The sequence below is a fragment of the Crinia signifera genome, chromosome 6, assembly GCF_055691185.1.
Source record: "Crinia signifera chromosome 6, ASM5569118v1, whole genome shotgun sequence".
Classification (NCBI taxonomy): domain Eukaryota; kingdom Metazoa; phylum Chordata; class Amphibia; order Anura; family Myobatrachidae; genus Crinia; species Crinia signifera.
This window is the reverse complement of record NC_139222.1, coordinates 158,715,571-158,787,659: the sequence shown is the minus strand read 5'-3', so window position 1 is coordinate 158,787,659 and position 72,089 is coordinate 158,715,571. Positions and strand designations below refer to the sequence as shown.

The window sequence follows — 72,089 nt, the reverse complement described above, 5'->3', positions numbered from 1 at the left end:
CGCACAAAACCACGTATTCGATTGCTGAAATACAGTAACACTAATCATATAAAACCTTAATATGGAATGCAATATTGACCAACTGCAAAAATATCAGTTCAGCCTTTGGAAGGAACTACACCCCAGAATATTATTATTATTATTACTAGGCGGATTTCCACAAGGCAATGTAGGGCCCAGTGGGTCCCAAGGGGCCCATAAAGATATCCTGACCATTCAACATCCGTGCGACTACCACATGATGTCATGACATTGCTTGGACCTGCCAACACTCCCAAAGTCTCTTGAATTTTCTTTGATGTTTGGACACACAAAATGGTCTCATCCATTGTATGTGGGCAGTCAGTCAGTTTAACTTAAATGTGACACAGGTATTAAACCCACTTCAGATTTGTACACAATGCTGATTTTTATGTAACTGAACATTTATCGGTTGACTATGCATGCGCCAAGTTACTCTATCAATGTCTCCTGCATTCAGTAGCAAAAATATAGTGCAATGTATTGTTTGAGGAAGGTGTTCCCGAAACTATTATCTTGCCCAGAGCCCTAAGATGGCTAAGGATCTTACTCTAGTCCAGGGGTGCTCAAACCATTTTGCTCTGGGACCCTGTCAGACAATAAAAAATTATTACAGGACCCCAGCAAGTAACTACTGAATGGCCGCCACCTGTGTGTTCAGTGAAGTGAAGTGACCACTAATGTGACAGGGAGGCAGTGGGTAATGGGGGGATGGAAAAGGGTGAAAGTGAGATGGAAGAGGGAAGCAGTGAGTGTTAACTTAATGAGTTATACCCTGTTCCCCCTCCACAGACACATTTGCCTGATGTTCAGCAGCATAGAGTCGTGACCCCATGATGAGGTGGTCGGGACCCACTTTGGGGTCAGGACCCACAATTTGAGAACCGCTGCTCTAATAATTTCGTGTTTTGCAACTGCCCATCCCCTTAACTTTTAATGCGCATGTGCAGCCACTTGTTGCGAGCAGGTGAGGCAATTGCCTATGCACCAGCCTGTTCGCACCTAGCAGTGCGGGCAGGGTGTGGGGTGGCGGCGAGGGGCCGCGCCCATGGGAATGCCCAGCGTTTCATGAGCGTGCCCATGAAAACCCTGGGCATTGCCAGCTGCTGCCCTCTTCCCGTACAGAGAGCCCGCAAATCTAAGACAACATAGATGTGTCTTAGATCTGCGAGCGCTTGCAAAATAATTTGATGGTAGGTGACGATCCAATGATTTTGTCCCCACACGCAAGGCTGCGAAATTGATGTTTATGCTGTTTATGCGGGCGGCACATCTATGACATGCAAAGCTGCAAATTTCGCAGCTTTGCGTGTCAACCAGAATCACCCCCTAAATCCACCTCAGTAATAGTACTACATTTTGTTGCTACACATAACCTGAATAATTCCTAGCAGGTGAAACTAGGTCATACAGTATATTTTACCATGTCCTGTGATTTCCCCCCGGGAAATATAATAGCCAGAATGCAAATAAGCTGAAAGATTGCTCCACAGAAGAGTCCATAACGAAGTAAGGTCTCCAGGAAGGTTGGCTCTGGAATGTCTGGGGGTGAGAGATCTAGAGGCTCTGGCATGGTGTAATAAACACCCACCTGCAAAAGAGCAAGGAAAGATATCAATTATAGAGAAATTATCCAGAATGACTGACATCTGCAATTCATATTATGCACTGAGGAATATGTGTGCGCTATATAAATAACTGGTAATAATAACTGAACTGCAAAACTACATATTGGGAAGAATAGTCAAAAGTGAGACCGCTGGTTACTTCAGAATTCATAAAACTATAGTTTAAAAAAGTGGTTCCCAAACTTTTTCAATCACAGCGTCCTAGAGTTTCAGAATTGTTATCATAGCACCCCTATTCCAAAAGTTTCTTGTTGAGAAATTGAGAAAAACAAATATTAAATTAACTGTGTTTATATGTCCTCCTTAGGTTCAATTATGTGGTAAGGGACAATATTTACTTCTGTTTGTCTACATCTTTTATGATTGGCAGCCATCAGTAGTACTGGTATATTGAACATAAATAAATAGGATGCCAGGGCACACAATTTGGGAACAACTGGTTTAAACTACTCCAGATCTCCAGAAAAACGGCGCTTATTATCACAACATGGAATGTAACAAAACATATTAAGTGAAATTTACTAAGATGTTAAATATACTTCACAGGTCATGTTGCTATGGGCAACCAATCACATCCTGTCTACTATCTTCTAGAGGGTGATAAATCAATAAGAAATAGATTCTGATTGGTTGACCTGTGAAGTGTATTTCACATCTTAGTAAATTTCACTCATTAGCTCTAGTAAAACAGCATCCAATTACAAGAACCCCTTAGCAACGCAATGCCTATGACATGAATATTCAATGTCATTCCACAAAAGCTTGACTGTAATGTTACCTGGGCAGTGTTTCCACTCTGAAATCACAGAATTCCCTGGTCCCTTTTTTCCTGTTTAAAATCTCAAAATTCCAGTTTTGTTTCTTCTATGCATTCCTTTTGGTTAAAACACTGCAAAAGAGGTTTTAAAATCCCAATGTGATGTCAAATCTTACAAAATTAAAGTCCGTGCATGATTTCCTTTGTTAGTGCAGTGATCAGTGTATAAACAGGGCAGGAGTGCTGCTGCTCATACTGTTCTCCTACTCCACCCCTTCCCCTTTCGTCTTAAGTCTCCACCCACTCCCCCATGCTAATTGTTCATCTAGAATGGATTAAAAAAAGAGACCGAGGGATATATTTACTAATGTGCGGGCTTTTAGAAGTGCAGAAGTTACCCATAGCAACCAATCAGATTCTACTTATCATTTATCTAACACCTTCTAGAACATAATAACCAAAATTTGATTTGTCGCTATAGGCAACATCTTCACTTTTATAAACCTGCAATTTAGTAAATATACCCTTGTTCCTCTTAAAATCTCAAAATTAGATTAATTTAAAAACAAATATACAAATGTAATTAACACATTCATATTCTTTTGTAGATTAACATAGACACAACACAAGATACTAGTGTGGCACTGGTAGGTAAGTGTCACTGTGCTAATACAAACCTGTTCCGCGTTTGTTTAACATGTCAGTGCTTGATAAATGCAATGCATTAGCATGACGGTTTAGAAAATACAATTCTATCAGTTAGGTATATTCTTTGTATCAGTGGTGTGCAGTGGGGAGAGGCTTTGTATTTTAAAGGCTATGTATATCTTATCATTGCTCCAAGTATGCTGGTATGTCATACGGCCACTTCTAGCACTGATTGGGTTTTTTTGTGTCAGCGCCTGACAATGTATTAGCATCTGTGTCAGTGTGTCAGCATCTGTATGCATGCAAACTTCTGTGTGTTTGCGTGTCAGCATCTGCGCATCAGCATCTTTGTGTTTGTCCAGTGTATACAGTATGTGTCCATGTGTCATTGTCCGTCTGTCTGTGTGCCAGTGTGTCTGCTTCTGTGTTTCAGTGTATGTCTGTGTGTCTATATGTCAGTGTCTGTCAGCGTCCATGTGACAGCATCTCTGTGACAGTGTCCATGTGTTAGCAACTGTCAGTGTCGGTCTCCTTGTCAGCGACTGTGAGTCATTGGCTGTCTGCTTCTGTGTGTCAGCGGCTGTGTGTCAGCATATGTCAGTGTGTCAGTATTTGTCAATGTGTCTGTCAGCACCTGTGTGTCATCGTGTGATGTCACCCATGCACCTCGGCCCTGCCCCAACGGTAAGGACATGCCTGTATTGTCCGATCCACTCCCACAAAACAATTGGTCTTGCAAACAGTCAATCGCTGCCCCCAGTCATTAATAAAATTGTGGTCACGACTGCAGTATGAGTGCTCGCGTAGCACTGGCGCATGAGAGAATGCACAGACCTTCAGAAATCTTCAGAGCTATTTGAATTAGCCCCTATGTAAGGTATTTTTGGTACTTGTTTCCTAGCACGGCACCCATCGCATTGTATACCATAAGACTAAATATGCGATGCGATGCTGTGCGATGTTGTACAATAAAAAATGTTATGGCATTGTATGCCATACAATGGCATACAATGCGATGGTATACGATTGTTTTATTGTACAACCTCCCAGATGGGTCCTTGCAATGTTAAATGCCCCCCCCCCCCACTATCAACGCCAACCCGAAGAGTGGCGAGCGCAGCGAGCCCGTGAGGGGCGGCGGTACGCGTCCTCCGACCTTTTTACACCCCCACTATCCACGTCGGCATGGAGTTGACTTTAAATAGAGTGGCGAGCGCAGCAAACCACTGAGCCCGAAGCGTGGCGAGCGCAGCTAGCCCCGCGAGGGGATGCGGAATACATGTAAAGTAATACACGGCCCCTCGCGGGGCTCGCTGCGCTTGCCACGCTTCGGGCTCGGTGGCTCGCCACACTATCTAAAATCATCTCCAAGCCGACGTGGATAGTGGGGGTATGAAAAGGTCGGAGGACGCGTACCTCCGCCCCTCGCGGGCTCGCAGCGCTTTGGGTTCGCGTTGATAGTGGGGGTGGCGTGGGGGTGCATTTAACATTGTAAGCACCCATTAGGGTGCTTATACAATAAAAAATCGTATTGGGGCTGCTTTTAACATTGTAAGCACCCATTAGGGTGCTTATACAATAAAAAATTGTATCACATCGCATCACATGCATTGTATGCGGCTATATGGCATGCAATGCGATGCGATGGCATAAGATGCCATAACATGTAAAAATTGGGCGCCATGCTAGGAAACAAGTACCGTATTTATTTATTTTTTTAATACCGACGTGTTTTAATATTTTCCTATATAATTATTTATTTATTAACAGTTTCTTATATAGTGCAACAAAATTCAGGGAGTGTGTGTGTATGGGTATAGTTAGGCTGTGGGAATGTGTGTATGGGTAGAGTTTGGCTGCAGGGAGTGTTTGTATGGGTAGAGTTAGGCTACCAGGAGTGTGTGTATGGTTAGGGATAGGCTGCGGGAGTGTGTGTATGGTTAGAGTTAAGCTGCGGGAGATGTGCGTGTATGGCAGGGGTGGATTAAGGTCTGTGGGGGCCCTGGACAACAAAATTGTGGGGGCCCCCACAGACACCCCCCCCCCCCGCAGACACATCCCCCCGCAGACACATTCCCCTTGGTACCTGGGCAGCACTGGGGGTCCCTGCAGTGATCTAAGCAGTCAGGGCCGTGGTCCCTGCAGTGTATGGGAAGTTAGCGGCGGGGTCCCAGCAGCCGATGGGAACTAGTAGCGGTATTGGCTACTAGTTCCCATCCGCTGCAGGGACCCCGCCGCTGACTTTCCGTCTGCGGCAGAGACCCTGTCGCTGACCGCCCAGCCCGCTGCAGGGCCCCCCTGCCCATCTGCGCTGCACCAGCCCACCTGCGCTCCCCGATCCCACTGCCCAAGCACGGGGCGACAGGAGCCCCACACCAGCAGCAGTGTCGGTGTGGGGGGGCCCTTATGTGTGGGTGCCCCAGGGCAACCGCCCCTGTCGCGCCATGCTTAATTCGCCACTGGTGTATGGGTAGAGTTAGGCTGTGGGAGTGTGTGTATGGTTATAGTTAGGTTGCGGGGAGTGTGTGTATGGGTAGAGTTAGGCTGCCAGGAGTGTGTGTATGGTTAGAGTTAGGCTGCGGGAGTCTGTATGGTTAGAGTTGGGCTGCGGGGAGAGTGTGTATGGGTAGAGTTAGGCTGCGGGGAGAGTGTGTATGGGTAGAGTTAGGCTGCGGGGAGAGTGTGTATGGGTAAAGTTAGGCTGTGGGAGTGTGTTTATGGGTAGAGTTAGGCTGCGGGGAGAGTGTGCATGGTTAGAGTTAGGCTGCGGGGAGTGTGTGTATGGGTAGAGTTAGGCTGTGGGAGTGTGTATGGGTAGAGTTAGGCTGCGGCGAGAGTGTGTATGGGTAGAGTTATGCTGCTGGAGTGTATGTATGGGTAGAGTTAGGCTGCGGGGAGTGTGTGTATGGGTAGAGTTAGGCTGCGGGAGTGTGTATGGTTAGAATTAGGCTGTGGGGTGTGTATGTATAGGTAAAGTTAGGCTGCGGGAGTGTGTGTATGGGTAGAGTTAGGCTGTGGGGAGTGTGTGTATGGGTAGAATTAGGCTGCCAGGAGAGTGTGTATGGGTAGAGTTAAAGCCCATACACACTGGGCGACTTTGAGCTGAAAGCCACTCAAAACAGCCTGTTTGAGCGGCTTTCAGCTCAAAGCCGCCCAGTGTGTATGCCCCAGCGATGAGCGGTAAGCACTACTGCGCGCTCCCGCATCATCGCCGGGAAAGAGAGTGTGTATGGGCAGAGTTAGGCTGCGGGGAGAGTGTGTATGAGTAGAGTTAAGCTGTGGGAGTGTGTGTGTCTATGAGTAGAGTTAGGTTGCAGGAGTGTGTGTATGGGTAAAGTTAGGCTACGGGGAGAATGTGTATGGGTAGAGTTAGGCTGTGGGAGTGTGTGTGTGGTTAGAATTAGGCTGCGGGGGTGTGTGTGTGTATGGGTAGAGTTAAGCTGTGGGAGTGTGTGTATGGGTAAAGTTAGGCTGCGGGGAGTGTGTGTATGGGTAGAGTTAGGCTGTGGGAGTGTGGGAATGGTTAGAATTAGGTTGCAGGGGTGTATGTGTAGAGAAAAATATCTGCTAAAAAATGCAAGCGTCGGTCACATTTGTTATATAAATTAAAATAGAAAATGTGTTATAAAAAATTATTCTTCCTATATAAGGTAAACCTTACAGGTCATTATGATGAATAAAATGTTTGCTTGGCAATTTTTACACCTATTTTGACAAATTCACATGGATTGAAAGGGTTATATTTAATACTACTAAACTGAAGTATTTTGGTATATTTATTCCTCCACGGCTGGCGGACATTTATGCCCTTAATTTTACTCCTGTAATTCAAACAATTGCTACACTCTTAGCTTCTTGGACAACCTTAAATTGGGGACCAACACTAACACTATTGTTGGAAAAGCGCAGCAGAGGCTGTTCTTCCTTAGACAACTGAGGAAGTTCAACATCCCACAGAAGCTTCTGCTCATCTTCTACTCCACGATTGTGGAATCTGTGCTGTGCTCCTCGATACTGGTCTGGTACGGCTCCACCAGCGAGAGAGACAAATACAGACTCCAAAAGATAGTCAGAATTGCGGAGAAGATGGAACTTTCCTCTGTTCAGGATCTGTACCTGTCCAGACCAAAAAAGCGGGCAACGAGGATAGTCAAGGACCAACTACATCCTGGCCATGGCTTATTTAACCTGCTGACTTCAGGCAGATGCTACAGGGCCATTCCCACCAGAAGACTAAAGTTTCTTCTATCAGGCGGTTCACCTGTTGACACATGAACTCGTTAACACCTCACTGTCTAGTCATGCCATAACCCTATGCACATAATCTAACACTGTGTCTCCTCAGAATAACTTTCTGTATGACTGTACATGTTTCCCCACCTGTGTATATTGTATATTGTTTATACTGTATACTGTTTACATTTGACCCACCTGGCTGCTGCCAAAACACCAGGTCGCACCCAGGTTTTTGGACCCAGCTTCATCACGGGTGTGACCCGGCGTTTGTTATCTTTTACACTGGCACAAACCCCCACCAGCGCAGGTGGTTCCTAAGGTCACTAAGGTAATCTGCTGGGCTGCTGCTTGCCCCTGTGCACCCCCCCAGCCCTCGTTCGGGACGTGAATGGATGCCGCACACAGGCATCCATTCACCTCCTCCGCCGCTGCTGTCTGCATAATATAGCAGATAGCAGCAGAGGCATTGTGTGCCCTCAATCCAACCTGCAGACGCTGCGGTCCACAGGTTGTACGTCCCCCATTGATGTAAACGGGAGCTGGGTCGGATGACCCGGCGTACCCATTTACACCGCCCTCTACCCAGGTCCTAGCTGTGTTCTACCCAGGTCAGGACCTGGGTAGAAGTCCTGTGTAAATGGACACGGTGTGACCCATTTACCCCACCGCTGACCCGGGTCTGACCTGCCGATGACCCGGGTTTTTGCGGCAGTGTAAAAGGGGTATAAATGTGCGGGGCGTGCAGTTTGGGTAGGGGAAGTTTTTCTTTTTTTTTATTACGGAGGCCAGTGTTATATTTTATCTAAGAATATTATGATCTTTGTATCTAGTTTCTAGACTATCCTATCTGTGTATTATTACCTGCATCAATGCACCAAGTGCTTTTTTACCCTTGGGTAAGAATCTATTTGTGATACTTGCTTTTGAAATATCAATAAGTTGTACAAAACAAAAAAGACTGGAATGGGTGTATACCAGAGGTTCCAAACTCGGTCCTCAAGGCACCCTAGCAGTCCATGCTTCAGTACAGCATAACCATGTTCGGCCACAGGTGACTTGTTTCGAAAGTGTGTTGTGAACGGGGGCAGGGGCGTAACTAGAACTTTGTGGGCTCCATAACAAAATCTTCAAAGCCCCTCATTGTCACTACAATGCCCCTTAGGGGGCTGAATAAAAAGTGGGGGATGTGGGAGACAGAGAGGGAATCTCAGAATCAGAGGCATCTAAATTTGCCTAAATGGTCATCCTGAATAGACAATGTTACACTTCACATGGACACTGTCTAAGTGTACTGCATCCCCTCACATGGCTCACTACGCTCGCCATGCTTCGGTGCTTTGCTGCGCTTGGCACACTATTATATTCTCCCTCCTTGCAGTAGTGAATGGTAGGGCATGAAATACCGCCTGTCTGCACATGTAGACTCAAAATTTAGTAAAAAAAAACACGCATGTCAACCTTTTACACATCGACCTTTTGGCTGTCGACCTTTGGACCCTGTCGACCTTTTGATTGTCAACATTTTGACCCTGTCGACCATTACTGGTCGACCATATGACTGTAGACCTAGACATTGTAGATGTAATATACCATGACCACACTTATACGATGTCCATGTACACATATTGATTTTACATGTCAGCATTTTACTTGTGTTGTTAGTTTTGTCAATGTCTGACTAATGCATGTCTAACTTTTGTCAATGTCTGACTAATGCATGTCCAACTTTTGTCAATGTCTGACTAATGCATGTCTAACTTTTGTCAATGTCTGACTAATGCATGTCTAACTTTTGTCAATGACTAACTAATGCATGTCTAACTTTTGGTGTCTATCTATTGACTGTCTGACTATTCATTGTCTGTCAGCTGTCTGGAACCCGTGCAGCATTCTGGAGAGCTCAGAAGCCATTGCACATGCGCAGATAGACAGAAAAATGGCTGCGGCGCCATTTTTCCAGTGATTTCATCATGTCCCCTGTTGCCGGCTCTGGACTCCGGAGGGTAAGTATTACAAAAATGGGTGCAACGTGTGCGATGTGGGGCTCCCTGGACTCTGAGACCTGTGTGCACTGCACCCATTATAAATACGCCACTGCCAATACGCCAGTTATTATATTACAAAGCACTGTGCCGTGTGTATAACTATGCATTAATAATGAATAAGGTGCACATAATAATAATAATAATAATAATAATAATAATAATAATAATAATGACTGTTTTTACCCTTTTAATGAACACTTGCCTGTGTATGGATTGCTACAGAAAGGTGATAACTGATACGTTGTGAATATATGTAGTCTGTATATGTAGTCTGTACAATATACTCTGTCAAATAATACTGAGTGTTTTCTACCTTGATCATAAATAGGCAATATTATATAGTGAATATTAAGTATTGATGATGAATGCTGAACACACTGAGCTGTTTCTATCAGTCTTCACTGTCACATCTGATCTGAGAGAGATGTGTTAGTAAGTGGATAATAGCCCTGTAGACGTCACCCCCTCAGTTTGATGTGCATCTCCCAAGCACCCCCTTCTCCTCCCACCAGGGGAGATCAGGTATAAAAGATTGCGGGTTTTAAATTGGATGTACTCAGTCACCTCTGCTGTAATATTCCAGTCCAGTAATAACGAAACATCCTAAATACTAGGAAAGAAGAGGAGACATCGGAGCTGCTGACAATGTAAGTAACTTTTAACACTTTATCCGACATTGGCTAATACTTCATGTACAGTATAGGGGTTATTGATAATCCTAATGATTGCACACCTTCTTCTTAAGGGGAATCAGTTGGGTGGAGTCCTGGAGTGACTTCTTGGCTCCACATAAACAGTTACCCCCCCTCCACCATGCAGTCACTGAGAATATAGTCAGATTTGGCTGCATGGTCAGACAACAGGAGGGATCATTAACAACTTGCTGGAGTGGGGATCGCTAATGATATTGTGGGTACACACCAAACAATTGCGTTAACAACATCCTTATCGTGCATGTCCTTTGCAAATTTCTGAGAGTATGTACCTAGCTTTACAACTACACACCTGCAATCCTGATAGATAATCTGGAAAACATGCACTGTTAGGAATGCATGGTGAAAAGGATGGAAATATAATAGGGTCAGAGTTTCCGGAGCTCTGGGATTTTGACCAGTATTGACTGTATTTTAATATGGGCAATCTTGGCCAAAATCCTTTTATAAAGCGCAACGGAATATGCTGTGCTATATAAGAAACTGTTACTAAATAAATCAATCCAGGACCTCCACAAACTCGGACCCTATTACATTTCCCATGCAGGTTTGAGAAACACTGCTCTAAATGACAGAAAATATTGTGCATGCTTCTTTTTTGACAAATTGTTCTGAGAATAGGGGTTCAACCCAAAATATCAAGCATGCATAATTGGGCACCAAAATCAATAATCTCTATGCCTGCTCAATACTCAAACACTGTATTTTCATGTCCTCATCCTGAAACACTGACGAGCAAATTTTTACTAAATGCTCATTAACTGCTCCTCTGAATAGGCCCTTTCAGTATTGAGCCACATAATTCTAAGCCTTTAACTCTAATCTCTCTGATCAGAATTAGCAGATGAGATACTTACGCATTTGCATTCAGCAGTTCAGCTATGGGACTTGCATCAGCGTCTATGAGCCATTCATTCTTCTATTGACCAGTATATTGCCAATCAGAGGCGTAACTCTGGGAGGCAATGGAGTCACCTGCCACTGGGCTCCTGCTCCCAAGAGGGCACCTCTCCTCCCCTGCAAGTTTGAATCAGTTCATTGAAAGCTGTCATCACATTTAAACATAATATAGATATCATACATACATACATACATACATACATACACACACACGCATGCATGCATGCATACATATAATTATATAAGGTGCTGTATGTTGGGGGGGGGCACCAATATTTTTCTTGCCTCCGGGCAACTGGGACAAACTTACTCCACTGTTGCCAATAGAGCTCTAATTTAATTATAAGAACACATAACTTGGTGATATTGCACACCTAGAGGGACATTTACTAAGATTGGACTTCTATTTCACATGGGATGTTGCTATGGGCAACCAATCAGAATCTACTTTATTTCGCACCTTCTAGAAGATAAGAGATAGTCTCTGATTGACCATAGCAACTTCCCATCTGAAATAGAACTCCCATCTTAGTAAATTCCCCCCACAGTTTCAAAACTCCAGCCTTATCAATTCATAATAATGAATGTTTTCCATATCTTTTGATGGTGTCAGTTGTATTCATTACTAACACATTTCAAAAGATCCACATATACTAATTATTTAACTTGTGGTTCTCTGAGCAGTCCTAGAAAATGTGCACTTTTAAGATTCCTTTAAGAAACATTTCATCTAATCACCTTCTAATGTTATTCATTTGAAGAAATAAGAATTATTCTCAGCTTGCAATATGGAGATGAACACTTGGGAATCTTCCACTTGTCTGCTTTTGTCTGTCAGGGTGTTGCACAGATCCCTTTACCTTGTGGTGCTGCATTTCGTGTTGTGTGTTCACTGCTATATTCTACATCCCAACTACAGGTATGTAATTATCTACTATAAAATGTTGATATTGCTAGAACCCTGAAGTGTTTTCTCTTAAAGGCACACTAAAGCTGGCCATACACTTGACGATTTATTGTCCATACTGGCTGGTTGGAACAAAAATCTGGTAAAGTATGGGAGCAAATGACAATTAACCAATTACTCCGGAATGCTGTAAATCTGCCCAAAACGGTCATTCAAACAAATTGGTTATTTTATGGATTAAACCAATTTGTCTGATTAACCATTTTTGCCAGATTTTCTGTGTTTGGTAGAAAATTATCAACTGTCATTTGCACCCATATATTACCAGATTTTTATTCCAATCAGCCACATTGGACAATACATCTTTAGGTGTATGCCAGCGTTACCTACTCTCTTGGAAGGGACAGAAAAATCCCACATTTTCAGGTAATCCTTGGACTCCTGAAAGAGCTGTGGTATCTCCTGTATCCTGCACACTTCCTAGCTGTGTGGGCAGGATAAGGAGGTAATACCGGGAATCATGGGTCTGGGGGTGGGGCCAATATGATGCAATTCGATAACAATAATTTCATGTAAACCCCTCCTTGCAGTGCTTTATATATCATTGTGTGCTGTTTTATATTCTTTATCTCAATCCTTTGTGCTGTGCTTATAAGTCCAAATCAAACATCTGTTTGTTATACCCCAGCATTCTTCCAGTGCCACTGTAGCATTCCAAGATAGATAAGTGTACTGTGCTTTAAAATACAGCGCCTACTCAGGCTACCGGGAACTCCCTATATCATACTTCTCTTCCAAGCTCTCTAAAGTCATGTTCGGTGCTTGCCCGGGGAGCCGACCATGTGGCATCTGCAGCAGTCCCCAAACCTCCTTGCAGGGGTCCCTGGCCATGTCCAAAGCCCCTTTAGGTTTACCAGCTACACAAACACATAAACCAGAACTGACCATTTGAATCATCCACATTGCATTGGCATTCTAGCACTTACGCTCCATCGTTGTCCTATGGAGAGGTTTCCACAGAAGTATAATTTTGCACTGTGCACTCTATAGTTCTCTTAGTGTTCGAGCACAATTCCAATTATGCATTTGAGTTTCGTTCAGCAAATGGTTGAATGTTTCTCCACCTTCACATACTAGAATATGAAGATGATTCCTTTTGCACACATTTTTTTTATGTTTTGTTGTTGGCACTGGCAGCTTTGCTTCACTATCTCTGTATAAATCTGACTATGTTGTCTGTAAACCAGGCAGCCATAGTTTAGGTCCTGTTGCATGAGTCAAAGAAGCTAGAAATATAATAAAGTGCGAGCTGAGACCAAGCTCCTCTTACAGTGGAAATACAATGGGTGGGACCAGCAAATAAAGTATCCTGGCCTACTCAGGCTTGATGTCCCAGATAGTCACCAATTTCAGCCATCGACCCAATTTCCCTGTACACTTCCCTGGTGAATTATAGCCACCTGCTGCGTAATTCAGTGAATTGGAAATTGTGGCAATTTGCAGCAGCAGGCAGTCATGTTCCCCAGGGCTGTTCTTTGGACCTCCACCTCTAAGATCTTTCAGAGAGGAACAGCAAAAAAGTTGTTAGGGTTTACATCTTGGGAGGAGGGTATATGTACAGACGGAAGGGACACTAGATGATTAACCAGGGGATATATTGTTCCGAAGTGTACACATGAAGCAGTGTGTACATATTATCACTCGCTCTCACGCCACATTCCCTGGGTTGTCTTGTTGGGCTGTCCCAGGGAATGACAGCATGTTTTTTAAATGCAGTGGTTTGCAGCGTGCAATGTGTAAGGATGTTGTGATGTATTGTTTCCTCATTGGGTACACACATTGAATAGTGTGTACTTAGCATAGGAGATGACAATACAATTTGAATTATTAAAAAGGATGCATGTATAACTGGAAAGCTGATCCATTTCATAGTTTAATCCTTTGAGTGCCAACATCTCTGTGAGAGATGTGCACACACATATATATATATATATATATATATATATATATATATATATATGCTAAAAATTACAGCTCCACTCACTTTTGTTATATAAATTCAAATAAAAAATGTTGTTTAAGAAAAGATTATCTATCTATCTATATATCTATATCTATCTAATCTATCTATCTATCTATATATATCTATATATATATATAAAATCATCCCTGAAGACGGGAGGTTGGTCCCGAAACATGTCGGTAATTACAATAAATTACTGAATTTGAAGTCTGACGAGAGCTGCTTGTTCCTGTATACTATTGGGAATCTGTCGATTCGGAGAGGGCACCGGAGCAATTATAAACTTTTTTATATATAGTCCAGAGTTTCTCTATTGAGAAGTAGGCACTCTCCTTGTACAAAATAAAGTAACTCCAATGTAAAATCCAATATGAGATTTATTCATCCAATTTAGATATATATTGTGCCAAATGAAGCCCCGACGTTTCAGTCCATTTCAGTCCATTGTATGCACTCCATGTTATTGCTTTTGTTAAACAACAGACAGATTGACTTTATTGTGTATTTGCTTGCTGATGAAAGCAATATGGGCAGCCTGGTGTCAATTTACTAAGATGGGAGTTCTATTGAAGATGGGATGTTGCCCACAGCAACCAATCAGATTCTACTTATTATTTATTTAGCACCTTCTAGAAGATAATAAATAGAATCTGATTGGTTGCTATAGGCAACATTACATCTTCAATAGAATTCCCGGTACTTGTTTCCTAGCACAGCGCCCACTAAGCAAATAGCTTAGCTTAGTGGGCTATTCTGCGTAGGAAAATCGCATTGCGTACCGTGTATAGTGCTGTATGATGTGTGCGATGCGATGTCCATATTAAGTGCACAGGAGTGCTTATACAATGAAATATCGCATAGGATCGCATGGCACCAAATGCGATGCAATGCAATATTTCATTGTATAAGCACTCATGCCATGTGATGTGATGGGTGCTTACTATGCCATTGCATTACCCCCAGTATCCACACCACCCCGAAGCGAGCCACCGAGCCCCATGAGGGGACGCGGAATACATGTAAAGTAATGCGCGTCCGCTCGCTACGCTTCGGGCTCGCTGCGCTCGCCACACTATATTAAGTAAACTCCACACTGACGTGGATAGTGGGGGTATGAAAAGGTCGGAGGATGCGTTCCGCCGCCCCTTGCGGGCTCGCTGCGCTAGCCACGCTTCGGGGTGGCGTGGATAGGGGGGGGTGTTATAGGAACACATTCACACCAGCCATATCATACATCTGAAAATATGGAAAATCACATTGCATCGCATCTCATGCAAAAAGCGCATGCGATGCGATGAGATGCGATTTCACTACATTAGCGTACGTAGAAAATATGGGCGCCGTGCTAGGAAACAAGTACAGAATTCCCATCTAAGTCAATTTACCCTGCTGAGTGCATACAATTCTACAGCACTGTGTAAAACATTGGCACTAAATAACTTATGGTCAGTAATACGAGGAGCAGAATATTACGACGCTGTGAAATGCCTCAGCATGGCAAATATTAGATGTCACAGTAAATAATATGTATGAATGAATAGAAAGCAGTAGTAAGGCAATTGGTGAATTACTGTACAGCTTCCAGACTGCTGTAATATGTGTATGACGGTAGCCAGTAAGCAAAGTGTGCTCTTATCAACAAGGTCAGAATGTCCAAACTTTAATACTCTGTCCCTTCCTTTCATCATCTATATTACATTATTAATTCACCTGCTGCAGAAAGGCAAGTCCATCCAATATTGTTATATATAGCTATGGACAATTTCCTGAAAGGGTTATATGATCAAGACCTGATGGCATTTATGTAGAGCAATAAGAGAACCTGTAGAAAGAGGTCCTTTGGAATAAAAGGGTGAAATGTAGCAGGATTACACTTGGAGCTAAGAATCTCAGACAAAGTGGTTCTGGTTTACAGCAAAGTTGCTTCTGTATCCTAGGAACAGCTAGTCAAAGGTGGCTTTGTTGCTGCCCTGGACACTAGCAGCAACTCAATTACTTGTACAGTCATAGTTCTGTATGTTCTGCATCCACGGAAGTCACTGGATCAAGGCTCTTCTTTTTGAACATTGCCCTATTGTGAGATATAGCTTCAAACACTGACACGGTGGAAATCAAGGCAAAGTGTGCAGACTAGGGATGGACATAAAATATTGATACATAGAAACATATCATTTTACCACAGATAAGAACCAGTGTACCCTTTCAGGTTATGGTATTAGGCTTGGTTAAGGGTATTGGGGAAGGTTTAAGAGTTTGGCCTAGGGGTTAAGGCAGTGGTTCCCAAACTGTGTGACGTGGCACCCTGGGGAGCCCCAGGACACTTGCATGGGTGCCTCAGTTTGGTGGTCCAGGGCCAACGGAAATAATTTATGGTCATTGTTCTAGGCAAAACCAGTGCCGATGGCTGTAAATCAAACTATATGGACAAACAGAAGTGAATATTGCCCCACACCACATCACTAACCTAATGATGAATATAAACACAATATACTTAAATTAATATTTTTTTTCTAATTTTATCAATAAGAAACTTTGGTACTTGTTTCCCAGCACGGCGCCCGTCAGGGTTGATCGCATGCCTTAAGTTAAGGTACTTAAGGCATGCGATCAACGCGATATTTTGTCAATTACCAGCTTTAATTGCCGGTAAAGACAAAATCGCCTTGATTGCGTCCATCCCGGCCCATTCGATTTTCGACGCGACCGACTCGATTTTCTTATAGAGAACAATGTTAAGTTACTTTTAAAGTTAAAATTGCGTTGATCGCGTCAGTCGCATGCCATTATAATGGCATCCGATGCGATCGACACGATTTTACATAGGGAATAATGGAAAAGGGCCAATATGGCCAATTTCTCATTGTATATGCCCCCTCATGGGTATTAACTATGGTTAATCCCCCCATTGTTAACGCCACCCCACTATTGACACCAACCCGAAGCGTGGCGAGCGCAGCAAGCCCGCGAGGGGCGGCGGCACGCGTCCTCCGACCTTTTCATATCCCCACTATCCACGTCGGTGTGGAGTTGATTTTATATAGTGTGGCGAGAGCAGTGAGCCACCGAGCCAGAAGCGTAGCGAGCGCAGCGAGAGGACGCGTATACCTGTGAAGTAATGCGCGTCCGCTCGCCACGCTTCGGGCTCGGTGGCTCGCTGCGCTCGCCACACTATATAAGATCAACTCCACGCCGACATGGATAGTGGGGGTATGAAAAGGTCGTAGGACACGTACCGCCGCCCCTCGTGGGCTCGCTTCGCTCGCCACGCTTCCGGTTGGCGTCAATATTGGGGTGGCGTTAACAATGGAGGGCCATTTCACCCATCAGGGGGGTTTGCTATCAAAATGGGGGTTTTGGGGCTTTTTACATTGAAATCAATGTAAAATTGGGTCTCAGGGACCATTTTACATTGATTCCAATGTAAAAATCGTGTCGATCGCATTGCATGAGATATGGTTGGCCCCACGCGATTTTTGCGGCCCCGATCAATACAATTAAAATCGGTGGCGCCGTGCTAGGAGACAAGTACCGAAACTTTTGGCCTAGGGGTGGTTTAAATTATTTTTTGATACTGTAGGGCTTACAGTATCAAAAAATAATTTAAGCCACCCCTAGTCACAGGGACTCAGTAAGCTGTGAGCTTTGCAGCTTACCGAGTCAATCAGAATGACCCCCTTAATTTCTTGATTTATTTCTGTTTCCATATTGCCATGATTTAGGAAGGACTGTCTAAAATTGAAGGGATTTGGGAGCCGATTCAGACTTGGGCTGAAACTTTTTGCAGCCCTGCAATCAGTTAGCCCCCTCACCGCTATGGGCCACCCCTGTGCACAGCTGCAGATTGATTCTCAACGGCAGGACCGGCCTGCTTTTTTTGTGCAGCACTTCCAGAAAACACTGGAATGCCGCCCACAACTACCGGCTGGCTGTCAATCAGCCAGCGTACGGACTGCAATCACAGACTGTCGCTGGCTGTGACCGCACGGAGGTCTCCGCATGCGTGGTCCTCCAATAGTCACCAGGGCTGTGAATTTGCAGCCCTGCAATCAAGGCTGAATCAAGCCCTTGGTATGGCCTATTCACCACCAGGATACATACGTATGAATGGTGGTAGTGATGCTGGTGGTCAGAATGCAGACAATTATTATTATTATCCTTTATGCATATGGCCCCATAAGAGATCCACAGTGCCCAATTGCAAAGCATATAAATGAATAACAGTGACTTACATTTGAATACAACTGAGGACAAGTACAGGGTACATAACCATAGCTGCATGGCCTCCCAATGTACTGTGACTACCGGCATCCTTTCTGCCAGGATGTTAAATGTGTGGTTGGTGCACAGGTCAATGCTTGGGTGGGTAGCATAGCAGCATACAGAGCTTCAGAAGTGCCTGGCACTCCCCTTTGTGATGTGGCCACATTTATGTGACAATCATTACCATCTATGGTGCCACCCATAACATCCATCAATGCCAGAAGTCCATTGGCAAAGTGCTTCTATTTGACCATGGCAAGCCATTCAGATAAAGGGGGTCTATAGGATGGTTGTTGACAGGAGAGTGAGGCTATTACTAAGTAACATGCAAAAGAAACACGTCAATGTGTTACAGTGGCACTCCACCATCAATGGCAAAGCATTGAATATCTGAAGCAAATTATTGTTTGCTAAGCAGCTGACTACCAGACAACTAAACCACCCCTCCACCACTATTTCCAGGAACTAGGGCATGTACTCCAAGTCTGGAACAATCTCGGTAAATCATTGATGTAGAGCAGCTCTATCCTAACCCTAACCTTGGTACCCTTACATAGACCTCACACTAAACATTAATCCTAATACCTTATCAATAATACCCCGAAAAACCTAACTCCTGCCCCTAACCCCAACCCTTTTCCTAACCCTTACACCAAACCATTAAACAAACCCTAATATGTTTCAAATACCCAGACCCAATCCTTTAAACTAAACATAATACCCTAATAGATAAATAAATACATATTATAAGCAGCTCCTTGGAGCAGGACCATCATTCTTCCTGTTCTCACAGCCCTCTTCTCTCACACTTCATATATAGCTGTCTCCTACTCAGCGACCATCGAATCCTGCCGCTTTTCTCAATTGTAATCATAATCCTTCATCTCTTCCAACGGCAGCCCACCACTATTGCGCCAGTTATTTCTTTGCTTCTGTACATCTCAGCTATATTGTGCACTGAAAATTGTGGTGGTGTTTTAGTGTTTCAGTTATGTTGTTCTGTGTACCCTGTATTGGTCAAATAAGTGCTGAAAAAATGAAATCGAATAAGAATAATATGCATGGAAAGGATGTACAGAGTGGTTATATTTATGCTCTGTTCTTCAGTTACGACCAGACATCTAAATCCAACAGAAATGTAAATCTCCCAGCCATCTTGGGAGACCCCCTGCAGAATCTAGACTGGTCACTTGATGAGGAGCAGGGATTAGTTCGAGGGCTTTCAGAAAAAAGGTAGGTGTCTTAGAAACATTGCTTTTCTGGCCTTTGTAGAACTGTGACCAGCTCATAGTAAACATGTGTTATATGCTGTCACTACTTTAGGATGGAAAGACATGTAGATGCTATATTCACCAACACATATCGAAAATTTCTGGGACAGATTTCAGCAAGACAGTACTTGCAGAACATGATTGGGAAACGACTTGGGTAAGTGTAATAAGAAGTTTAAACAAAGATTTAAAGTTGAATGTGTTGTCTTCACAACAAATCTCTGGTTGCAGGCAAGCGGATACACGGGCACAATACCCAAGTTCCATTGGGCGAAGTAACAGATCCGTAAGGGACAAACTTGTATCGGTGCTAATGAACCTGTAAGATTTTTTTTTAAGGTTTACCAATAATTGTACATTTTACCTGTTTAACTAGAAAACTTGTTTCCTATTATACTATAGAAACACAATGAATTTGACATCTGCACGATGTTGAATCAGTCATTTTGTAGACCTTATCCAACAAGGCTAAATTCAGCAGCATGTCAAGGTTGCACCAAATATTTTCGGACACAGTATATTTTTTTCTCCAGTTCCCCCAGGCAGTCTCTTTGTGTATCCAAAACTATGAAGAACTATGTATCCAAAAATATATGCAGTATTACAAAGCAGTGTAACTGCACTAAATACTGACAGTGTCGGGGGTGGCGGGTGGGCGGAGTTTTATCACAGACTAATTGGATAAGATCCCTCAGTCCCTGCAGTATTTGGCTAAATAACTATATTTCTTCATATAGAAATTCCTCCCTACATTATGATACTGTAGCAGGACCAGGCTATAAACAGAGAAGGTAATTGCATTATCCTTTCCATTAACTGTTTGCTAAATAGTAGGAATTCTTAAATGATGTGTACAATTCTCATTAATAAATGAGTCATTTGAATGCTGAATAGAGCTGCTAGTGACATAACAGAGAATTTCTCAGATTCATAGAGGGCGCAGTCTGTATGCAAGAATATTGATTTACAACACAAAGTCGCTGCCATCACAACCTCTGTAACGTATTTTGCTCCTACAGAATCGATAGGCTGGACTGTAATACTGTAAAAATGTTAATGTCAGTTCAATTAAAAAAAACAAAAAAACTTCTCTGTCTACACATCAAGGAAAGGAAGCATTTTTAAAGGAGGATTGTGGTGGTCTATGTACCAATGCAACCCTCTTATTGGTATTGGAAGCCGTGGCTTCTAGCCACTGCGATATGTAAACTCTAGTCTTGTCACAAATGGGAAAGGGTACCAGATTTGGATGACAAAGCAATAGAAGGACTCTTACCACCACAGACCAGTAACACTAAGCTGCCTTCACTAAATTGACTTACGTTTTATTGAAACAATACTTTCCATCACCACTGTATAACTAGTTACATAACAGGTGCAGCAGTTATCTACTATAACTCCTGACCTGGAATACTATGGACACAGGATCACTATGAGTGACAGCAGCCATGACAGCTGTAAGGAATTGCAGTCTGCCTGTAGCAATGATTTAAAACCATGTTGGGAACTTACCATTGCATGCCATTCACAGCCTATTACATATATCCCAGAGTAATAAATCCCCAATCTAGGGATGCGGTCATTTGGTCTACAGCATGATGGTCGACAGTCATTAGGTAGACACCATTAGGTCAACATGGTTCTAGGTCGAAAGGTCGTTAGTTCGACAGGTCATTAGTTCGAAATTGTCTAGGTCGACAGTCAAAAGGTCGACATGGGGTTTTTCACTTTTTTTTTTTTTGAGCCGACAGGCAGTATTACTACCATCCACTAGGGTGTGGTGGGAGAATAAAATAGTGTGCCGAGCGATGCGGTGCACTTTAAACTGTGTCCAAGTAGACTGTGTTGACATTCAGGTAAAAAAAACCTCATGTCGACCTTTTGACTGTCGACCTAAACATTGTCGAACTAACGACCTTTAAACCTAGAAACATGCCAACCTTTTCCCATGTCAACCTAGACCCATGTTGACCTTTTCCAATGTCGACCTAATAGTGTCAACCATCATGCTGTAGACCAAATTATCCCAACCCCCCCAATCTAAATGTTATCAGTTCAGCGTTGTTCATTCTAAGTACAGAAGATTTGCATACTTTGCTTTCTTCAGAATGTTTTGCATGCTACCAACATGTGCTTTTCATATCTCATAGTTATTGTTGCTGTGCTTATCGATGTATATTTCATCTCCTGTAATTCTCTGCTACATTGAAGACATTTCATACTATTTTATCACAATATTGTATTTCCAGGGAGAACCCAAGCTGGACAGCAGATCAGACTCCGCTATAGCAAACAGTGAGAAATTCCTTCCTTGATGCCCAAGATCACATTGCTACACAGTGGTGATGGCGCTGCAAAGTAAAACCTCTGTGGAAGACTGGTAGAAAAGATGAATTTGGTCCAAAACGAATACCATGCATATGCAAAATATGACACCCCACATTCACTTCTGCCATCAACTTCTTAACATGTAAATTAATGTATTGGTTAAATAAAAAAAAGTTTCACAAAGCAGTCTGTCTGTAGCTTCCACCAAGGGCAAAAGTAAAAGGATTGCAGTCTTCACGTTGGTAGACGTTCTGAATGTATCTTCACATAACTGTTGATCTAAGTCAGAGCCGTGACTAGACTTTTTGGTGCCCCTGTATCCCCCACATTATTCCACAAGGGACATAAATTGCAAGCCCCCATGGGAGAAGGGCATGACAAAAATAATTCCAGAGAAAGCCCCTGCTAGGATACCTCTCCCCACATTAAATATAATATCATTATGCACACAGATTTATAGAAAACTGCAAGAAAATGGATTTAGACAGAGCTTTTAATTCAATTACAATACCTTTTTCTTAGGGATGGCCATGGTTGCCTTTGCCATCAATGGCAAAAGTGCAACTGACCATCGATGCATCGGTGCATATCTATGCAATGGAGAACCATCAATGTTTTTAGATATCGATGGTCATCCATTGTCTTTGACTGATTGGCCTGTGGGCCAATCAGAATACAGGGGTGGGGCCTCAGGGGTATCCTGGGCGGAGCTTTGCTCCATCTACCAGGAAAACAAAACTATTTGTTTAAGCTGGACATTGATGGTGGGAAATCAACTGGTTCTCCCCCATCGATGTCAAAACTATTCAACATCGGCTATTAACCATTACTATCCCTAATCCCTACTTTTTCTTAACACATTGAAGACTGATCTGGGTGAATTATATAAAGAATAACCTTGCTATTAAGCACATAGCAAGGACTTTATCATAATCTGGTCACCAGGCAGCAAAATCTAAGGGACATAATCACCTGGTCCTTGGGATTTGCCCAGCCATTTTTCTAGGTTGACAGTGAATATGTGGACACCATATGTTTGACAGGGTCAAAATTAGACTATGCTTAAGGTTGCCATGTACAAAATGTTGACATAGCCAAAAGGGGACATGACAGTACTCGACATACAAATGGTCGACATCGGTCTTTATTCCTTCATGTTTTACAGACTTTTGCGTGCAACATAGACTACAATTGGAAAGTCACTTGTGGTGAGCGCAACATTAGAGGAGCAAGCCACCTAGCCTGAGGTACTGACTGCTCTTAGAGGTGATTAAACACACAAAATGTTATTTTTTTTGTGTCAACCGTTTTGACCCTGTTGACCGTACCTACTGTTTATCTTTCATGTGTCAACCTTTTAAACAATTCACTTAATGGCTATCTACACATTATAGATCTTCTTTATCACACCCATGGCATTTGCCAATACATTTCTTCAAAGGGACAACAGATAATCCTTCCTGACACTATAGATGACATCTGAAGCATTCTCTTAATCAACTATCATGACTGTCACATCTGCTTCTAATATCCCCACATTAAATATAATATCATTATGCACACAGATTTATAGAAAACTGCAAGAAAATGGATTTAGACAGAGCTTTTAATTCAATTACAATACCTTTTTCTTAGGGATGGCCATGGTTGCCTTTGCCATCAATGGCAAAAGTGCAACTGACCATTGATGGTGCATATCTATGCAATGGAGAACCATCAATGTTTTTAGATATCGATGGTCATCCATTGTCTTTGACTGATTGGCCTGTGGGCCAATCAGAATACAGGGGTGGGGCCTCAGGGGTATCCTGGGCGGAGCTTTGCTCCATCTACCAGGAAAACAAAACTATTTGTTTAAGCTGGACATTGATGGTGGGAAATCAACTGGTTCTCCCCCATCGATGTCAAAACTATCGCAAGACACTAGCGATAGCAAGACTATTTTCCAAGCATCTAGTGATTCTGGCACTACTACCTTCCTCATTGGAAAATGCGGCATTCTCAGGTTCTAGCTGCTGCTTGTGTAACAGGACTTATTCCTTTGACAAAGAACTCTCATCTGCTGCCATCTTGGACTTTTCTCTACACACTCTACTCCTGCCTGCACTGATAGTGACACAACTGATCTGGTGACTTCTTGGCATGCAAGTGTGGTCTCTGCCTTCTGAAGCCCAAGTCCGAGCTTCAGCATTTCACCTCCCTCTCATAGTACTTTCAGGCCAGTAGGCTTATTTGGGCAGAATTTAGTCTGCCCAAATAGTGAGGCCTTTTATCGCAGATTATTTCCTTACCTATTTTGATCGGGTTTATGCTTCCCAGGCTCGCTACACCTCTGGGGACCCTGGTTCCTTAATGAAATTAGTCTACAATGTCTGTCTGATTCCAGTAGACATCAAACCCCCAATTTCTCTTTAGAATTGGTCACTACTAGTTAGGCTTCAGGGGTTGACAGCCTCACCTTTAAATTGTATAAGACTCTTTTTGGGTCCCTGACCTTCTTAGGATTTTTTTTGCCTTAATAGATGCTCAATACCCCTTTTATGCCTGAGGCCTTAATAGTTTTTTTTCCTAAATCCAATAAGAACCCTGCCCTCCCGGACACCTATCACCCAATTTCCCTACTGTCCACAGATGTGAAAACACAGACTACAGTAGTCCTTGCTACTCACCTAAGCAAGGGTATTGGTGATATAATCCACCCAGAACAAACAGGCTTCATTTCTGGTAAGCCAACCACTATCAATTACTAGTTCTTATAATTGTTTTTGCAAGTTGTATCCCTGGATGCAGCCAAGGTGTTTAACTGCTGAGTGGCCTTTTTTGTGGGCAGTACTTTATAGGTTAGGGTGCTAGAGAAATTTTGCTAGAGAACTGCACTAAATAATCAGGGAATAATGTTGTACTTCTATGATATTCTTGGGATCACAACTGACTATTATTAACCCCTTCCCGACATTTGACGTACATTTACGTCATGGTCGGGAAGCACTTCCCGACACATGGCGTAAATGTACGTCATGGATTTAAACTGTCACCGCGTCTATAGACGCGGTGACAGTTTCAACATGTCTGCTGTCCCTGACAGCAGACATGTCCGTGCATGCCCCGGGGGGGCTGCGATGCCGCCCCCCCGTCGGCGATCGCTGTGATTGGCTGTTCAGTGTGAACAGCCATTCACAGCGTTTTCCTGTGTCACCGGCGAATAACGTTCGCCGGTGACACGGGATCAGAGGTGATTGGTGCTGTAAAGTACAGCACCAATCACCGCGGGGTGTAAGGGTGACACTGGTGTCACCCCACCTCACCCCGCCCGCCCCCAAAGGCCGTGATTGGTCCGTCGGTCCGACGGACCAATCACAGCCAAGGAGGGGGATTTAAACTAACGGTGACTGCACTGCAGACGCCATTCCGGTCTGGAAAGCGTGCAGTGCGGTCACCGTACCCCCCTGCCGCCATACTGACCAGAATACTTGCTGCAATACTTACCTGATCGCTGCTGATTGCTTCCTGGATCCTGTTCAATAATTGTGCCTTCCTGTGAAATTGTGCTGCTGCAGTGTACTAGCTAGATAGATAGAGAGATAGAGAGATAGATAGAGAGAGATAGAGAGAGATAGAGAGAGAGAGATAGAGAGAGATAGAGAGAGATAGAGAGAGAGATAGTGTCAGAGAGTGCTATATTTTGTGCTGCTGCAGTGTGATATAGTTATAGATAGAGAGAGAGAGATAGAGAGAGAGGCCTACTGACAGAGTGCTATATTTTGTGCTGCTGCAGTGTGATAGTTATAGAGAGATAGAGAGAGAGAGATAGAGAGAGATAAAGAGAGATAGTGACAGATTGTGCTATATATTTTTTATATAACTGACTGCTGCCCCCTCCTTTTGTGCTGATCAGTATAAATTAACTGATCAGCAACTTTTTGGGGGCGCAGGTTTTTTTTAATATATAGATATACCTGTCAGTGCTGCTGCTGCAGTGTCATAGAGTGATAGATAGTGATAGTGAGAGATAGAGAGATAGAGAGAGATAGTGATAGAGAGTGCTAAATTTTGTGTCTGCTGTCCCCGCCTTTTGTGCTGATCACTATATCTGAGGTGATCAGCAACTTTTTTGGGGGTACAGAGGTTTTTTTTTTTTTATATATACCTGTCAGTTGCACCAAAGGTTGTGCACCTGCTGCACCTCACTGGTAATCAGTGTCGCATCACTGATCACCTTTTTTTTTTGTGTGTGTGCTGTGGGGTATTTTTTTAATTTTTTTTTTTACACACACTGTGATTTTGTGGGTGTCCTGTGGCCGCTGTGCGCTGATCAGTGACGTACATCACTGATCATCTTTTTCGGCACAGGGTTGATCTATTTTTTTTTTTTTTTTGATCAAATTCCTGTTGCCTTTGAGCGCTGTTCAGTGACAGACGTTACTGACCAACATCTGTGCTCAATTTTTGGCGCAGGACCTTTTTTTTTTTTAACCCCTTCCTTTTTTTTTTTTTTTACCCCTTCATTTTTTTTTTTTTTAACACCTTCATTTTTTTTTTTTTTTATTGGTATAAAGTATTTTTTTTTTTTTCTGCACTACATACACACTACACACTACATACCCCCCGGATTGAAATAAAGTTTGTGCCCCCCCCTACACTATACACGTGTTGAAACATTTCACTACCGGTAACACAAAAATAAAAATGGCATCCCAAATGTCCTCCCAAATGTCCTCCCAAATGTCCTCCCAATCATCCAGGAGAATGTATTCAGTGGAGGAGGCATATGCCATGCTTGCTTCTGACTCTGACACAGCCAGTGATGCAAGCGGGGAATTTGAAGGATTTGCCTTAAGCTCCTCTTCCTCCTCTGCTGATGAGGGACCCCCTCAAAGACGCCCCCGTAGATCAGCTGAGATTCCCCCCCCAATAATTGATCTAGTATGGACCCCACCACCAGACAATTTTGAGCCCCAGGTTCCTGAGTTTTTGGCCATGCCAGGAATCCAATTTGATTCCACAGGTCTCAGAGAAATTGACTTTTTCAAATTATTTTTCTCTGATGATTTTATAAATTTAATGGTGGACCAAACTAATTTATATGCCCAGCAGTTTATTGCTCAAAACCCCACGTCATCATTTGCTAGGTGGACCCCTGTAGATGCAGTAGAGATGATGACGTTTTGGGGTCTGGTGTTTCATATGGGCATAGTAAAAAAGCCAGAAATTAGGCAATATTGGAGTACAGATGTTCTGTACAGTACTCCATTTTACCGTATGGCCATGCCCCGGACTCGATTTGAGACAATTCTTAAATTCATACATTACACCGATAATGCACAGTGCCCACCCAGAGATGATCCCACCTTTGACCGGCTATTCAAAGTCAGGCCGGTCATTGATCATTTCAGTGCCAAATTTGAAGAGGTGTACATCCCTGAAAAATTTATTTGTATCGACGAGTCCCTTATACATTTTAAAGGAAGGGTTAAATTCCGCCAGTACCTTCCCAGTAAGAGGGCAAGGTATGGCATAAAAATGTATAAACTGTGTGAAAGCACCTCAGGGTACACCCACAGGTTTAGGGTTTATGAAGGGAAGGATTCAAGAATTGAACCGCCAGAATGCCCCCCCTCCCTCGTAGGTGTTAGTGGGAAAATTGTCTGGGATTTAGTGCACCCCTTCCTGGATAAAGGTTATCACCTCTATGTGGATAACTTTTACACTAGCATCCCCCTGTTTAAGGCCCTTGGTTCAAGAGGTACAGCAGCTTGCGGTACTGTGCGCAAGAACCAAAGAGGCCTCCCAAAAACGCACATTGCCCAAGTAATGAGAAGGGGTGAAAGCAGGGGAATATGCAACGAAAATATGTTGTTGGTCAAATATAAGGACAAGAGGGATGTCCTTATACTGACAACAATTCACGGAGACAGTACCACCTCCGTCCCTGTACGAGGTACCAGTACCCACACCTCAAAACCTAATTGTATCCTGGATTACAATAGGTACATGGGCGGAGTGGATCTTTCAGATCAGGTACTGAAGCCGTACAGTGCCCTGCGGAAAACAAAAATCTGGTACAAGAAGGTGGCCGTGTATATCATCCAGATGGCACTGTATAACGCTTACGTGCTATTCCGTTCTACCGGCCAGAGGGGGACATTTATGCACTTTCAAGAGGAAGTCATAAAGGGCCTAATATTTGGGAACCAGCAGGCAGAGGGCCCCAGTACTTCTAGTACTGGCCCCCGTATTGTACCAGGGCAGCATTTTCCTGATGAAATCCCCTCCACTGGAAAAAAGGGCAGGACACAAAAAAGGTGCAAAGTTTGCTATAAAAAGGGAATAAGAAAGCAAACTATTTTCCAGTGTGACACTTGCCCCGACAAACCCGGCCTATGTATAAAGGAGTGTTTTAAATTATACCACACATCTATGGAATATTAGGTTCATAATTTCACCGTGCTTCGGGGGTCTTGCTAATGCCACATAGCACCCACCATTCATTCCACCAGAATCTGAGCCGCAAAATCCAAAAATCACTCCTTCCCTTCTGAGTCCTGCCATGCACCCAACTGGTATTTTTTGGTCACATGTGAGGCATTGCCGTACTTGGGAGAAATTGGGGCACAGATTTTGGGGTGCTTTTTCTCCTTCATTCCTTGTGAAATTGAAAAATTTTGAGCCAGAACTGCATTTTTGTGTAAAAAAATGTAATTTTTCATGTTCACTGCCCACTTGTATCAAAATTGGTGAAACCCCTGGGGGTTTGAAATGTACACTCTACCCCTAGATGAATTCCCTGAGGGGTGTACTTCGCAAAATGGGGTGACTTGTGGGGGGGTTCCACTGTATTGGTGCAACATAGCACCCACCATTCATTCCACCAGAATCTGAGCTGCAAAATCCACAAAATCACTCCTTCCGTTCTGAGTCCTGCCATGCACCCAACTGGTATTTTATGGTCACATGTCAGGCATTGCCGTACTCGGGAGAAATTGGGGCACAGATTTTGGGGTGCTTTTTCTCCTTCATACCTTCTGAAAATGAAAAATTTTGAGCCAGAACTGCATTTTTGTGTAAAAAAATGTAATTTTTCATGTTCACTGCCCACTTGTATCAAAATTGGTGAAACCCCTGGGGGTTTGAAATGTACACTCTACCCCTAGATGAATTCCCTGAGGGGTGTAGTTTGCAAAATGGGGTGACTTGTGGGGGGGTTCCACTGTATTGGTGCTTGGGGGGTCTTGCTAATGCCACATAGCACCCACCAAAATTCCACCAGAATCTGAGCTGCAAAATCCAAAAATCACTCCTTCCCTTCTGAGTCCTGCCATGCACCCAACTGGTATTTTTTGGTCACATGTCAGGCATTGCCGTACTCGGGAGAAATTGGGGCACAGATTTTGGGGTGCTTTTTCTCCTTCATACCTTCTGAAAATGAAAAATTTTGAGCCAGAACTGCATTTTTGTGTAAAAAAATGTAATTTTTCATGTTCACTGCCCACTTGTATCAAAATTGGTGAAACCCCTGGGGGTTTGAAATGTACACTCTACCCCTAGATGAATTCCCTGAGGGGTGTAGTTTGCAAAATGGGGTGACTTGTGGGGGGGTTCCACTGTATTGGTGCTTGGGGGGTCTTGCTAATGCCACATAGCACCCACCAAAATTCCACCAGAATCTGAGCTGCAAAATCCAAAAATCACTCCTTCCCTTCTGAGTCCTGCCATGCACCCAACTGGTATTTTATGGTCACATGTCAGGCATTGCCGTACTCGGGAGAAATTGGGGCACAGATTTTGGGGTGCTTTTTCTCCTTCATACCTTCTGAAAATTAAAAATTTTGAGGCAGAACTGCATTTTTGTGTAAAAAAATGTAATTTTTCATGTTCACTGCCCACTTGTATCAAAATTGGTGAAACCCCTGGGGGTTTGAAATGTACACTCTACCCCTAGATGAATTCCCTGAGGGGTGTAGTTTGCAAAATGGGGTGACTTGTGGGGGGGTTCCACTGTATTGGTGCTTGGGGGGTCTTGCTAATGCCACATAGCACCCACCAAAATTCCACCAGAATCTGAGCTGCAAAATCCAAAAATCACTCCTTCCCTTCTGAGTCCTGCCATGCACCCAACTGGTATTTTTTGGTCACATGTCAGGCATTGCCGTACTCGGGAGAAATTGGGGCACAGATTTTGGGGTGCTTTTTCTCCTTCATACCTTCTGAAAATGAAAAATTTTGAGCCAGAACTGCATTTTTGTGTAAAAAAATGTAATTTTTCATGTTCACTGCCCACTTGTATCAAAATTGGTGAAACCCCTGGGGGTTTGAAATGTACACTATACCCCTAGATGAATTCCCTGAGGGGTGTAGTTTGCAAAATGGGGTGACTTGTGGGGGGGTTCCACTGTATTGGTGCTTGGGGGGTCTTGCTAATGCGACATAGCACCCACCAAAATTCCACCAGAATCTGAGCTGCAAAATCCACAAAATCACTCCTTCCGTTCTGAGTCCTGCCATGCACCCAACTGGTATTTTATGGTCACATGTCAGGCATTGCCGTACTCGGGAGAAATTGGGGCACAGATTTTGGGGTGCTTTTTCTCCTTCATACCTTCTGAAAATTAAAAATTTTGAGGCAGAACTGCATTTTTGTGTAAAAAAAATGTAATTTTTCATGTTCACTGCCCACTTGTATCAAAATTGGTGAAACCCCTGGGGGTTTGAAATGTACACTATACCCCTAGATGAATTCCCTGAGGGGTGTACTTTGCAAAATGGGGTGACTTGTGGGGGGGTTCCACTGTATTGGTGCAACATAGCACCCACCATTCATTCCACCAAAATCTGTGCTGCAAAATCCAAAAATCACTCCTTCCCTTCTGAGTCCTGCCATGCACCCAACTGGTATTTTTTGGTCACATGTGAGGCATTGCCGTACTCGGGAGAAATTGGTGCTTGGGGGGTCTTGCTAATGCGACATAGCACCCACCAAAATTCCACCAGAATCTGAGCTGCAAAATCCACAAAATCACTCCTTCCGTTCTGAGTCCTGCCATGCACCCAACTGGTATTTTATGGTCACATGTCAGGCATTGCCGTACTCGGGAGAAATTGGGGCACAGATTTTGGGGTGCTTTTTCTCCTTCATACCTTCTGAAAATTAAAAATTTTGAGCCAGAACTGCATTTTTGTGTAAAAAATTTAATTTTTCATTTTCAATGCCCAGTTGTACCACAATTGGTGAAACCCCTGGGGGTTTGAAATGTACACTATACCCCTAGATGAATTCCCTGAGGGGTGTAGTTTGCAAAATGGGGTGACTTGTGGGGGGGTTCCACTGTATTGGTGCTTGGGGGGTCTTGCTAATGCGACATAGCACCCACCAAAATTCCACCAGAATCTGAGCTGCAAAATCCAAAAATCACTCCTTCCCTTCGGAGTCCTGCCATGCACCCAACTGGTATTTTTTGGTCACATGTGAGGCATTGCCGTACTCGGGAGAAATTGGGGCACAGATTTTGGGGTGCTTTTTCTCCTTCATTCCTTGTGAAAATTAAAAATTTTGAGCCAGAACTGCATTTTTGTGTAAAAAATTTAATTTTTCATTTTCAATGCCCAGTTGTACCACAATTGGTGAAACCCCTGGGGGTTTGAAATGTACACTATACCCCTAGATGAATTCCCTGAGGGGTGTAGTTTGCAAAATGGGGTCACTTGTGGGGGGGTTCCTAAATTTTAGCATCTTATGGTGCCTAGAAACCTACATGGTGCCTAAAAAATAATCTCAGAAAAAGGAGTCTCCAAAATCAAGTAGGTGCTCCTTCTATTATGAAGCCTGTGGTTTGGTCAACGTGCACACTAGGGCCACATATAGGATATTTATGAAAACAAAAGAATTGGGGGAATCAATTTTTAGTCACATTTCTCTAGTAAAATGTACTGTGTTCCTTAGAAAAATGTATTAAAATTGCAAATCTGCAAAAAAAAAGAAATTTTGAAATTTCACCTACACTTTGTTTTAATTCCTGTGAAACACCTAAAGGGTTAACAAACTTCCAAAATGCTGTTTTGAATACTGTGAGGGGTGCAGTTTTTGAAATGGCATCATTTATGGGGGTGTCTCACATACAAGTCCCTCAAAGTCACATCAGAACTGAACTGGTCCCTAAAAAAATCAGTGTTTGAAATTTTCTTGAAAATTTGAGAATTTGCTATTCATATTGTAAGCCTCCTAGTGTCCAAAAAAATTAAAAGGAAGTTGAAATAATGATGGAAATATAAAGTAGACATATGGTCTATGTTAGTTATTAACTATTTTGAGTGGTATGATTATTTGTCTCACAAGCAGAAAATTTAACATTTTGCAAATCGCTAAATTTTCCATTTTTTCACGACATTTTGGTATTTTTCACAAAAAAACACAGACTGTATCGACCCAAATTTACCACTAATTTGAAGTACAATGTGTCACGAAAAAACAATCTCAAAATCACTGGGATAAGTAAAAGCAAAAAAAAGTTATACCCACTTAAGTGAGACATGTCAGATTTGAAAAAAATGGCTCTGTCAGGAACGCCAAAACTAGCTCTGTCAGGAAGGGGTTAAAGATAATTCCTCTATTTAACATCACCTACCATTATTGATCCTTGGGTCTTAAACCCCCCCGAGTTATAACTCGTTTATGGAAAGGAAAAAAAGAAAGAGAGACTCAGGTGGGGTGCACGCTTCTCCTGCCCTTCAGCATAGTGTGTATATCCATACAAGCTTTGTCCTTACCGGATGGATTACCTCAGGTGTGGCAGTCCTTGGAGATTGTAACTGGCTATAAAAAGGTGCTTAGCTAATAATTTTAGCTAGAAACAGATTTCTAGAAAACTTATGTCTTGACACAATGGTTGCAAAATAATAAAACAAACACCAGGCCCACTCACCTTTCTTTTTATTTTCTGGAGGAAAGAAAAAAAAATACAAAACCCCCAAGTCAGATCTTTCCCCTTCCCAATTCCACTTCTCAAACAAAAACAAAATGGCACTGATCCCCGAACACCCAACTGTCATGGTCTGAAAATGTGTGAAGCTGCTTAGGTGGATAACAGCCTTTCCTGACAGAAAGCAAGTCAGCGTACAGTGTCTGGAATGGAATTCACAGTGGTATTAATGAATAGAGGCAACAACAGAGGTGGAGGGACTGTAACGTTACATTCAGTGCAGACGACCTATTTGGGGCACAGAAATAAAAATGTACTGCCATTTCAACTTGTACAAAAGAACTGACGCTGTCATCTTAAGATGTTTCTTTGTATCTCGGATTCATTTACTTCTCTGTCCTAATGGAATAAAAAAAATATATATATATCTCTTTAGAAAAAGTTAATAAGCATTAACTAACACTTAACACTTCACTACATTGATCTATTTCGGAAAACAGTTTCCATGAAAATACTATAAATCCACCAATAACAAAGAAAAACATCAGGATAGTCCAAAGGGCACAAAAAGTACATTGGTCTTTTCAATGTAAGGCACACCTAATGAACTTGCATGTCCACTGACATATCAATCTGATATCCTGAAATGCCTTCTATGTATACCCTGTACAGAAACTGATACATTTAAGTTAAAATGTGTGTAGTGAACTTTTAACTCAAAGCAATATGTTTCTCGTTCAACTAGTTCTGCAAAGAGAAGACATTTCAGATAGATTAAAGTCTGCTAATTACTATTAAATAAATACTTTTTTACATGACCTAATATATTATGGAATAAAATGGTATTCCAATGTTCACCACATACAATATTTGCAGTCATTTGACAAGGTACATTTGCAACATGCAGAACTAAAACCTGCAATGATTAATCTTTCTAATACACGCACAATGTCTTCAGTTTGATATGGATTCACAAACAGTTAATAGCACACAGCATGTACTGGAAATACAGGTGGATAATTGGTTAGTAAACGGTGTTATTGATACTGCAAGAAGTGACAAAATATTCTTCCTAGAAGAAGATATTACAGACATATACAAGACCTTCTTCTGAACACAGGAGCTAAGCTCTTCAATGCTATAAATATCCTTAATGGAACATGTTATGTGCCAGTACAGTAGCCACTGCAAGTGAGGTGGACACAGATGTAAGACAGGAAACACGGATATTGCAGAATGGAGGGGAGTGCAGCATGCATGTGGGAAACGTGGAAGAATGATTTGGTAAGGCAGCCTTACTTCATGGGAAACTCCCAGATTACCGAAGTGTTCTATACTTTGCCAACCTACTGCTTTGTTCGGCCGCAGTCCTGAGAGAGAGAGAGGGAGGAGAAAGAAGCGGGGAAGTGAGAGCTCAAAGAAAAGATGAAGGCTGGGATATATAGAGATAGGTTAGAGTAGGGATAGAAAACCTGGGGCACTGCTGTTGCAGTGGAACTACACATATCCCAGCATGCACTGCCACAGTTTTGCTGTGAATGATTGATCAAACTGTTACAACTCATGCTGGACTGTGAAGTGTCACAGCAGGTGGTGTGCCGGAGTTTGCCCAACCCTTTAGAGTACAGATGCTCCATGGCCAAGAGCTGTACCAGAAGTCAGATTGTTGCAAAAGGTGTTTTGGATTTATAATCCATGGCTCCAAACCCTCATAATCAGCATATGGTTTCCAAGCCCGAACAGCTGACATGTAATGTGAATATATTAGGGCAAAAACTACACTATGCTTTACAACTGTAATTTCCAATGATATCTTTCAGCATTAGGAGCACAAAATCCTTCAGCCTGTATACGGGTGGATCCTTTCAAACGACAGGGGAAGTCTCTAGTTAGATTTACCTCTTGACTGCTTTTTGGGCAAGCATACGGTTTCCAGCCAGGAAGGTGACAACACCCAATATAGCCAAGTACTTCAGAGTCTGAAACATGTCCAGCTGTGTCCAGTAAACATACATCAGGCCCAGCATAGCTAGAAGACAAAGTGTTATAGAGTAGTAAAACATCAGCCAAACACTTCATACACTGTAATTACCCTTGGGTAGCCCAGTACCGATACCTACCTGCATGCCCTAGATGGAAAACCAGTGTGCCTGGAGAGAAGCTGAAGTTGGAGACATTCACACCAATCTTTATCCACTGGTAAGAGAAGACATAAATTAATGACACGCACAAAACCTTTTGTCAGCATTACATACATGTGTGTGTGTTACAAGCTCTGTAAAGGCATTTGAGATAAACGGCTGTAATGTTATAGACTGCAGGAAGGGTAAAACTAGAACTTACAAGGATGAAGAGCAGAAGAAGTGGAGCAAGGACCAGTGCAGTGAAGGCGTTTGATACAACTGTTGGGGGTCTCTTCTCAGGCTCACGGAATAAATGCTGGGAATAAAAAGACAAGGTTTCAAACGAGCGATGAGGTAGAGCCAACGCTACGGAACAGTTCTCCTGTTCAATTTGCCACATTATGTACAAAATAAAGAGACTGTAAATACCTGGACTGTGATTAAAAAAAAAGTTGATTATATTGCCACTGGTTAAATGACTAGCATCTGTGTCTTCTGTACCCCTAGCGACAAGCAGGTGGCAGTGCTACTAGCAGAAAGGATTAAACCAGCCATCACATTCTCCTACCTCTAAGACCTACAGTCATTGCTAATATAAGCAATTAACATAGGGTGTAACCTTTATTTATATTTCATGGTAGGGGGTACCACGCTTCATCACACAGAAGTGTAGTGCGCTACAGGCCCAGTTACCTGAATGTCCGGTTTGGGAGTAAACAAGCTCTTGCTCTGGATGGGGGTTGGAGAGTCCTCCTCTGGGAATTTAATGACCACATCAGCCTGGTGAAAGTATTTAAGATAAAATTAGTCTTTATCAAATACACAGGTTGAGTTCTAGCGAACTATTCTCACACCACCCGCTATAACACTGACAAACACAATATCAATTGAAAACATGATTAAATGCCTTTATTAACCTTTATTATAAGCCTGCCCCATTAATATCTGCTTCATATAATCTACACATAAATAAAAACATACCATACACAATAAGGAATTACTAAGCCACAAAATGCTACTGGCAATCACTATCCCAAATTCATTGATACCAACACTGCTCTTTTCCTCTCAAAAAAATAGAGAGGATTTGATTCTAACGTAACACCATATGAATAAAAACATACCATATTCCATAGGATGGGGTTCTCCAGAGTAGCATCTCCAATGATCAGGTATAATGTGTAAGTCCCGGATGCAGAGTCAAACTCAGACTTTCTTTCAGTTGGGTCTAGCTCAAATCTGTAAGTGCCCTTAGTGTCTGGCTCAGCCACAAACACAACCTCTTGGCCTGTCTTTTGGTTGTGCAATCGAACAAATGTCTGGAGGAAAAAAAAACAAATAGAATAAAAAAAACGGTAGTTAACATGGTTGTCTGAGAAACAGGTCAGACCACGCCCCCTTTGCTGACACTTAGCTTTGATTCAAATTTACTTTATATAGAGCATGGGTCTTCAAACTGCGGCCCTCCAGATGTTGTGAAACTACAAATCCCAGCATGCCTTGCCACAGTTTTAACACTGCCTTATAGCAAAACTGTGGCAAGGTATGCTGGGATTTGTAGTTTCACAACATCTGGAGGGCCGCAGTTTGAAGACCCATGATATAGAGTGTCCCTTCAATGGGCCTTAACATTGTCAGTTTCTCTGCAATACTGCAACAGTCCCTGCAAAGCCAAAGAAGCCGTTCCCGGCACCAGCTCACGACAGCCGGAACAATGAACACAGATAGCGGTGAGTGCTATTGCCCCGACAGGTACTGCAGTTCTAAATGGGACACACGGCAGAGGATAGAGATACATCACAGAGACTCAGTGTTGGCTCTTAACCCCTCCTTGCATTATTATTATTTTTTTCTTTTTAGATATTTTCATGCTTCTTTTGTATTGTACTGGCAAGGAAAAATAATGAAAAAAAAAAAAAATCACAGGCAAAAACACTAATTGTGTAGTATTGCTTTGTAGCAAATAGTCCACAACTTGAAACGGTTGACTGCCTCAGTTTCAAGGGATTTACAGTGAGATCTTTGGGTATGTTCCAATGAAGGGTTAAGATTGGCTAGAATTGAGTTGCCCAAGCAGGGATAGAAGAACACTGTATGAGCCAGGCTACTTATACGGGTAAATATACTACAGACATATAAAATCAAGTCTAATAAAGTTTCTCCATCAGAGATACTGTTGGTTTAATAAACTGCCAATGAATTTGATGTTTTAACAATTGCAATACCAACCCGTAACTTGTGACTAATTCTACAGATTGGTGCATGCAAGTTATTAAATGTGGCTGGCTTATCAAACTGCTGAAAAATTTGATATCATAACAGTGAAATATTAATTTGAGGAGTGACTGATTAACCCTATAAACCATGGTATGCAAATTATTAATATAACGGAGACACTTGTTGGATGACAAACCGCTTTCTCATTGTTATCAGGACGTATTCTGATAATAGTTAGGTCAGGGTTTGACACATTTTCTTGAATCACAGCGCCCTAGAGTATCAGAATTTTTTCAAAGCGCCCCTAGGTTAAAATCATTTGAACACAATATTAAATGAATGGTATTTTCACTGTCATCATTAGGTTTAGTAATGTGGTGGTGCACATTTGTGCTTCCGATTGGCTTATGTTTTATGATTGGCAGCCACTAGCACTGGTTTTGCCTATCACTTTATGCCTAAATAATTTGAATGGCTCCTCGACCACCAACCCGAGGAACCCCTGGAAGAGCCTCACAGCACCCCAGGGTGCCACAGCACACAGTTTGGGAACTACTGGTTTACCTGCTTCATCAAATAGCCAACAGCTGATTGCTACGTACAGTATTATCTACTGTGTCTTCTTAAAAATGTGGATTTAATATTGCTACAATTGCTGTACATGTTCTGCTACATACGCTGGTTTTTAAAATAAATACTGTTGGTAATGTTGTCAGACAGCGCTCCTTATTCTGTTTTTTTTCCTAAATAGAAGGCAATATACGATGCCTGCATGTGTTTGAAGGGTGAGACCATGATTCAAATGCACCTAATTCCATTAGAAGAATATGAGATTTGCAGCACATCTTAAGCATTGCACATAGAAATATTTTCTAGTAGTAAACTGTAAGTTGTATGGCAGTAGTGTCAGAAAGTATAATGGAAGAACAGGATATACCTGATGTGGTGTCAGGCTGGCCCCCGTATTCACATCTGTCAGCTGGAAGGACAGGGCAAAGTTCTGATGACTGTCTGTAGCAAAAGGCCCCTTGGCTTTGGAAGGAAAGGCCACCCTGAATGGAAGGGTAATCTTATTAGTCAATTCCAGCTTTTCGTCTGGGTTATGAACACTTATTTGTTGCTATATGTACCTGGCGGTTTTTGGAGAGATACTCTGGTCTTTGTCTACTATGGAGAGGTCAACACTGTTGATTCCCACTTCAGTGGACACCTTCACCTTAATCTGTGAATTACACAATGAGGTAAAACGAATACACATAAATGACACATTTTCCATAAATACATTTTCAAATAAAAAAACACTACCTGGCCTAGTACTTTACATATAGGTTTTAGAAGGTAACGTTCACCATATAGAGGTATTGAAAGAAAATCAGTTAATTCGGGCGCACTCCACATCCACACAGTCTAATGCGATTTAAAACACAATAATGTGATACCTTAAAGGTGTATATTTTATTTATAATTATATTTAACTTCTATAGCTAGCAGGCCATCACGTATAATGTATGTTATACAATTTTATTAATTATGTTGGACCTGATAGTATAATTCCCTGTAACAGGGATTGATAAGGCGAAAATTTATTAAAACAAGTTGATAGATATAGGAAAAAGAAAATTAGAAAAGATTAAAATTGGGCATCTGCAATCTGTTAATTCCAATATTCAAAGGGAGGCTTCAATGATGCCTTGTCCCATTCAATGTGCCAAATGTATGTTCACTTATACACGCTATACTGCTGTATATATAAAAATTGTGTATGTCAAATCTGGTCCCAGATTATTATGGACCTTTCAGTGTGTCTGTTTTTTCTTTTAGTGTGTGCAAGACTCTATTTGTAACATTAATGTTGCCTTCTATTGCATAATCAGTGTATCTAGACACTGTTGCATAAATGTTGCAAACATATATATCCTGATTAGTCTGTCTTTGTGGCAAGGATACAATTTATATTACTGTCCTTGTTCTAGTAACCAAGAGTCATCCCAGATTTGTATAGGTGGTGTGTGTGATATAGTATCCACACTCAGATGGGAGATGTGTCTGCCGCAAGAGCCCCTCACTTCCCCTTTAATATCTGATGTGTCCTTTTTACATCCACACTATGCAATCTTTCTGATTGCGTACACACTGTGCAATCACACGGTTATACCATACACATTCGTGCTGATGCCCTGTGTTAAACCATGTTACACTAGTATCTGTGCTGGATGGTTTTATAGTATTAATAATTCCAATATCATAGTACTAGTTATATTTTGCTGTATTGCACTGATCATGTATACTTATTCAATAATCACACTGTGATAAGCTGCACACGCGTCACAGTTCTCTGAGGTGGGATTTGACTCATATGTAGTTAATTCAATCTTTATATCAGATTGTACTACTCCAGGTTTGTATACACACAGAACGATTTTAGTTTTAATAGTAGACAGATTTTTACAGGAAAAACACACTCTAAGTTCTTAGGTCTTGACAGTCGATATGGTACTCCTCTTGTGTCATATCCTACACATTTTATGAATTAATATTCAAACAGCGGAATTTTTATCTTTATTTATTAATTGGAGACAGCGTGTATGCCGGTATCATTATTACTCTTACTGGGATGTCTATTGGGGCTGCTGCCCTTGTTAGTATCTCTTAAACAATGAATGTTTTAATCACTATACATCCTCCGGCTAGATTACATGCACACGCACCGCCTGGCGCTTGCTATCCAGGTTATGTCAGATACAGCCCTACCACGTAAGTATATTAAGCTGCTAGGCTGGCTGGTAAGGTACTGGTGCGCCCACTGTCAGTGTCTATACTACACGCTGCCCGGCTTGTCACCCGCACGGTTAGCCTGAGTCAGCGTCTGTACACCGCTGTTATCGGCTGTGTTGCACCGCTTGTCATACATTAGCAGTGTCTTTGGCATCGTGTGCCCGCATCACTATGCGTGTGCTTCGCTGTTAGCGCTCTCCCCCGCTGATCACACAATTGATTTAAATGACTATACACCAAACATTTATATACATTGGCTACATCTACTAACAGATTTACAGATGCCTATTGCCAATGCGCATTTCGCCCTTGCAGGCTTTTTCAAGGCTCTACCTACCTAGGTAGAGCCTTGAAAAAGCCTGCAAGGGCGAAATGCGCATTGGCAATAGGCATCTGTAAATCTGTTAGTAGATGTAGCCAATGTATATAAATGTTTGGTGTATAGTCATTTAAATCAATTGTGTGATCAGCGGGGGAGAGCGCTAACAGCGAAGCACACGCATAGTGATGCGGGCACACGATGCCAAAGACACTGCTAATGTATGACAAGCGGTGCAACACAGCCGATAACAGCGGTGTACAGACGCTGACTCAGGCTAACCGTGCGGGTGACAAGCCGGGCAGCGTGTAGTATAGACACTGACAGTGGGCGCACCAGTACCTTACCAGCCAGCCTAGCAGCTTAATATACTTACGTGGTAGGGCTGTATCTGACATAACCTGGATAGCAAGCGCCAGGCGGTGCGTGTGCATGTAATCTAGCCGGAGGATGTATAGTGATTAAAACATTCATTGTTTAAGAGATACTAACAAGGGCAGCAGCCCCAATAGACATCCCAGTAAGAGTAATAATGATACCGGCATACACGCTGTCTCCAATTAATAAATAAAGATAAAAATTCCGCTGTTTGAATATTAATTCATAAAATGTGTAGGATATGACACAAGAGGAGTACCATATCGACTGTCAAGACCTAAGAACTTAGAGTGTGTTTTTCCTGTAAAAATCTGTCTACTATTAAAACTAAAATCGTTCTGTGTGTATACAAACCTGGAGTAGTACAATCTGATATAAAGATTGAATTAACTACATATGAGTCAAATCCCACCTCAGAGAACTGTGACGCGTGTGCAGCTTATCACAGTGTGATTATTGAATAAGTATACATGATCAGTGCAATACAGCAAAATATAACTAGTACTATGATATTGGAATTATTAATACTATAAAACCATCCAGCACAGATACTAGTGTAACATGGTTTAACACAGGGCATCAGCACGAATGTGTATGGTATAACCGTGTGATTGCACAGTGTGTACGCAATCAGAAAGATTGCATAGTGTGGATGTAAAAAGGACACATCAGATATTAAAGGGGAAGTGAGGGGCTCTTGCGGCAGACACATCTCCCATCTGAGTGTGGATACTATATCACACACACCACCTATACAAATCTGGGATGACTCTTGGTTACTAGAACAAGGACAGTAATATAAATTGTATCCTTGCCACAAAGACAGACTAATCAGGATATATATGTTTGCAACATTTATTCAACAGTGTCTAGATACACTGATTATGCAATAGAAGGCAACATTAATGTTACAAATAGAGTCTTGCACACACTAAAAAAAAAAACAGACACACTGAAAGGTCCATAATAATCTGGGACCAGATTTGACATACACAATTTTTATATATACAGCAGTATAGCGTGTATAAGTGAACATACATTTGGCACATTGAATGGGACAAGGCATCATTGAAGCCTCCCTTTGAATATTGGAATTAACAGATTGCAGATGCCCAATTTTAATCTTTTCTAATTTTCTTTTTCGTATATCTATCAACTTGTTTTAATAAATTTTCGCCTTATCAATCCCTGTTACAGGGAATTATACTATCAGGTCCAACATAATTAATAAAATTGTATAACATACATTATACGTGATGGCCTGCTAGCTATAGAAGTTAAATATAATTATAAATAAAATATACACCTTTAAGGTATCACATTATTGTGTTTTAAGTCGCATTAGACTGTGTGGATGTGGAGTGCGCCCGAATTAACTGATTTTCTTTCAATACCTCTTTATTGTACACCTTAACTCTAATCAGTAGGCAGCACCCTAAGTCAGTGAGGGAATCTATATATGCTCTAAAATTTCCCCCTGACCGACGATTTTGCCATCCACAAATTATTGAAGAATTACACTCAGTAAATTTTGGTGCGGGTCCCCCCTCTCCTTTCTTTTTGTGTCCAACGTTCACCATATAGATGGATAAAATTTCATAAAATAACCTGATACACACATGCAAATATCTTCTTTGTCGTCCAGGACAGAAGATTAGAATCTAAAAGTTCAAACTGCTCATTCCACTGCCTGGGTAACACAAAGAACCAAGTACAACCAGTGGAGTGCAGCAAAGCAAGGCACACGCTATCAATCTACATACTGGAAGAATGAGAACACAATGTCCTGCAGCTTTACACAATTTCATTCAAGAGTCTCTTGCTCATCTCAAGGGGGTTCAGAAACAAGGAAAGCGGGGATGCGGTGCCATTACTCCCCACTCGCGCCTTTCATATGCAGACATACTAAGTGGGTAATTAAGATAATTAGACCTGCACATTTCAAATGAAAGGGCCTTGGATTGCTCTACATCACATTATGCGGTTCACTCACTAGATAACTTGACACTATTACAGATTGTTGCATTAGGATTTTAAGGTCACACTCACCTCCAACTGGCTGGCCAGAAAACGGCTGTCCCCCTCCACACTGACTAAGAAGTCATAGTAGCCACTCGCTGGTTTGGTATCCATGAAATTCAGTTGAAAGGAATCCCTGAAGGAGGAAGTGGCATTATAGCATTCGACACAAGCATACGAGTAGTGGGAACAGGAACAACTTTGTGGGACAGCATAACAGGTACTCCCTGCACTGTTCTAAACCACTACATCATTTAACATAATAGATGCTAAAAACACTTTGGTTTTCTCAACAATACATACATATTACCAAGTTTAGTCTGGATCATGATTTGGTACTTGTGTATTATCACGGCGCCCAAGATTTCAATCATATGGCATCATGTGGGTCACATTGCATGCAATTTAATTGTACAGGCACCCTGATGGGGCATTACTATGTTAAATGCACCCCCATAGTTAACGCCACTCCCGAAGCGTACCTTTTCATACCCCCACTATCCATGCTGGCGTGGAGTTGATCTTTGAGCCCGAAGCATGGCGAGCCCCGCGAGGGGACGCGGATTACTTCACATGTAATTCGCGGGGCTTGCCGCGCTTCGGGTTTGGTTGCTCGCCACACTATCCAACATCAACTTCAGGCCGACGTGGATAGTGGGGGTATGAAAAGGTCGGAGGACCCGTACTGCCGCCGCTCGCCGCGCTTTGGTTGACGTTAATAGTGGGGGTGGTGTCAACAATGGGGGTGCATTTAACATAGTAATCACCCATCAGGGTGCTTGTACACTTTAAAATCGCATCGCATGCCATTTTAATGGCATGCGATGCAATATTTTATTGTACAGTGCGGGTCTTTGGACCCGAAAATCGGGTCCCATCGCATCCCTTAATTAGTGGTATGCGATAGGCACCGTGATAATACACAAGTACCCATGATTTTTATGGTGCCACAATGTCATGCAAAGAACAGGTAGACAGTCTTTCCTGTGAGAACTTAAAAAAGTCAAGACGAAGAAAAAAGATCCTCCTATGACATCATTTGTGGATATTGAAACTGCCTGTGCTATGCACTATACACTGTAACAAACAAACTACATGCTGTAACATTTTCACCTCTTATGTACATTATTAGTACTCAGCATAAGAAGCTGAAAAGCAATCATTGTTGGTCTCTTACCCAGATGCTGTGAATGCAGCCTGCTGTAAAACTACGGCTTTGGTGCTGCTGGACTTGGCTTGAATGACTTTCACTTTGGCGTCTGTGAGTGGCTGGGAGAGGACATTGGTAACGAGGAGCTGCACAAAGAAACAAAAGGTTTAGGATAGTGTCTCAGCAAGTAAAAGTGCACGGATTCATAGTAGAATATAGTCCTGTTAACTACACACCAACACAACATAGAAGAAACACATGACTGCTAGTTCATACATATAAATGTTTTATAGCAAGGGAAATGGGGGAGATGTTGAGAGGATTAACCTCACTGGTCAGTGGTAACGAGCCACTGTAATTTTATATGGAGAGTAGTAGTAACAGAGGGGCAGATGTATTAAGCCTTAACAAGAGATAAATGCAAGGGGGATAAAGAGAGATAAACATCCAGCCAATCAGCTCCTTTCTGCCATGTTACAGGCTGTGTTTGAAAAAAAGTCAGTAAGGAGCTGATTGGCTGGACATTTATCTCTCCTTATCACCCTGGCATTTATCTCTTGTTGAGGCTTAATACATCTGCCCCAGTGTGTGATAACTGGCACGTCGGGACCAGCCAATCATGTGATGTACACATGTGACCGGCGCACAGATGACTGACAGGGATAGACCAGGAAGCATTTACTACGGCGGCTATAGCACACACCACGTTCGGTAACAAGGTAACCACTGGAGGCGTCCAGTGGATCTCCTTTCCATCCTGCTAATAGCTTTGTACCAGCCCCGATCCGGCTTACTAATGTTTTCAGATTGTCTGTACTGCAGGGACACATAGACCTGCAACCTGTATTATCAACTGGCAATACCGGTCTTGAAAATAACCCTTGGTTTTATATGAAGTGACCTGTGATTAAAATCCGAAATACCGCTACCTAGACCTTGGTATAAGATTAGGATATATGAGGATCACACTGCTCACATATTCAACCATATTTCCGCAGCCAGAACCGGCATTGAATGCCTGACAGTATTTACCAATATATTTTTGCAAGCGCTATTCAAAAATACAAGGAATATGTACACTATATATTTTTTAATAACACCCATAATAAAAATGTAAGTTTTTAATACATGCAATACAAGCTAATTCATTGTCTGTGATGTAAGGGTGCCCCCACCCAGAGTATTTCTTTCTTTTCTCCTCCTTTCTTGGAACAAGTGTCTACAGTTCATACATATAAGAAGATAATCTACAGGTAGGATCATACTCACCCCGAGGAGGGGCTGTTTATGGGACACAGCAGCGGGCCCATCAGGAACCACAATGAGGGGAAGGTGATAGCGATTGTGGGACAGAGCAGAGGCAGCCAGTGCCACACTAAAGGCTTCTGAAAGGGATTCAAAGTTTTTTCTGCTAAAGATGGCATTCACCAGCTGTACAATCTGGTCCTGTAAAAAGAGGAAAGGATTGTCCAAACCAATAATATAGGAGGTCATGATCTATCTATCTTTTTTTTATGTACAAGGGATTTCCTTCTAGGTTCTAAAAACTGCAACGGACATATTAAACATTATATTGAGGCATTTGTATAAACTGGCTGAAGGACTTAAAAAAAAAAAAAAAATAGTCCACTTCTTAGGACAAGACAATTTTTCATCTTCTTACCTCTTTCAGTGCAGGCTCCACACCAACATGGTCAGACAATCTGTAAGTAGCAGCCACAAACAGAGCAGTGGCTTCCAGACCTTCCTCAAATTGGAGATACTGACCACCCAGGTCATCCAGACGAGCTACCAGATCCTGGCAATAAAAGGAAAAAAATAAGAGCAATAAATTAACTCTGAGAAGTTTATTCTGACCTGAGTGAAGGAATGGGGAGGCTGCACAAGCAAAAAGATTGATTTGTGTGTTAACCAGTATATGCTATATAGCGCACAATCTTCTAATTCACTCTGAAAACTACTCTGAACGTGTCACAGATGATTCTAGGGGAGACACCATTTCATATGCAGTAAGGATGTACAAACGGAACATAATGGCCAGCTGTTAAGACAGTTCAGTTCCTGTATGGGGCACAATGCCCAAAATGTAAGAAAGCAAAATAAACCTGCAGAAAATTTTAAGTGAATACGTTAACAAGAGCCACTTCACAGCTTCAAATTAAGATCTGAATTTGAAAAACAAAACAAAAAAATCAACTTAACTGTAGTAGGTGTTAAACCACTGACTTACCATTAAAAACACTTCCTGTTGGGTCGGGGATGGTCGCACACTTGTGGAGCTTCCGCTCCATCCATGGAGCTGCCACCCCCCCCCCCCCCTGCTGGATCACGCTGGTTGGACGGGCGGCTTCCATGAGGTTGGTAGGAGCTGTGAGTGGAGGGAGGAGAGAGGGGCGAGTATCCCCTTAGGCAGCGGTGGTGTTGCCTAGCGGAAGCCCCACGCCAACATCCCTCAAGCAGCCTCCTGCTAACGGCGCGGCGGCAGAGGAGGACCCCCCGTCCAACCCTCGACCCGGCAACCAGACGACCAAGCTCCCGGCAACCATCGGAGGGAGAGGTGCGGTGGAGCTTCCTGAGGGTACCAGCGATGGCCCCCCTGCCCAGCGCAGGCCGGGTCATGGCCCCCGGCTCGCTTGCTCACCCCCTTGCAGGCTCATCCCCAGGAGACAGATGGCAGGAGAGGATGCCTCTGCCCCAGGAGATACCAGCAGTGGCTCCCTTCCCTGCAGGTCCAGCCTGACCCTGCTCAGGAGACAGATGGCAGGAAAGGAGGCCTCTGCACCAGGAGATACCAGCCACGGCACCCAACCAAGGCCCCCTGGACACATTGGCCTCTCCCCAGCTTCCAAGTGATTAGACTCAGCCATAAAAACACCATGAGAAAAGAAAATGGCCTGTTCAGGCCCTGCTGCTGAACTGGAAGTAACTTTAACCAAGGTGGCTCCACTGAAGACTGCCTAGGAGCTGTGCAGCTCAGCCAAATATGTCTCCCCCTTTGTGTGATAACTGTACTGTCTCTGCTTGTATTGTCACCTACCAGGCTGTTGCGGTGACCAGTGGCGCCAATGATGACTTCCTAGGCTCTGTGCTGCTCAGTGAATATATGTCACAAAATGGCCGCCCCCTTATAGCAGATCGTTTTTGAGGTTTCTAGAGGCGGCGAAGGTCCCAGCAGCGATAGCCCAACAGACCCCAGGCGCCCACACTTAGCACCTGACATGATTGTCAGACAATTGAGGCATCACTAAATAAAATCTTCGAATGGGATTTACTCACATTATAGCACAACATCTCTAGGTCAGATGAGTCAAAGCAACTATGGGCCTGATTCAGACCCGTTAGCAAGGCTGCAATTTTTGCAGATGGACAAAACCATGCTGCACTGTAGGGGTTGCAGATGTAACATGTGCAAAGTGATTTAGTTTTTTTTTTTGTGGGGGGGGGGGGGGTTATTTTTTTTCTGTGCATAGTATATACTGGCTGCTTTACTTTTACACTGCAATATTGATTTCAGTTTGAACACACACCACCCAAATCTAAAGGCCCATACACACTGGGCGATTTTGAGCTGAAAGTAGCTCAGTTTTGTAGTTTGAACATTTTTTTCAGCTCAAAAGCCGCCCAGTGTGTACAGGGCAGCGATGAAAGGTGAGCGCTGATGCACGCTCCCACATCATCGCGGACCACCACCGCTCATCTTATGGTATTACCAGCAGATCAGCGATGGGGGATCTATGGGTCTCCGGCAGCCTCCTGCTATGGAAAGTTGTCCACCCCCTGTGAAAAAAAAAGTGTGTATGCACTGAGCGATTGTCAGGTCAGAGATTGCCACATTATCGTTGTGCATACTTGCTGGGCAAAATCTCCCAGTGTGTATGCACCTTAACTCTCTCCTTGCCCCACCTGCAGAGCAGCATGGTTTTATCCATCTGCAAAAACAAACTGAATATCATTCTATGATTCTTACATTAAATCCAAAATACATCAAAACAGCAGATCCACTGAAGGCCAAAGGATTCTGCCACAAGTCATGGATGTGCACTACATGGTTATCAGGGGGTCACCATTTTACTTGACAAATGTAGTCTTATGTTGGAATGCATCAGAAATTAATAGAATACAGGTTTTGACAAACAGAAAAAGATTTCTCTACCTCTATCTCTTCCACAATGCCACGCAGGTCAGCTTGCTGGGACAGCATTGAAGCAGTTAACAGGGCTTCAATAGTTCTGCAATAAGAGATACAAAGTTGTGAGATTGCTGCATACAAGCATCTGGCGAGATGTTACAAGGTACATTGGTATGGCAGACAGAAACCATCATTAGCAAGCACTCATTCCCTCAGCTTCAATAGTCACATTCTCATGCATACGAGATACTCAAAGTAACAGAACAATTGCTGAGTAGAAGGACAACATGTATCTCCTATGTAGGAAGGATCCAACGAAAGTGGAAGATCTACCCGTTGCACACATGACAGCCTCATTTCCATGATAAATGCACAGGGTTTCTTGTGGGAAGTGGAGGGGCCATAGAAGTTCAAAACCATTACTTTGCACACACTGGATGAAAGTAAAGCACTTCTGCATATGACAGTTCTCTTCTGTCACCATGGACTTGATCACAGTACAATGTGTATTTAAAAAAAGGTACCTAGTAAATGCATTCTTACGCAGGATTAAACACATTGTTAGTTTTTCATTTATATGGAGATTATATACATTATATCCTAAAAGGCAAACTAAAATGTTAAGTGACTCAATTCTATTATACTCTCATGAAGCATCCTTCTAGATGACAATAACATAGTATAATGTGACACGAGCAGTAGGAATTAATGGGATAGTAAACTATTAGCGTTGTCACGACAACATACGATGTGCGAAGAAGTTGAACCATGTCATTACCAAAGACACTGGGCGACAGATCCAGGGAAATCCACCTGCCACTCCTAGGACGTATCCTATTACTCACGATCGCTGATGGTGGTAAAACTGGCTCACTGGAGGCTAGTCAATTAGCCCAGATAAGCCAGTACTTGCAAAACCTCAAAAGCAACCCAGTTGTCCAGTGGCACTGCAGCTGCCAAAATCACAAATACCTGTGTGTACGTGTTTATGGGAGAACATGTGCTTTTCGAAAATCAGGCAATCCTTATGGGACAGCCCAATAAAAAGTATTGGTGAAACAACAGGGAAAATAGTGAAAAATAGAGGTATTTCACTACTGATAATTGAGCTAATTGGATACCGCCTTAGTTGGTAAGGGAATTTATGAGGCACCACATTAAGAGAATGCTGGAATATAAACACTAAAACTATGGCATTCGTAATTAGACATTAATGGTGTTTTAAGCCCATCTTCATAAACAATTCTATTTAACAGTGGCTATATTCAGACATTCATTAGTTGCATATTTAAGTCATACAAGCTGATGACATGAGGATATTATCACATCACATATGAATGAGGATTCCACGGAACATGGCATTTGTCAAAAGCAAACCAGGCCATTTAAGAAAGCATATATGTGCACAAATAATTATGTGAAGTTTTGCATGTAGAGTTCAAGGCAGTTACACGAAGCAGCTGCTACAATACTACTGCAAAGAGCATTCTGACATTATCACTAGATGCTCCCACCACGGAATATACTTAGGACTTAAATTGGTTTGAAACTATATTATAAAACATTGTGTTAGACTTCGCCCAATCGCCTGTCTAAAGGTACGAGAAATTGCAGGGAATTGTTCTCTTTATCACACACACTAGTTTCAGGTTTAGCTACTTTGTACTAAACAAATGGGTGGAGCGCAAAAATGTAGTTTGAATAGGGCAGCTTTCGCTCACTTCAGTTAGCAACCCCCAGGGTAGCGAGCGGAAATTATGTTAGCGCATCACTCGACAAAAAATCTGAAGAGATACCAATGGGCACCCACAGGTGCATGGAGAAAGGGACACACACACACACTTGGATACAATCTAGAACATGGATGTGAATAGTTATTAGCAATTAATGTTCTATTTATCATATGCATAGGAAAAGACCAGTAGAAACATTGTTGAATAAAGTTCTAGAGAATCGCTTACGCCAGGACATTCTCCTCCTTGCTGAGTCTGGTGGTGAGGGCGCCTACTACTTCTTGTGAGGCCAGGGGGAGTCCAAAGCCACTGAGTGCTCCCACTGCATGGTATATTTGGGTGACTGTGGAATCTTCACTAATTGCGCCAAGCAAAAGATCTTTAGTTTCATTGGAGATTGTAACCTGGAAATGACAGACACATTAGAACATTACATTTCACTAGCATTCCTTTGTGTGTGTGTGTTAATCAGTGCATCAAATCAAATCAAATCTCTTTACCCTACCTCACACTTCAGGGCTTGGATGGACTGTGCAGCATAGAACAGAGAATCCACACTACTTTTATCTACATTGGAGCGGATGAAATCACAGGCTGCCTATGAATAGTAAGAGGAACATATGTTAATAAAACACTTAAAATGAACCAAACACAAATGTGATGTGCAGTATTAATGGTCACAAAAGTACACAACTAAGTAAAATCATACATACTTTGTACTAAAAATACACGTAAAACAAAGTAGCTTATAAAAAGAAAAGAAGCAAAAGTAAGCATGTGGTGGATCCTTAAGGCAAACATATAAAAAATGTAACTAAATTATTTGAAAGGTTACAAAAATTTGTTTGGCTCAGTATTACTTGCCATATTTAGGGGTATTCAATGCTCTGACGGCAAGCTATACGGCGAGCAGTGCTGATAGCTCGCCGTCAAGAGTATCCAACTCCCTACCCTTCACTCGCCGTTTCCACCTAGCTGGTTCCCTTCGTCGAGGTGAAAGCGACGAGAGTGGCCAATAAAAGGCGGGGCTCACCACAAAATGCAGCTGACTCGCTGCATTTGCGTCAAATCTCGCCATATAAGGGGAACCTCGCTGTCCTCTCACGGCGTGGATTTCTCTCTAACATTGAATACGTTGAGGGGGTTTGGTACTGCCCATAGTGTTGGATCACCACTTATTAGCTCTGCAAAAGCAAAGAAGGTACATTCTCATAGCTCCCACTATATATTACCCAGTCATATGGTGTAGATTTGCAAATTGGAGAATAAAGGGTATTTTTTTAGTAATGCGTACACAGCATAAAGCAGGTTTTACATTACGGGCAGGAAAACTTAGCTGACCTGCTGCTGCAGTAAGACCACAGGTACAGTAGTTTACAATCAACCCACATTTATTTACAGACCATTAAGGTATTACTTTTGTTAACTTTAGTTAGGGTCCTAACAAGTTGAAAAATGTATATAAAATGTATATAATTTTAATTTTGTCCCTTTTTATTCCTTCTAAATTTTTATTACCACCAAAAGATCTTCAAACTACAGTACATGACTCAAACACAAAACAAACTACATTTTTAAATAAATACAACAGAAGATATTACATTTATGACTCATGTGAGATAACCAAGCACAACCCCCAGCGTTTGAATTAGGTTTAGAAAATGCATTTTCTAACTGATGCTAACTGCACAATTATGGATTTACAGAAGCCTAACCAGTGTTATGAGTGCAATGGTTTTCCAGTTAAAACTAGCAACTTATCGGCTAAATGCAGTTATTATAGGGAATTCTGCTGTAGAGAAAGACTTGGGGGTCATCATAGATGAAAAATTGGGTAACAGTGCACACTGCTCAAGTGCAGCAGCAAAAGCAAACTGGACACTTGCATGCATTAAAAGGGGAATGGATTCAAGGGATACCAATGTGATAGTGCCTCTTCACAAGGCATTGGTGAGACCACACTTGGAATATTGTGTTCAGTTCTGGGCACCGCACCTTAAAAATGATATAAATGAATTGGAACAGGTACAGAGAAGAGCGACTAAGCTACTAAATGGTCTTGAATCACTAGAATACAAAGATAGGTTAACCAGGCTGAATATGTTTTCACTGGAGAAACGGAGGTTGAGAGGTGATATGATTAGTATGTTCAAATACAGGATTGGGAATTATATGGAACTGGGACAGGATTCGTTTTCACTAACAAGCCTATACTTAGGACACGTGGGCATGTACTGAGGCTTGAGGAAAATAAATTCTGTACTGAATTAATAAATAATAAATAATTGTTTTTGTCCATTTTGAAGGGTTTGGAGGGAAATGGCTGATTGGCATATGCCATTGGTTCTAAAACTTGGTACTCAAGACCCCACACAGTTCAAATTTTCCAGGTTTCATTACTAACATTTTAGGAGCTTATTCTTTCACTTGATTCTGCGATGAGACCTGCAATACATGAACTGTGTGGGGTCCTGAGGACCGACTTTGAGAACCTGTGACATATGCTTTCATCTATTACCAGATTTTTGTTACCACCAGACAGATAAATCTATAGGTGTGTATCCAGATTTACTGTCCAATATTAGGGAACATACAGTTAGATGGGTGGTGACATGTAAAGCCCCATTCACACTGGGTGATTTTCAGCTGAAAGCCGCTCAGTTTACTAATTTAAGCGTCTTTCAGCTTGAAAGCCGCCCAGTGTCTACAGGTTGCGCGGTAAGCACTGATGCGTGCTCCTGCATCATCGCTGGCCCGTCCACTCACCTGCTGGTATTACAAGCAGATGAGTGAGGGTGTGGACGGCTTTCCATAGGGTACCGCTATAGAAAACTGTCCACCCCGGGTAAAATGTGCAAAAATACGTGAAAAACGCTGTGGGTATGTACTGAGCGTATTTCAGGCCAGCAATTTTCCCCATAATAGTGATCCATACACACTGGGCAAAAATGGCAAGTCTTTTATGGACCTTAAAAAGTATTCAGAGATTTGTAATATAGTATACCAGGTAACGCTCGTCATTCACTCTACCAGCTTCACGTTCAATGCTATATATTAGCACATTTTTGCTATATTTAGACAGTGGTCTTACATCAAATATATGGGTAATTCCACAGGAGATCACCCCCCAAAAAATAAAATGTCCCACCACCCATCTCAGATTGTTATGGTTTTTTTTTTTTAGTTGAGAGGATGTCAAAACAACTATTTCTGTCAAATATTTCAACTGTCTGACAACATTTTTATTAAATATTGATTTTTTTATTAAAATTTTTACTAATTGCAGCTTAGTTTTCAAAGTTATTTGAAGTATCACGGGTGTTTATTAAGGAATCCCCATGACATTTTAACCCAAGTTAACTCAAAATATATATATATATATATATATATATATATATATATATATATATATATATATTGAAGTTTTTAAAAGTGTTTTGGTTTCTTGTTAATTATGTGTGCAGAACAGTAATCGAACAACAACTGGTTCAGCCTTATGCTTAATGTACAGTATTGTCATAAAAAAAAGTATAGTACAATATAGTCCTAAAATAAAAAAACACCACTATGGCATATAGTAAAGATAAAACTGTCTGCCTTTTTGGCAATGTACAATAATGGTTTACTTTATAAATTACCAATCTGTAATGGTATGTAATTTTATAGGTATATTATGCTCATTTTAATTGAAACTAATTTATTGACATAAACAGGGCAATTCAATTGTTTTTGGATTCCATGGACGTGTCCACATACATCCTCGTTGCGCGTTAAACAGTTCTTCTAGTCAACCCATGCCATTGCGTGACTCGGCAGCGATGACCGTGTTTGTATGGGACTTTCTTTTACAATGCGCGTTATTGGCAAAGCAGTGGGAACAGATTGTGCCATACCTTCCAACAGTCATGATTTTCGCATGACCAGCTGTTTTGTTGAGGACAGTACTGTGTTCCACCTGGTTCTAGCTATGTCCTGCATGTGGGGGGGGGGGGGGGGGGGGGGTGTTAGAGCCCCCTTCTACCTAGGAGGATAGAGGTGAATAGACATTGTGCGCACAGCATCTATTCACGGGAGGCAGAAGGACAGGGGGCGATGACACACAGGAGTCCCTTCTAGGTACCGGAGAAACTTTGAAGGTATAGTGCACAAGCAGCTTATGTTGAATAAAATGCATTAAGTAATGAATTAAAGTGTTTCCCTGTTAAACACTAATGTAGCATTTCATAGACAGATACAGTCAGACACACACAGAATGTAGGCATGCCCCATGTAATTTTAATGCATTCACCACGTACTGTGTAATGCAAATTGTAGTGCACGGATAATAGACGTATGTGGACATATTAGTATTAGCCTCTCATCTAAATGGCAAAGGTCCTGCTTTGGGCACACATTTTTTTCTTGCATCTCAGGAAGCAAGACAAGTAGAAATGCACCCATTTGGCTATTGAGCACCTGTATGGAGCAACAATTGAATTGTTCAGTTTTGTACCCCTTGTGGTGGTGGTAGTATTACAAAATAATTAATCTGGAACATAAGTGGTTATCTTTATGGTATACATGCAACATATTTTTACACAGTGCTGTATACTTCCTGGAAATTGAATATAAACATATATTTGGTAAGGTCCACTGATTCTTCCTGCTTCAAAGGCCTTCAAAATTAATGAAACAATTAACTAAATATTGCAAGTAATAAATAGGGTCATAAATTTTAGAAAACACTTAACATGTAGGAAGTTACTGGCTCTTAAAGCTTACCTGTACATCTGATACACTAGCATCAAGATGCTGAAATCCTACAATATAATAATATGCATTCTCCAATTCTGTCATAGGATGTTCCAAACTTTCTTTAAGTCGCTCTACATCTGCCCGACTAAGATAGTGACTTGGGGTCAAGGCATGGACACTGGCCAGGAGCATTAGCACCAAGAGGAACGCTGAGTGTGGAACTGTAGAGAAAGAGCGGGAGAGAATTTATCTTATATTGCACCAACTATAATACACAGAGCTGTACAAAGAATATGGGGGATAGTCAACTAGCCATGGGCTGTACTGCAGGACTTCAGCTCCCAAATAAAGTGGCTGAAACTATTCAATTAACTGAACATGGTAAGCCCAAGGCTGCACTTACACAGATTGTACTTTAAGTCCTGCTTAGAGGATACTTGCAGTGCTCTGGCCACTATACCTGGCAGCAGAAGTCACAGTAAAGCCTGTGGCTAGTTGAATTCCCCCAATGTTATCATTACGGGCAGCACCGCCCCATTGGTGCTTACATACTAAAATGGGTGTGGTTTAGGGTTCCGGCAGTCGGGATCCCGACAGTCATTAGCCCGACTGGCTGGACTCAGATAGCATGGCGAGCGCAACAAAGCCCCTTGCAGCCTCGCTGCAGGCACGGTGGCTCGCTACCTATTCTACTCGCCCTCTATGGGGGGCTATTCTCCCTCGTGGGGGTCCACGGCCCCCTAGAGTTAGAATAGACCCTGTGGCGAGCACAGCAACCCCAGAAAGGACTTCTTTGCACTCGCTCTGTTGTCAAAGTACCAACAGACAGAATCATGACTGTTCAACCCCCCCCATACCACACCAAAGGAAACCATTCACACTCAAAGCAAAACCTCTAGAACTGTGAAGCAGAAATGCTAACCACTTTGCGGACCAGTTAAGTACCAAGTGCTGAATAAGGAAAACTGTTACCTCTTTTTGGGCATAATGTAAAAGCTACAGATATTACACCAAAAATCATCAGGCATATAGAGATGGGCCCAGTGATTTCATATCCTGCCATATGTGATTTAAGGGGAGATCGAACATCCTCCATGTGCAGATAAATATGGACCAATGGGAATAAAACAAGTGTAGGCTATATGGAGAAATCAGCTGGTAAAAAAATTGAGGATCCCTGCCAGCACCCCATACACACACGCAGGGGACACACTGCCAGCCTGCGATGCGCCCCGCTGGCACTACAGGCTGCACAGTGGCGCTACCAGTCTCTGTATCCAAGACGAGCAGGGATACTCACCCGCTGCCATGTTGCTCGCTCCCGCCCCTGACAGCACCACCGGCCGTATAGAGCGGATACTATTTCCGGCGTCGACTTCCGGGAAAGTGGAAGCAGCGGGATGGGGCGGGGGTGAGTCAGAGGTGGGGAATGGCGTGACGTGACGGCACAGCCAGGATCTTCACCCAGAGCAGCCGCGACCTGTCAGCAGCTCTCAATCGCGTATGTGGATGGCTGCGCCGAGGTGCCGGCAGGGCACGGCTGGTAGTTTTGTCAGATGAGGTAGAGATACCCCTATGCAGCTGAGGGAATAGTTCGGTCCATCGCAGGGCGGAGAGAGACGCGCATGTGTCTGTGATCCATTGGCGGAGGCTGCTGCCAGTCTCGGCGTAAGGCGGTGCTTACCTGGAGTGTGACGACGTCATCACCTGTCTGTGTCATCCCGACAGCCCCTGTCGCCACTTGCCAGCAGCAGTGTGTGTGGTCAATCACGGTGTAGCATCTCGTCGGAAACGGTTGAGACGTCTGACTCCCAGCTCCGGGCACCGACCTGTGCTGCTTACAGGAGATACCTGCTAGGTATTATCAATAAAGATTAATTACAGAAACGCATGGCTGACATTTTAAAGTTGTATTGGTACTTCCTCACCCTCCTGTGTCCACAGTAAAATTGTGGCAAGCACAGCGAGAAACCGAGCCAGAAGTGTGGTGAGTGCACACTGGTGCTATTCTGAAAGCGGCTAACGTAACTGGCGTAAGCTGTGGACACGAAGATGAGGAAGTATTGTTTTATTTTAAACATTGATTTTAAAGGTCCATACACACTGGGCGACTATGCCCTGCGTGTATGCGGGGAAAGCCACTCAGTGCATACACACTGAACGGCTTTCCCCCTGCCCGGCGCCGACGGAGGGGGAGGACAGCGTTGCATAGCAGAGCGCTATACAAAGCCGTCCTTAAAGTTCCCGGCAATGTCGCGGGAGCGCGCAGCAGTGCTCATCGCCGGGCCATACACACTGGGCGGCTTTGAGCTGAAAGCTGCTCAAACCTGCTGTTTTGAGCGACTTTTAGCTCAAAGTTGCCTAGTGTGTATGGGCCTTAAATGTTGTGATAGCATTTTGCCACAACATATTAATATTATTAGCAGTTTCTTATATAGCACACAGATATTCTGCCTCGCTTTATAGAGAATACTTGAACATTCACATCAGTTCCTACCCCAGTGGAGCTTAGGCCTGGTACACACCAGAACGATCCTGATTGTTAGTAGATAGTTAGCAGATTGTGTGATGGTCGCACGATCTGTTGGAGCACAAGATCTGCCAACGATCTGCATCCAATCTGATCCCAATCCGATCTGAGTCTGTATCCAGTTGAATGGATCTTTTACAGACTGCAGCAGGTAGGATCTGTAAAACGACTAAACGACAGCGGGGACACGCATTGGATTGAAATCGGATCGGAATTGTAAACATGCCCAATCTACATACAATCTGCATCCAATTGGTCGGAATTGGATCCAGATTGATGGAATTGAGCCCTAATCGTTCTGGTGTGTACCCCCCCTAACAATCTATATTCCCCCCCCCCCCCCAAGCATTGTCAAGGTAGAGAGAGGGTGTGAGGTAGAAGGGGGGAGAGACCGGGAGTGAGAGAGTATGTCATTGAGAAATGAGGAGACAGGGATGAGAGAGAGAGGGCCTGATGTAATGCCACCTGAGTTCAGTGGCAGTAGCATACTTTTTACACCTGGACTAGAAATTGCTGGTTGCTATTGCACAGGGATTTCTAGTCAAAATGAGGTCACCAGCACCTCCTCCAGATAATACCTCTCTCAGGCACAATGAGTGATGGGCAACATCGAGGGCCAGCATGAGCATTACCATGCTGCCCAACACCAATAAGGCATCTCACCCATGTATAATAAGGGGGCATTGGTGTCGTCCAGCATGATTATGTTCATGGTGGCCATTGATAGTGCACTGTCAATGGCCAGCATGAGCATTACCATGCTGCCCAACACCTTAAAGGCATTTATCCCATGTATAAAAAGGGGGCAGTGGTGTTGGCTATCACGTGCGTGCTCATGCTGGCCGTGTTGAAAAACTGTGTATCTGTTATTTTCATGGGGGTTTTTTGCACAGCGTTTGTTTTGTAAAATGGAAATATACTAACCAATTTTTTCCTACATGTTTTTTAACAGACATGTCTGAACAGGAATTCTGGGCTGGGTTCATTGACTTATACAGGCAGAACGAGTGCCTCTGGAAGACCACCAGCAAGGACTTTAACAGCAAAAATGTAAGAAATCTGGCATATCAGCAAATGGTAAATTATGCAAAGGCCCGAAACAGCACTGTCGACATCACTTGGGTCAAGAAGAAGATGCATAATTACCGGACAGTGTTTTTAAAAGAACACAAGAAGTACAAGGAATTGCAACGTTCGGGAGCTGGTGCAGAGGATGTCAGAAAGCCAAAGATCTGGTACTACGATCTGCTCCTCTTTACTCTGGACCAAGATCACGAGGAGCAGTCGCCGACTAACATGGAGCTGGATGAAGTGTTCCCAGAGAGTCCCTTACTGGTAAGTTCTTTCATTTTTTTCAACGATAGTATCATTTTCATGCCATGCAAATATATATATATTTTATTTTTATCTAGGTTAGTTCAGCTGAACTAGAAGTGGACCCCTCACCCAGCTATTCCACCGATCTGGGGGAGAGTTCAGTTGAACATTTATCCCTCCAGCCTCCTCCAAGCACCCGGAGAAGGATGGCTCAAAGGAGGCCCGCTCTAGGACCAAGGGAGGTCAAACAACTTGTAAATGTGGTGTCGGAGTTGCTTAAGAAACAGAGGCAGCCGGATGAATTTGATAGCTTTGGAAGCCTTGTGGCCCTCGAAATGCGCAAAATGTCCGAGAACCAACTCAGACATTTTAAACGCATTTTGTATAGCGTTATGGCGTATTCCTGCAGTAATATGCTGACTGATTACGACAACTTTGTTCCATTCAGAATGCGCAATCCCCATACAACGGCCACGAGCACCGTATCCACCCCAACACTGCCACCCCCTTATGTTCAGCCATCGGTACTTTCTCCGCTTCCCTGTGATTTTCCGGTGGGTGCCAGCCAACCTCTCACCCAAACCAACATTGAAGTCATCTCGGCTTATGGGCATCTTTTGCCCCAGTGACGGTTGTCTACAAGCCATGTGCTCCTTCTTGTTTTCTACGTTCTTTGGAACTTTATCCATCTTCTAATTTGCCCCAATCCGGGCCTACGTTTAATCCACTATTTCAGTTATATGCTATAAAGTTTGAGGTTGCTGAAGTCCTTGCTGTTTCCAGAGGCACTCTTTTCTTTGTATATTTCAGTTATCCCAGCCCAAAATTTTAGATATTTTTGTTTTATAGTTCTATCATAAAGAAAAAAATGTGTTGTGTCTTTTATTTCTTCTGTATGGTTGGGTTAAGGTACTGGGTGGGCAACTGGGTGAAGGTACTATTTAGTTCTACTTTCAATTGTATGTGTGTATTGTGTTTGTTTAACTGTTTGTTTTCTTGTGGAGCTACAGGGCCCAGCAGGCCCTTTGATGCCCCGTAATTGTAGTTTTCCAAGTTCCAGCAGGTGGAGCAGGCTTGCTTGCACTTGTAATTCCATAGGCAAAGACATTGGCAGATTACATTTATGATTAAATATTCCCAAGGCCCCCCACAGACACAATGGTAGTCCTGGAATAGCACCTGGATTCAGCCAATAGTGGTCCAATAGTCCAATGCTGGTTGCTAAAAAAAATAATTTGAATCCCATGTCAAATGTTTCTGCTCAAATTTTTGCAACCAGGACCGTCTCCAATAGCTCGTTGTTGGACATGCTCGGGAGGGGGGACGCCACGTTATTTAATTTTAAAATGTAACTGTCACATTCATGGTGGACACAAAAGCACAACTGGAATTATGGATTGCAAATCACATGTTTCCTGGGACAAAAATCACATCAAAATGCACTTTAAATCCTGTTTAGAAAATTAAATTGCACCCTATTACATTAACCCATTGTGCAGGTTCTTGTATGGCAGATAAACGCAAGGTTCCACCAGATGAAGCCACACATCAATGGGGAGAGTCAGAATCGGCACACGGAGCACATATGAACCCAAAGTGTATCAACACTGCAGGGTTTGCAAACCCACACACCAAGAATCAAAAGTTACAATTAGGCTTCAGTATATGGTCGGGAGAGTGAGTCCTGTATAATCTTTTGCGAGTATGTTTGCAAACCCTGTAATGTGGATACACCATACTAATATGTCTTTAACCCCTTCAGTGGCAGTCCCGGAAATTTTCCAGGCCACGCTGCGGTGCCGCAGCGGGCAGTCCCGGAAAATTTCCGGCCATGCCACAAATCTACAGGTGTGCGCCAGTGGTGCCTGCAGGTGTGCACCACTGGCGCATCACCTCACCGGCGACCCCCACCAGACAGCTCCCTCCTCACCTCCACTGTTGTAAACCCCCCCCCCCCCTCATCGCTCCTGCGATCGTACACCGGAACTCCCCTGCCGCCGCAATTTCTTCGGGAGAGACGACAGCAGGCTCAGGGATGTTCTGCACGGCTCTGGGGACTCGGGATCGCTCAGGTGTTCGCCCGAGCCCCCCCGAACATCCCCGAGCCTGCTGCTGGTCAGTGTGCTTCTATGATTGGCAGCGGCAGGGGAGCTCCGCTAAAGACCGCTGGGGGGGTTCACAGGATGGGAGCGCTGGGAACCATCTACTCCCCATCAGTGGACGTTTTCTGGGACAGGAAAAACCTGTCCTATTTAGGTACTCTTGCCCCAGAAAAACCCACCACTGAATGGGTTAAACATGTCACCCCAATTCTAAAGAATGGACACTATTAAATGGCAAATTAATATTTGCAATTCACACAAAGGGCGGTATGATTCGCCAGGTTTCTATGGCGATTTTGTGCTGTAAGGCGAATTTTTGACTAAAACGGTGAATCACCCTATTCAATGACCAGATGGCGAATACATTTCAAGGTTTTTTTCACCATGATTCACGGAGTAGCAATTGCTATCTTTTTATGGTGAAGTGGAATGTGAACTTTTAAAATAAAGTGTTTTGTTTTTTACAATTGGTGTAAAAAAATCAGGAATTTTATTCTGAGGAGGGGCATGCTATTTTTATTCATGTGCTGTAAGCACATGAATATATATTTAATTAAAAAAAATATATATATATTTTTTTTACACAGACCAGCCAGCAGGGGGCCGGAGCCGAGCCGCTCATTAGATATTCATATATTCACTTCACCCGATCATTACATATGCATGATCGGGTGTAGTGAATATACCCGGTCCCCTGCTGGCACCCCCGGGGGGCAGCCTGTGCTGCCTGGCACCCGGGGAGCCCACCTCCCCCCCACATACGTTCTGGGGCAGGCAAGGAGACTTCCATCTCCCTGCCTGCCGCCGTCCTCGGGCTCCCTGCGGCATCGCCGCAGGAGTTAAAATTTGCCAGTCAGGGGCAGCGAGCCCCTGACTCGTTGAATACTGGAGCCGGCAAGGCTCCGGAACGCGGCGGGCAGTGGCGAATCTGCAGCGAATCCTAAACAGGATTCGCTGCACGTCGCCAGTATTCTCATTGAATACTGCCCAAAGAATTGAAACAAAAAACTTTGCACGTTAATGATGAAGACATCAAGGAAATTTGGAAATGTCAACACTCCATTATCGCTGTCCAGTACACATGGTCTACTGCCATTTAATGGCCCCCACACCATTGATGTAGTGCTGATACTCCTCCCTAACTTCTTTGGCCTGAGCAGACGACACGTGTGGAGCCACTGTTGTCTGTAGGCCACTCCACAGTGTCCTGTATGTAGGGATTGTCATCTGGAATGTGGGCAGTGCTTGGCCCCTGTGGAAGGCAAAGCAGGCCTGCACCACCCAATCTATTTTGTCTCGATGAAGGGGGATAGCTGGAAGCGATAAGGCATTTTCAACCGTCCTGGCCCCATGCGCACACAGTGGGGGTTTCCGAGTACATGGAAACTCTACTGCACGCCCATCTATTGGCGCAGTTTACCGGGATTTTTTGGCATGTGTGTGTAGGCTGTGTCTGTATCCCATGTGTGTGTGACAACTATCTGTGTGTATACTATTTGTCACGATCCGAGCTGTCAGACAGACTTTCCTACCGGCTAAGTGCCTCCGCAGGTTCAGCTTGCGGTCCAGACGTCATCTCTGCCGGCGTCCTGTCTGCCGTGCGCCATCACCGCTGCCATCCTCCAGTCCTCTCAGCGCTGCTGAGTCCGCGGCTGCGTGGCGCACCGCTCTCCTGTCTCCCAGTGACAGTCCCCAGTGCACGGCAATCCACTTGTCCGCCGCCATTGCTCCCAGTATCCAGCATGGCGTGCACAAACACACTTTCCCGCCATAGCAGACATGGGGGCTGCCATGTTCTTCCCAGTCACATGTCTGTACTGTCCAATCCCGTTGGTTCTGATCTCCCTGTCATACCTGCCCGGCCAATCCTGACCACCCAGTGGGTATAAGTATGCAGGGAGCTCTCAGAACCATTGCTAGTGCTTCAGTTGTCTCCAGTGTATGGTCAGCTGTCCTTGTCTCCGTGCAAGTGTATTTCTCTGCTGGTGTTGTCTTCCATGCTGCAGTGTATTCCAGGTTATTCCATCTCCTGTGAAGTCCAGGTTATTCCATCACCTGTGAGCCTGCCTCTTCAGCCCAGCGACCAAGCCTAGCTCCGGGACTCTGGTCCTCCGATGCTCCAGCATCATCCACCATCGATGTTCCCACATCATCATCGTTAGTCCGATATTCCGGATCTCCAGTCCAGCTTCCGTCCGTCATTCCGGACCCACAGTCAAGCTCCAGCTTTCCGTCCGTCATTCCGGACCCACAGCTTCCATATCCGATATCCGGATCCGATGTTCCACCATCGATACCATCCATCACATCTGTAAAGTATTGCAATCTGCATGAACTGTCATTACTCCTGCATACTTTACTGCCTGTACCGTTACAACCTTCTGCATAATAAATCTGGTTGTACTTTTACCTCTGACTGCTTATTGGCTCTGGGTGCACTGTCGCGCAGTTCATGCGCAAGGGTCCTCTCCAACCTCCCCGGTTCAGGTACCGGTCCAGGTCCCCACCAGAGGTCTCAGTCTTGTCAACTAAGCCCCCTGGTGTGACAGTAAGCACTAGACAAATGGATCCAGCCGCAAACCAAGCATCTCCACCCAGCCCTGTACAGCAACTTGCTGTTCGCTTGGATCAGCAAGAGGCTGCGCAGAGCCAAGTGATTCATTGTCTGCAAGATCTGTCTTCCCGGCTGGATAAGCTACAGACCACTCTCAGTGGCCCTGAGCCTGTCAGAGAACTTCCAAGTCCAGTTCATCCTCCTGTAATGGCTGCTGCACCTCGCCTTCATCTGTCTGTCCCCACCAAGTATGATGGGAACCCCAAGACCTGTCGAGGTTTTCTCAATCAGTGTGAGATTCACTTCGAGCTGCAACCCAGCAACTTCCCTACTGAAAGGGTCAAGATCGCCTACATCATCTCCCTCCTGTGTGGAGCAGCGTTAGAATGGGCGTCTCCCTTATGGGAAAGATCTGATGCCATCCTGTCCAATTACAAGGACTTCGTGTCAACATTCCGGCGTATCTTCGATGAGCCTGGGCGATCAGCATCTGCCTCCACTGAACTCCTCCGTCTCAGACAGGGATCCCGCTCCGTCGGGCAATATCTGGTCCAGTTCCAGATTCTGGCGTCTGAACTCTCCTGTTGTGATGGGTCCTTATACGCAGCTTTCTGGCATGGCCTATCCGATCGTATTAAGGATGAACTCGCTACCAGAGACTTACCCTCAGGTCTAAGTGACCTTATTTCATTGTGTATCACAGTAGACCTACGCTTCAGAGAAAGGGCTGTAGAACATCACAAAAGCACTCCAGTTAAAGTGCCAACTCCTCCGCCTTCTTTACCCACTGCTCCTGCGGTCCATTCCAAAGAAGAACCAATGGAGATAAACCGTTTCCGTTTGTCTCCAGGAGAACGTCGACGTCGACGGTTGGCACAGCTCTGCCTGTATTGTGCCGATCCTGCACATCAAATTTCTGCATGCCCAAAGCGTCAGGAAAACTCCTCCTCCTAGCCCGTCAAGGAGAGGGTAGGCTAGGAGTAATTAAGTCCTCTCCATCAGCAACTGATTGTGTCCTTCCAGTTTCCCTACAAGTTGGTCAGCATTTCAAGACTGTCTCCGCAATTCTTGATTCCGGTGCCGCTGGCAACTTCGTTACTGCAGAACTGGTCCGCAAGTGGGGGTTACCCACTGAAAGTCTTTCCAAGACTGTCTTCCTTACTGCTGTGGATGGCAGTAGGATTCCTGATGCGACAGTCTCCCGCAGAACTTTGCCACTTACAGTAAAAGTGGGAGTCCTGCACACTGAACTTTTGTCCTTCCTGGTTTTACCCCGAGCCACTCGTGCTCTGGTTCTGGGTTTACCCTGGCTCCGTCTTCACAATCCTCGTCTTGATTGGAAGACATCAGAAATCCTTTCCTGGGATCCTTCCTGCTCCGGTACCTGTCTCCAAAAGGTACTCCCAGCTCGTCATTCTTCAGCCGATGCAGCAGACCTTCCGCCTCTTCCCTACCAAGAGTACTCAGATGTATTCAGCAAGTCTGGCGCTGATGTCCTACCTCCTCACAGACCGTGGGATTGCCCTATCGAACTTATCCCAGGCAAAGAATCACCCAGAGGTAGAACCTATCCTCTCTCCCTTCCAGAGACTCAAGCCATGACCAATTACATCAAGGAAAATCTGGCAAAGGGATCTATCCGTCCTTCGACTTCTCCTGCTGGCGCAGGATTCTTCTTCGTCAAGAAGAAGGATGGAGGCCTACGTCCCTGCATTGATTATCGCGGCCTCAATGACATTACAGTAAAGAACCGATATCCGTTGCCCCTCATCACCGAGCTATTTGACCGTGTCAGCGGTGCAACCATCTTTACGAAACTCAATCTGAGGGGTGCATACAATCTCATCCGCATACGAGAGGGCGACGAGTGGAAGACGGCGTTTAATACCAGAGACGGCCACTATGAGTACCTCGTCATGCCCTTCGGGCTCAGCAATGCCCCAGCCGTGTTCCAGCACTATGTCAATGAGATTTTTTGGGACATTCTGTATCGTCATGTAGTTGTATATCTCGATGACATTTTAATCTACGCCAATAACATCACAGAACATCGTTATTGGGTCAAAGAGGTTCTGTCCCGGCTGCGAGCTAATCATCTCTACTGTAAACTGGAGAAGTGTGTCTTCGAGGTGACGTCTATACCCTTCCTAGGGTACATTGTCTCCGGTTCCGGTCTTCAAATGGATCCAGGAAAACTGCAGGCCATCCAAGATTGGCCAATTCCCTCTTCGCTGAAAGGTATTCAACGTTTGCTGGGTTTTGCCAATTATTACAGAAAATTCATTCGTCATTTCTCGTCTATTGTGGCTCCCATCACTGCCTTAACGAAAAAGGGGTCTAATCCAGCGAAGTGGCCGGCAGAAGCCATCGAAGCCTTCCATCTGTTGAAACAGAGGTTCACTTCCCCTCCTGTTTTAAGACAACCTGATACCACCTTGCCCTTTATTCTCAAGGTTGATGCCTCCTCCGTGGGTGTTGGGGCAGTCCTCTCGCAGAAAGCGCCCGATGGTCGTCTTCATCCCTGTGGGTTCTACTCCCGTAAGTTCCTGCCTGCAGAGCGTAACTATGCCATCGGGGACCAAGAGCTTCTCGCCATCAAGTTGGCATTAGAAGAATGGAGATATCTTCTAGAGGGCGCTGTTCATGAGATCACAATTATCACAGACCATAAGAATCTTCTGTATCTCAAGTCTGCTCAATGTTTAAATCCTCGTCAAGCCAGATGGACACTTTTCTTTTCCAGGTTCCGTTTCAAGCTGTCGTTCTGTCCAGGGACACAAAACCGAAAAGCTGATGCCCTTTCCCGCTCATGGGAGCAAGAAAGTGAGTCTAAGTCCACACATCAACATTTCATTATTGATCCAGTGGCCTTCTCCGCAACGAGAGTTTCAAATCTCACGCCCCCTACAGGGAAAAGATATGTAAAGCCAGCTCTAAGAAAGAAGTTGCTCTGTTAGGCGCATTCTTCAAAATTCGCTGGCCATGCAGGCATTCAGAAAACTTACGAGTTTATCACCAGGTCCTACTGGTGGCCGTCCCTCAAACAGGATGTACAGGACTTTGTTTCCTCTTGTGCTAAATGTGCTCAGCACAAGACCAGTCGTCAGTCTCCTCCTGGGCAATTGATGCCACTGTCAGTGCCACATCGTCCTTGGACGCATATCTCTATGGACTTTGTAACTGATCTTCCAGAGTCTGACAAATTCACCACCATCTGGGTGATTGTTGACCGGTTCACCAAGATGGCTCACTTCCTTCCCCTCACCGGTCTTCCGTCAGCTTCCAAGCTGTCCCAGCTCTTCATCAAAGAGATATTCAAGCTTCATGGACTGCCTCTTGAAATCATCTCCGATAGAGGAGTCCAATTCGTAGCCAAATTCTGGCGAAGCCTGTGCTCCCTGCTTCAAATCAAGTTAAAGTTTTCCACAGCCTACCACCCTCAAACCAATGGCCAAACGGAGAGGGTGAATCAGGACCTTGAAGCATTTCTCCGCACATATGTCTCTTCTTCCCAAGATGACTGGGCTCAACTCCTTCCATGGGCAGAGTTCTGCCATAATAACCAATATCATTCTTCATCAAATGTCACTCCATTCCTTGCCAACTATGGGTTTCATCCTCGAGTTCCTGACTTCACTCTGCAACCTGTGTCCTCTGTTCCAGCGGTCGACACGACCATCCGGCAATTCGTCAAATCCTGGAAGCTCATTCGTTCTTCACTCCTGAAAGCTTCAAGCAGGTACAAAAAATTTGCCGACAGGAAACGCAGAGCTGTGCCAGCCCTCCGTCCAGGAGATTGTGTCTGGTTGTCAACCAAGAATCTTCGATTGAGAGTGCCATCGATGAAGTTCGCTCCCCGATATATTGGTCCTTTCCCAGTTGAGCGAGTCATCAATCCAGTAGCTTACAAGCTCAAATTGCCGCCCTATTTGAAAGTGCCAGCTACATTCCACATTTCGCTGCTCAAGCCGCTGGTTCTGAATCGCTTTCATTCCAAGCTCCCCAAGGCTCCTAAGGTTTGCACCCAGCGTGGAACAGAATATGAGGTCAGTAAAATCTTGGACTCTCGCATCCGATATGGTCGTCTGCAATATCTGATCGATTGGAAGGGCTACGGCCCCGAAGAACGATCATGGACCAATGCCATCGATGTCCATGCTTCCAGACTCATCCGGGCGTTCCACTCCAAGTTTCCCCGCAAGCCTAAAAGGTGTCCTGGGGCCACCCTTAAAGGGGGGGGGGGTGCTGTCACGATCCGAGCTGTCAGACAGACTTTCCTACCGGCTAAGTGCCTCCGCAGGTTCAGCTTGCGGTCCAGACGTCATCTCTGCCGGCGTCCTGTCTGCCGTGCGCCATCACCGCTGCCATCCTCCAGTCCTCTCAGCGCTGCTGAGTCCGCGGCTGCGCGGCGCACCGCTCTCCTGTCTCCCAGTGACAGTCCCCAGTGCACGGCAATCCACTTGTCCGCCGCCATTGCTCCCAGTATCCAGCATGGCGTGCACAAACACACTTTCCCGCCATAGCAGACATGGGGGCTGCCATGTTCTTCCCAGTCACATGTCTGTACTGTCCAATCCTGTTGGTTCTGATCTCCCTGTCATACCTGCCCGGCCAATCCTGGCCACCCAGTGGGTATAAGTATGCAGGGAGCTCTCAGAACCATTGCTAGTGCTTCAGTTGTCTCCATTGTATGGTCAGCTGTCCTTGTCTCCGTGCAAGTGTATTTCTCTGCTGGTGTTGTCTTCCATGCTGCAGTGTATTCCAGGTTATTCCATCTCCTGTGAAGTCCAGGTTATTCCATCACCTGTGAGCCTGCCTCTTCAGCCCAGCGACCAAGCCTAGCTCCGGGACTCTGGTCCTCCGATGCTCCAGCATCATCCACCATCGATGTTCCCACATCATCATCGTTAGTCCGATATTCCGGATCTCCGGTCCAGCTTCCGTCCGTCATTCCAGACCCACAGTCAAGCTCCAGCTTTCCGTCCGTCATTCCGGACCCACAGCTTCCATATCCGATATCCGGATCCGATGTTCCACCATCGATACCATCCATCACATCTGTAAAGTATTGCAATCTGCATGAACTGTCATTACTCCTGCATACTTTACTGCCTGTACCGTTACAACCTTCTGCATAATAAATCTGGTTGTACTTTTACCTCTGACTGCTTATTGGCTCTGGGTGCACTGTCGCGCAGTTCATGCGCAAGGGTCCTCTCCAACCTCCCCGGTTCAGGTACCGGTCCAGGTCCCCACCAGAGGTCTCAGTCTTGTCGACTAAGCCCCCTGGTGTGACAGTGTTTTTGTAGGCTTTGTATGTATACTATGTGTGTTCTCGGCTGTTTGTATGAATACTAGTGTGTGTGTCAGCTGTCTGCATGTATTCTATATGTCTGTTGGCTGTGTTTATGTCTACTACTATGTGTCGCCTGTATGTATACTATGTGTTTGTGTGTGTCGGGTATGTATACTATGTGTGTTTGTATGTGTCGGCTATTTGTATATATGTACTATATGCATTTGTATGTGTCGGCTATGTGTATGTATACTATATGCATTTGTGTGTCGGCAATGTGTATGTATACTATGTGTGTGGATGTAAATTAGCAGCCCTCACATACTCTTAAATCACTGATATACAAGGACCAGTGCAGCATATAACATTTCAATCATATCCAAAGATGGTTAATAAGCCAAAACTTAATATACTGCACTGGTCCTTGTATATAAGTGATTTAAGATGCCCGAGATTTTTTACCCCCGACGCCCGCGATGCCAATAGCGGGCGCCGTTCTAGGTAAAGAGTACCATTACGTTACTACTACATTCATTACACATATTAACCCTTACATCATGTGAACATAACATACATCTATATACAGTATGTACATTTTGCTAATTAAAAATATTCTAAACAATTTACACATATACTGTTTAATGTAAAAAAAAAACACAGACAACTTCTAACTATTTACAACTATTTATTAATAATTTTATAAACTTTTTTAAACGAAAATTATAAACAAAAATTCACATTAGCAGGTCCGTGAGGTCTTGGATACCCTTACATGAGCACGTCATCCCTTTCTTCCAGGATACAGATTAACTACACTGGTTCAGTGGAACTTAAAATCCATCTGAAAGCCATCCCCACAACCTGTGTCATTAATATGTGTCCAGGATGAAAGGGATGGTTTGGCCACCCTATCTAACCCCTAAGTGTGTCTGTTGCTACCCATTTTGTTTTATGACTTTATAGTATTTTAAAACACAATTGAATCACCAGTGCTACATAGCAAATAGTAGATGACAAAAGGAATAATGATTCTTTATGTATACATACCAATTTCGGGTGCCTGCACCACCTCACAGGCCTCCTCATCCTCCTCTTCATCTGGGGCCTCCTCAGCTGGCACCTCCTCCACTGGCACCACTTCCGCCTCCACTGCCCACACCTCCTCCTCCACTTCCTCCCTTTCCTCTGCCACCTCCTCCTCCACTTCCTCCCTTTCCTCTGCCACCTCCTCCGCCTCACTTCCTCCGCCATCCCTTCTTCAAACACCACCTCCTCGTCCATTGTTTCTGCGGCCTCCTCCTGGGCCTGGGACGCCTCTGCCTCCTCTCGGGCCTGTCTTGCTCGTTCCCGTGCTGTGTTTGAGAAAAAACAAAAAAGTGCCAATTAGGGGTCATTTGGACAGATGTATTAAGCCTTAACAAGCTATAAATCCAAAGGTTATAAGTAGAGATAAATGTACAGCCAATCAGCTCCTTACTGGCTTTTAGAAAACACAGGCTGTAACATGGCAGTTATGATGTGACATTTGGGCCATTGTAAGCATGACAAACAATAATCCTACACAATTACATATTTTATCACCATTACAGGGTGTCAAACAGGAAGTACCACACATATAGTGTATGCCATGTTTAACTCATGGATCAGGCAGGTTACCTTATTTGTTTAAAAAAGGTCATGTAAGCAATATTGTACAATTGGGCATTTAATGGGTAAACACTTACATCGAGCAATGCTGGCCCGTATTTGCTGGAGCTTTTCTGGCTGGCGCCGCCTCAGATCCGACCATCGCCGCTCCAGCTGTGCGATGGTCCTGCGCACCTGGGTGCGTGCGAATATGCGCCTGCGGACTGCGGCATACGCCTGGCGCTTTTGCCTATTAGTGATGAAGGGCCCCGCACGCCCCAGCCTGGTCTCCATAATGGAGACCAGTGTCCTAAGCTCAGAACAGCAGCCAGATGGGCCATCTACATCAGGCCAATCGGCAGCTGGCCCATCTTCAGCCTCAGCAGAATCATTGGGAACACAACAGGTGGCTTCCCAACAGAGTAGCCTGGCCAGCACGAGTACAGCGACAGGTGGCCGTGGCAGTGGCGGTGCCAGTGGCCGTGGCCGAAATAGGGCAACAGAGGAACCAAGCAGCAGAAACATGGCATTCGAAGCGCAGGAGCTTGCCATCCTGGTACCCCGCGCACGGGATTGGATTGAGTGTCCACAGGACAGGTTGACACACACAAGGAGATGGAAGATCTGGGAGGACATAACGGCGGAGATTAATGCGGTTGCTCCACAAGTTCGTGAGGCGAAGCACGTTAAGAAGAGGCAAGTTCATGTGTGTTACATTTGAGCACTACAAGACCAGTAATGTTTACATTAGATGTTAGATGGAGTTGGTCAATGGCCGGTCACGTTGCTTGGAGGCACAGACATGTTTGCCATGTCATTTAATTGATAGTTATTGTAGGGTGAGTGTGAGTGTATCTTCTAAGGGTTGGTTTTCGAATTTAATACAATGTAAGTTTGGTGTCATGAAGCACATGTTGTAATCTATTGCAGATTGCAATGGGTGCTACAGCAAACATGAGGAGTGACATGTATTAATATGTCAACTTTGATTGCAGGTGGCACGACTTCAAAACCAACCTCAAGAAGAAATTGACCCAGCGGTGGGAACACAGCCACACCTCTGGGACTGGCCCCATGCCATCAAAGCTGAAGCTCACCCCCCTGGAGGAGATGGCAGAGTGCTGCATTGCAGTCGAGGAGGTCCAGGGGGTGAGCACCATGGACAGCGAGTCCCCAGCGGAAGTCATGGCTTCTTTTCTTGAAGGTAATTATTTGCCATGCCATAAGTAGCTGGTCCTAATTTTGCATGGAATGTGTTGTAATTGTAATGTTCTCTTTCACCAGCATCCCCACCGCTTGGGCCAGAATCTCTTGAGGTTGAGGAGTCTGTGCCACCTGCCACCAGTACCAGGCCCGTGCAGCAGCAGCCACCGGCCGAGGCTAAATTGGACAGGTGGGTGCAGGTGCTTTCCCATATTCAGCAGCAGGGAGAGTCGGCATCAGAGCGGGTGTGTAGGACCGAGGAGGTCTTGCAGGGTTTGGTCAGCAGCCACCAGACTATCGCTGGGAGCCTGCAGGCTATGGCTGCCACCCAGCAATCAATTGCTGCTAGCCTGCAGGTGCTGGCTGATCAAGCCCTGCGGCAAAATGACCTCCTCCTCCACCATAATGAGCTTATGGTGGAGCTAGTTGCCAGCAATAGGGTCCTATTGTCATCCGTTTCATTTTATTTTATAAGTTCATGTAATAAATGTTTTTTTTTTTCCCCCAAATGTGTGGTTTAATTGATACATGTAGAAGTGACATGTGTATTTGTATTATTAATATTAAGTTGTGTCCATTATTTGCAGTGTAAAAGTGTGTGAAAAGTGCAGCATATATGTGTTTAGTAATGGTCCATTTAAGCTGCAATGGTTCCAATTGAAGCACTGACAAGCGTGTAATTAACAAGTAATGAGTAAAGGAGTGGATTGTATTGTGTTCAGCTGACATTGGTTGTAGTGATTAGGCGTTCCGATTGCCTAGCGCATGAACGAGTGGTGTCCGCAAAGCAATACTTGCTTATGGACACCGCATATTTCTTGGCTTTTTGTTCGCGTGCATTCGGTGTGCTGTCCGAATGCACGCCTACCAAAATAAGTGCACTCCCCCGTGTCCGCCCATGTTTCCGCCCAGTTTAGCCCACTTTGAAACTACGCCCCTGTGTAGTTCCGAATGACGCCCATAATACGCCCATATTTCCCGAGTGATTGCGGTGCACATTTCTGTACGGGATTATTGAGTACAAGTACGCAGACCATGTGTGGCACATGCGCATAGCGTTCCCCACGCATGCGCAGACGGCTAAAAAACGCCATCCGAAAGTATTCGGAAATGTACGCACCGACCAGAATAATGCCCCTAGAGTGCTATTTTAACCCTTTGAGTGCCAACGTTGCTGTGAGAGATCCTCAAAATATTAATTAAAAGTACCAGCGTCACTCGCAGCGACTGTTCA

General features: G+C 43.9%; 3 protein-coding genes across 6 annotated transcripts in view; 1 reads left to right on the top strand and 2 right to left on the bottom strand.

Moving 5' to 3' along the window:
* Positions 1 to 2,684, bottom strand: part of MANBAL (mannosidase beta like) — a 4,072-nt gene extending 1,388 nt beyond the window's left edge. The window contains exons 1-2 of the mRNA XM_083145497.1: positions 2,428 to 2,684; positions 1,445 to 1,612 (exon numbers count right to left, since the gene is read on the bottom strand). Of these exons, the coding sequence (XP_083001623.1) occupies positions 1,445 to 1,594 (150 nt within the window). The 5' untranslated portion in view covers positions 1,595 to 1,612; positions 2,428 to 2,684. The remainder of the gene's footprint in view (positions 1 to 1,444; positions 1,613 to 2,427) is intronic.
* A 6,954-nt stretch (positions 2,685 to 9,638) lies between these two features.
* GHRH (growth hormone releasing hormone) lies at positions 9,639 to 21,912 on the top strand. Of its 3 annotated transcripts, none has more exons than XM_083147787.1 (6): positions 9,682 to 9,982; positions 11,710 to 11,867; positions 19,246 to 19,371; positions 19,462 to 19,566; positions 19,641 to 19,730; positions 21,659 to 21,908. In XM_083147787.1, the coding sequence occupies exons 2-6, from the start codon at positions 11,737 to 11,739 to the stop codon at positions 21,696 to 21,698; spliced, it is 492 nt and encodes a 163-aa protein (XP_083003913.1). In that variant the 5' UTR covers positions 9,682 to 9,982; positions 11,710 to 11,736; the 3' UTR covers positions 21,699 to 21,908. The 3 variants fall into 3 exon arrangements, with proteins under 3 accessions (XP_083003915.1, XP_083003913.1, XP_083003914.1); XM_083147788.1 differs by having other exon boundaries at positions 9,752 to 9,982; positions 11,787 to 11,867; positions 21,659 to 21,905; XM_083147789.1 differs by lacking the exon at positions 19,641 to 19,730 and having other exon boundaries at positions 9,639 to 9,982; positions 21,659 to 21,912.
* A 10,732-nt stretch (positions 21,913 to 32,644) lies between these two features.
* Positions 32,645 to 55,686, bottom strand: RPN2 (ribophorin II). 2 transcript variants are annotated; one of them, XM_083147785.1, is made up of 18 exons: positions 55,528 to 55,686; positions 54,255 to 54,448; positions 49,999 to 50,091; positions 49,722 to 49,897; positions 47,785 to 47,860; positions 45,295 to 45,429; positions 44,901 to 45,077; positions 43,659 to 43,777; positions 42,512 to 42,617; positions 38,121 to 38,212; positions 37,928 to 38,042; positions 35,898 to 36,092; positions 35,467 to 35,553; positions 34,994 to 35,089; positions 34,771 to 34,846; positions 34,550 to 34,679; positions 33,950 to 34,020; positions 32,645 to 33,049 (listed from the first exon to the last, which is right to left on the bottom strand). In XM_083147785.1, exons 1-17 carry the CDS (start codon positions 55,535 to 55,537, stop codon positions 33,969 to 33,971), a joined length of 1,929 nt encoding a protein of 642 aa, XP_083003911.1. In that variant the 5' UTR covers positions 55,538 to 55,686; the 3' UTR covers positions 32,645 to 33,049; positions 33,950 to 33,968. The 2 variants fall into 2 exon arrangements, with proteins under 2 accessions (XP_083003911.1, XP_083003912.1); XM_083147786.1 differs by lacking the exon at positions 33,950 to 34,020.
* Between the last annotated feature and the right edge of the window lie 16,403 nt (positions 55,687 to 72,089).

What these genes read in the sequence shown, in the direction of transcription:
- GHRH (XM_083147787.1), top strand. Translation starts at nt 11,737, where the DNA reads ATGGAGATGAACACTTGGGAATCTTCCACTTGTCTGCTTTTGTCTGTC. An exon ending in CGAGGGCTTTCAGAAAAAAG is followed by an intron (nt 19,372 to 19,461) that starts GTAGGTGTCTTA and finishes TCACTACTTTAG; the next exon opens with GATGGAAAGACATGTAGATG. An exon ending in ATGATTGGGAAACGACTTGG is followed by an intron (nt 19,567 to 19,640) that starts GTAAGTGTAATA and finishes CTCTGGTTGCAG; the next exon opens with GCAAGCGGATACACGGGCAC.
- RPN2 (XM_083147785.1), bottom strand. An exon ending in TTCTGGCCAGCCAGTTGGAG is followed by an intron (nt 38,213 to 42,511) that starts GTGAGTGTGACC and finishes TGTAATTCACAG; the next exon opens with ATTAAGGTGAAGGTGTCCAC. An exon ending in ACCCCATCCTATGGAATATG is followed by an intron (nt 35,554 to 35,897) that starts GTATGTTTTTAT and finishes TACTTTCACCAG; the next exon opens with GCTGATGTGGTCATTAAATT.